The sequence below is a fragment of the Microcebus murinus genome, chromosome 18 (assembly GCF_040939455.1).
Source record: "Microcebus murinus isolate Inina chromosome 18, M.murinus_Inina_mat1.0, whole genome shotgun sequence".
NCBI classification, from domain to species: Eukaryota; Metazoa; Chordata; class Mammalia; order Primates; family Cheirogaleidae; genus Microcebus; species Microcebus murinus.
In genome coordinates this window covers 34,054,727-34,126,815 of record NC_134121.1, presented here as the reverse complement: position 1 = coordinate 34,126,815, position 72,089 = coordinate 34,054,727, and the positions used below count along the sequence as shown (strand labels likewise).

The window sequence follows — 72,089 nt, the reverse complement described above, 5'->3', positions numbered from 1 at the left end:
AGTTCTGTGCTTGGATAAGAGAAGCGTCAAGCATATTTTCATATTTTCAAAACAAGTAGTCTTTCTTATCTCTGTTTTGCAGATGAAGAAATGGAGGTTCAGAGACTAGTGCTGGTGCCAGGTTTAACTCCAGAGCCTGGGCTCCTTCATTCTGGGCTGACCCACATGATAACACTCAGTTTGAAGAGTAAAGGAGCATGTGAATGCTTATGAAGCATCTAATATGCACCACCCATAACACAGACTATCTCTCAGGTTTTTGTATTTTCATGTTGCTGAAGAAGACACTGAAACTCAGCAGGGTTAAGTAATTGCCCAGGGTCTACTACTAGGGAAAGTGGCAGAGCCAGGTTTCAAATCTAGGTAACTCTTCTATGTTGTACCATGAGGATTCCTTTGTTTATTACGTTATTAGATTATGTACATATTCCTAAATTCAGCTAAAGTCTCATTTTCTTGGGTTCAGGGTGACATACTGTCACTAGGGTTAGTTTTGGAAGAGTGCTCTGAAAAGGGGTACCTATTTCTTCTAGAATGATTAAACCATGCATTTTGCCTTGTATACATTTGGGCATTGAAATAGAGCTGTGTTACTAAGCAGATTCGGGTAGGTTTGAGGCCGGGACAGATACAGGCCTGGTACCACCAGGGTCTACGGAAGACACCATGGCAGTAGGGGCGTTTCAGAGGTCACCGAGACCATCCCTATGCCTCCAGGAGCATTTACTTCCACTAATGTTTACTACACTCCTTTGGGGTGCTAGGAACTTGTCAAATGCTCTCCCTAAGTGGGTATAAAGCAGTGGATGAAACATGGTCTCTGCTCTCAGGGAGCTTACGGTACAGAACGAGAAATCCATTGGGATACCAATGCAGGTGATCTTTCTACTAGAGAGAATAACAAATCGCCATGGGAGGCCCAGGGATTATGAAATTGGTTCTGATCTAAGTGTGAGTGTGGGGTGGGGAAGTGTGATTGGAATCTTCATGGAAGACAGGCGTTTGACATTATAAATAGAAGAGAGAATGTGATTCTAGGTGAAAAGTGCAAGATTTCTACAGAGAGTGTTGAGTAGTCTGGCTGAATTTTAGAGAGTATGAGGCAGGCGGAAAGCAGTCAGAATAAGACTGGAAATAGTTTATGGTCATTTTTTATGCCTCAGTGGTGAGTTTGGACTTTATTTTGAGAGCAATGTGGTTTCGAACAGGATGGCAAAGTCAGTTTTGTGCATTATAAGCAGTGGTCTAGCATTAGAGTGTTGGCATGCGCTGGGGACAGTCAGTATGGGGAAGAGGAAAAGTGGGGCTGAGACACCGGTTGGGAAGTCTCTGTGATTGTACAGGCGAGAGGCACCAGGCAGCCGATACTGAGAAATGCCAACAGACTGGAAGTCACCACAATGGGTAGAATTAGCGAAACTTGGCAATGAATTTCAAGTGGGGAAAGTTATCAAGGGAGAGGAGTTTGCAAGGTTTTAAAGCCTAATTAATAGGTTGGAGATACTGTCAGCAGAAATAGAGATACCAGGACAAGGAGTAGGTGTGGGGTAAGGGATATGCACTAATGTTGTTAGCATAGCTATCACTTCTCCAGTGGAGAGGCAAATGCTAGAAAAAGTTAGCATTACTGTCTGACTACTAATTTATGATGCATTGTCTGAATTGTCAAATAATGCTGTCGTAGCTCACAGTTGAATTTTCCACTAAAATTATGAATAATTTTATAATTCGTTCCATTCCATACGCACATGCACACACACAATTGCTGACACACATCCAACACACACACATGATTTGAGGTTGCTAACTTTTTACATGTAACAAGAAAATACATATTTTAAGAATTCCAAGTTGAGACCTCACTTGTACTGACTATATACAAAGGCTATATCAATTATATGTTAAATTTTAAATTCCTTGAGAACAAGAGCATAACTATCCAATTCTTCTTCTACAGTGTAGGCATAAAAGAAGCATTCTATAGATGTTGTCTGGTAATAAAAATGTTTTCTCTATTGATCACTACTCCAAGGGACTACTCATGTAGAAGGGTACATATAAAATGTTCCAATCTCCCCACTTCATATGCGGAGAGACAGCCTTTGTCTTACCAAGAACTAATTTTATGTTGCTCCATGTGTTAATGGTATAAAGAAAAATAGAGCAAATCTACTATGGGTTTCTTTAGAAATATGTTTTGGATCTCATGCAATGCAAGCAAGCCTTTATATTGGGGTGATCATGTTGATTGGGAAATCTCCCATAAGTTCCTCAATGCTTAGAAAGTTGTTGCCAAATCCATATATGAATAAATAAAATGACTCCACATTGAAATCAAATGTAAACTTTAATTATTTAAATGGATAATTTCAAGGTACCCAGATATTTAGTGTTAAGTACATTCATTATTCTTTATAATTATATTGATAAATTATAATTCATAAGTGAATAATAATTATAATAATTATTCAATTACATATGAAAAATGGTGGTGCCTAGAACTAGAAACAAAGTCTGATTAACTCCAAAGGGTATCTTCCTAATCCCTGTGGAATATTGTTTCTGTGCTCATATGATGTGCACATTTTCTGTAGCTCATAGGAGGATATACTTGCCCCCAAATAATCTCCTGGGTTTGGAAATGATTATTTTGCCAGAAAAAAACATGTCATCACCTTCCCACAGAACCTCTGCAGTTGAACATTGATTGAGAATAGAACCAGCTCAAAAAGCCTTTTGGAAGCATTTTTATCCTCGTAAAAAAGTCTTTGATGTCCACGACATGTGTTGAGTAGTGGGAAACAGGACAATTTGCTCAGTTGAACTGAGTTCAAAATAGAACTGTTTATCTTATGAACTTATCTTATGGAACAATGCAGAGAACACTTTTTTTTTTTCTCTCTTGCTTTAGATAAAATTTTTAAAGTCTTGTTTCTCAAAGGAGACAGTACTTTTGCTGTCTCCTTCTTGTTTACTTAAATAAACTATACAGGAAACAGGCATTATTGTCTTTGTACAAGCAATGTAAAACTTGGTAAGACCAACGATCCCCCGAGAGTGCGTGGCCACAGAGAACTTGATGTTTCTTCCATCAGGGCACATTAAGGGGCATGCTCACTCTGAACTCCCCTGGCCATTTGCACCCTGTCAGTAAATCTGCTGTTGATGACTCTGGCTGACTTCCAATATGATGCACTCCATAGCCTCAGGAGAACCTTGCTTCTCTGACTTATTTCTTGCTATTTATTTTCTAAGTTAAACTTACTTTGGAAAACTTCCTTAACAGTACCGATAGGACTTGCTCATTTTCTCTTGGGTTGCAGTGCAAGGTTTCAGATCACTTCCACAATACCAGTTAATGTTTCTGACTCTCTATTCTTGTTGTGCAATGAAAATAACCATGAATTGAGAGTCAGGAAACTTGAGTTTGGAAACTTTCCTCTGTGTGACCTTGGGCAAGTCACTTAACTTCTGAGAGTCCCATCTGTCAGATCTCAGGGTTCCATCTGCAGATATTTTATTACTCTTCTTCTCTTTCTTAAACATAAGATTTGGGCTCAGAATACCAGAGAATGGAGACAAGGCAACTTGGGAAAGCAGCTAACACTGCTGCCCAAGCTACCAGGACAGCTGTAGGAAGCCTCTTTAAAAAAAAAAAAAAATTCTCTGGTGCAGCATCTGTCAGTAAAGCCATTGACCTCTTACTGAGGATATTCGTCTATTTCCATGTGCAGAGAGTCACAGGCGACTGGCTCAGGGACTGACTGCTGCACGGAAGGTTTTCTTCACTTCCGACCAGAAATTCTAGGTTTGCAGTGTTTGCATACCAAGGTCCACTCTTGCTTACCGAAAGCCAATGCAGTAAGGAGCATGGGGTGTCCGATAACACAATAAACTGCGAACTGAATTTGAAAGTAGAGCAGCAGGGGCCAGAATTCTCACTTGTGCAGCCTCACCCTGCTGTGACTGACATGACGTAAGTCCGAGACCTCGGTTCACAGTTTTATGTGACAGGACACAGGAGCAGCCAACTTTAGGGAAGACTGGTGGGAAAGCCCAAGGGTGACCCCCCCCCCTCTGGGAACAGGAAGCAGATATTGCTGGACCAACAAGGCTTTTGGGCAGAGGACTTTGACAGGTTTTGTAGGAGCAGTTGAGCTCCCCAGAGGCTGCCAAGAGGGTGTGCTCTCGTCACATGGAGCGTGCATTTCCTCAAAGCTTCTCCCCTCCCAGCCCACAGAGTCCAGAAAGGAACAGCTGTGCTACTGTGTGACTTCCATCAACACAGTGGATGCCTTATAAGCACTCGGTTCACATTCTCACATTATGGATTACAGCAGAGAAAAGGATAACTCTACATAGTCCTCTCTTCCCAAAATTCTCTTATTTGATTTCTGGTAGGATTACAATCTTACCACTGTAATCTGGTAGGATTACAATCTCGTCAAATATGCAAGGATTTTGACTACCTGCATCAGCATCGCAAGGGTGCTTGTAAAATACATGGGTTTCTAGGCTCCACCCCAGCCCTACTGCATTACAATGTCAGCAGGGTATTTGGGGTATGTGTGTATGTTGGAAGGAATCTGCATTTTTTATCTGCTGAACACACGAAGTTTGAGGTCCCCTGCGTGACACCAATACAACAGGGTATCAAGTTTGTGAACTGACTATACCCCTCTCCTGGTTAAAACCCATCAACAGTTCCTCTTCATCTAAGGCCTGGGCTCTTAGCTTGACACACAAGTCTCCCCTTGAGCTGGCCTCTCCCTTCCCAGGAGAGGATCAAATTACAAACTGCAGATCACAAACACAACACACTGTTTCATGTTCCCCAAGCTTTGTTGGTTCCTACTCTGAAATATTCAAGATGATGTATTCATCTTTTTATGACTAACCTCCAGCATCTCCTGCTTCTAGAAGCCTTCCCCGATAAGTCCTCTTCTATCTTCAGACTAAGTAGCCTGAGTGTCCTTCCCCCATGTTTTGATAATGCTTTATGCCAATGTATCTCAACCTGGGCACTTTTGACATTTTGGGCTGGAGACTTGTTTGTTGTAGGGAGGCGGGGGCTGTCCTGTTCATAGCAGAATGTTTAGCAGCGTCCTTAGCCTCTACCCACTACATGCCACTAGCAACACCCCCACCCCCAACTAATTGCGACAATCAAAAATGTCTTTGGACATTGCCAAATCGCCCCTGGGGGGGGGGAATTGTCCCCAGTTGAGAACACTGCTGTGTGCTTAAATATGTCATAGCCCTCACCAAGTAGCAGGGAAAGTAGCTGTTTGCTTATCTTCTCTAGTAGAAGAGACAGAACCTCTCAAAAGTAGGTGGTATACAAAATTTCTCTTTGTGTCCCCAGTGCCAAAGCATGACCCCTGACACATAGCTAGGCACATATTACACATCTTTTGAGAAAAAATGTATTGAAGTTCTAGATATCAAAACCCTAGCCAACCTTGGTTGGCTCTACTGCTTAAAAGTTCCATGCCTCAATTTCCCTCATTTGGTAAAGAGGGGTAATAACGTCAGCTATGCTGCATTGGGTTGTTATGTGGATGGAATGAGAGTGGGTATGAGGAAGTGTGAAGTGCAGGAAGAAGCCTGGTGAAGGCAGCATGACCTTAAGGTTGCTGCTCTCATGTTTGCATTCTCTGGGCACAAAGTCTGGATAACATTGAAAGTCCAGGACCACCCAAATAATATAATCCTCTACAACAATATCTGGAGGATTCCTTTAATGCAGAACATTATAAATATAAGAACCTCCAATATGGAATGAAACTGGCAATTAGTAAACAGTTACCTTAATGCTGTAGGATACACTATGCACATCCTAAAGGGCAAATGCTGATACCTCCTGGTGAACACTCTGCCAGGCCTAAAGGTGCCTTCTCTGCTCTCAGCCTGTCTGAGTTTCTGTGTTCTCAGGGGCTGCCAATCCCATTCTTTGCACCTTCTTCTATTCTGGCTCCTTTCTGCTCCGAGCTGGGATAGCTGGCTACTTCCTTGCTTCCTGACCTTTACTGTCAGGTTAGGGAATTAGCAGGTTTTGCATCTGCAATTGCTCAGAATTCACAGTCTTAGTAGGGAGTCCCATCCACTCTTTGTGAAGGAGGTCATTTCCTCCAATACAGTCTAAGAGATGCCTCTCCTGTTATTTATTTAGTACCTTCTAGAAGAGCCTCTCTATCTCCCTCTCCCTCTCACTCCCTCTCTCTCTGCCTGTTTTATGACTTCCTTTTACACTCTGGGCATTCCATCACTGGTGCCTCTGTGTTAGCCCCGCACTGTGGCAGGCTGATTTATACACAGGGTCTCCCTCCCTCCTTTAGTTTCGAGATTGAGTGCAGCTGAGAAAGACCCCTGTTGCATGGAAATGTAGACTCTGCTTCTCTGAGCATGCAGCTCCTCCAGCCCCAGCTGGCCAGGGCTTTCTCGTTAACCATTTCATGCCCCAAACATGTAGGCTATAAAAACAAAATGGTAAAATCTGATACAAATGAGTAAAAAAAAAATCCCAGACATATGCTTTTAGGGCTGCAAGAGGGCTTGGAAATCATCTAATTTAGCTCTCACATTTTATTCTTGGGAATACTGAAGACGGAAGAGGTTAAGCGATTCCTTATTACCATTTTCTTTGCAGTTTCTAACCGCCTTAAAAAGTTAATCTGAATTTTTTTTTTCAGTGCATCACTACTAATCTTTATTTTCCAACCTTTCTTATACTTCATGATCCCCTCTTTAAGCTTAAAATATTAATAATAAGTTCCCTTTAGTGCAGGGTTTGGGGATGTTTCATCTGAAAGTGGTAATAGATGTTGTTTTTAAAATATTGGGCTCTGTGTGTCTATTTTCACAGTAGCACAGGTTGAGAGTGTTAAATAGGTTTTAATTTTTTGTACATTTTTAAAATTTTGTTTTGTTTTTACCCCAAAAGGCAATTACATATTTTCTGATACAAATTGAAAGTAGCTGTGTTCTGTTCTAAGATTTTTTCCTTACATTAAAATATATGTATTTTATTATACAGATTGTCTGGATTTGTTTATAAGAAGACTTCCATTTTGAAAATTTATACCTCTCATTAACTACTAAAAATTTTCTATTACTATTTGAGAATTTTGGAGATCTTGCAGCTTGGATGTATTTATCTATTAGTTTACCTGAAGAGCTCATGAAGGGTTTCAGTGTGGATTATCTAGGATATCTAATTTTATTTTTTATGCCTTCTTATGTTTCACTTTGACCATGAAGTTATTAGGAAAGAATACTAAGTAAAATAAACCCTTTGAGTATTTCTGAGGCATCTATAAATAAATTAAGGGTTAGATACTATAATTTCTTTATATATTTATCTACAGAAGAATACATATCCATATTTGGATTTACTACAGTACATCTATTCATTTATTTATTTTAAAACCTTATTGTGGCCAGAACACTTAACATGAAGGAGAGCTACTTGACAAATTTTCAAGTGTACACTACATTACTGTTGACTATAGCTATAACAGAATCGAATCAATTTCCTGTATTATTCAGTAAAGTATATTCACTTGGAAAAGATTTCTTAATGTGTATTTTGCTTTATTTTTCTGAGAAGCATATAAATTCTTGTTTGAATATTTCCTTTTTAGCCTATTAAACTTTTCTTGTCCATTTATTTTTTATTTGTATGTATTCGTGAGATACAAGTGCAATTTGCTACCTTGATATATTGCACTGCGGTGAGGTCAGGACCTTCAGTGCATCCTTCACTGAAGCAATGAACATTGTACCCACCAAGTAGCAACCTTAGAAAATCATTTCTTACCCTTAAAAACAAAAAAATCCTTCTCAAAGCTGTGTTAATCTATTTGAAAAGTCTGATTAAACTTACCAAAATAAATTTTACATACTACAGTATATAAAGATATAAAGTATATGTCAGTGCCTGGCATAAAATAGGCACTCAATTATTTTTAGTTCCCTGTACCCACTAAAAGTACATGTTTTGACTCTCCATATAACGTAATGCCAAAAATTCTGCAATGTAAGTGATAGCCAAACTGCAATTACGCTTCCATGATCTGTTAGAAATTTTCTTGGATAAATGAGCAAAAAGGAAATCAAAATAAGCTTTAAGTGTTATGAAACCTTTCAACCCAGCTACACGCCAACTTTTCCTGCTCATTTCCTTCTGTCTCTCTTCTGCGCCCTCTACCGACAGCAAGACTGTATTGAATTAGCAAATTTAACTGATTTGAACAAAAGATCACAATTCTTCCCAGCCTGTGATCGAAAGTCATAAGTCACAAATTACCACTTTAAAAAAATCACCAGGAAAACCTAGTCATGATATAAAAAAATAAGATAATATGGATAGACATAAGTAAAAAATAAAAATCACATGTTAACTCCACCTTCAATAGAACAATCAACATTTGCTGAATCATCCTTCTATTTTGGCTACATAACATGTGCATTATTTTTCTTATAAAAATAGGATCATTTTGTATATACTTTTTTATAAACTTGTTCTATTATCACTAACCATACCTAGCAAACTCTTTCCATGTCAATAAATGAATCATCAGAAATGACTATGTGGCGATTCATTGCAAGGATGTCCCATAATATCTTCATGGGTTCACACTAGGTCTGCTTCCAGCTTTTCCTGTTGCTGTTTTGTTTTTTTTAAAATTTTTTCTCATGTCCCATCTTCTTTATGAATATATATTAGAAGCTAGAGCCAACACTGATAATATTCAATAACTAATATTGGGGGCTAAAATGATACACTAGTACTCAGATCTTAATATGCATACTGCATTGTCAAATATTTCTCCTGTCCTTTTCCAGTTCCTGCACTGCTTATATCCTTTTCTACTAAATTGCATTAAAATAAACAGTATTTATCATAAAGAATGAACATATTTTTAAATATTTGAATTTCTTTCTCAATAAGATTCAAGAAGATATTTCACTTCCAAAATGAGAGTTGACAGTCATGAAAAAGGAAAAATACGAATATATGAAAATAATAAGAGAAAAAGATAAGAAATGAGTCCTAATCCAAGTGATTTAATCTATAGAAGTAGGAGTCCAGAGAAGGAAATGGAATGAGAGAATAAGCAAAAATGAAAGCACCAGAAGAAGAAAATTTTGAGCTAAAGAAATATTTGGCTTCGATGCCTAAAACGATTCACTTAAAAGAAATGAAAAAACCCCACATGCCTAGGTATATATCCAGGCAAAAATCTTAAATAGACAAATAAAACTTCTCTAAGAATGGAGGCTTTTAAAACAAAACAAGTCATGTATTCTAGAGAGGAACAGAAATCAAACATTCTCCCCAAAGCCAAATGCCAAGCAGCCAATGTTTACAGAGTTTTGAGCATGGATACAAATTAAGAACTCATGAATAGTGAAGACATAGTTTAAAGGTATTCAAAGTGAGCAATAAAATGCTTTAAAAACATTTTACAAATGTAAAAACAACTTTTGAAAGAGAAGATGCATGTTTTAAAACATAATAATCATGATGATAATTCAGATTTTGAGTCCAACACCCAGGAGATGGTAGTATAAACTCACTACATTTTTTTTACACAGGGAAAGTCAACAATAATATTTTTTCTTGATTCTAATACACATGATACGTGTATTCAAAAACCTAAAGGTAACCATTAATAAGAGTTTCTCTTCTTTTACAATTTCTTTTCTTCACTTATACTTTTCTTTATTTTGAAGGACAGACATATAGGATGTATGTTTTCTGTTTTACTTATCTATTGCTGTGTAATAAACCACCCCAAATCTTAGTGGCTTGAAAGAACAACAGTTATTTATTTTGCCTGTGAATCTGTAATTCAGCCTGGGCTGGGTAGGGGTGGCTCATCTCTGCTCCAGGCAGGGTCAGCTGGAGCAGCTCAGCAGGGTTTGGAGGGGGTGGGCTGGAGCATGCACTTTCAAAATGGCTCCCTTCTATGGCCGGCAAGTTGTTGCTAACTGCCGTTGGGGAGCTCATAAGGCAACAAAGGAACAAAGACCTTTATAAATATAATCGGTTAGAAGCTATGTTCATTGCTTCACGTCTGTAGATCCTACATCCATAATCGGTGACCTAAACATGAGAAAGTGGTCTCTGGAGTTCCCAGAACTGACTTCGAACTCTAACTCTGCCTTTGACCTACTTATGTGACCTTGGACAAGTTACTTCACTTCTCTAAAGCTTAGTTTCTTCTGTTAAATCTGGAGATTATAATAGAACTGATTTCACAGAGGCACTGCGGGAATTAAATGAAAAAACTTAGCAGAGTTTCTGGTTCATAATGAGTACTCAACAATCTTAAACTATTATTAATTTACTGTTGCAAGTTATTTTGTAGGCTTTGGAGACCGGCAATAGCATCCTCACACTCTTTTCTTCATTGATGTAGAAATATGCATTTTACATTCAAGAGTACAAGTTTTTATACCTAAAACATTAACAATAATTCTATAATATTACCTGAAGACAGTGTATATACAAATATCCCCAATTATCCCAGAAATGGCTTTTAATGGATTTTTCCTAATCCATGATTCAATTAATATTAATATTTATGCACCACATGTACTTGCTATTGCTCTTGAATCAGAATAGTTTCTTTCATATTGACTTTTTAAAAATTTCAGGCTAGTTATTTTGAGCAGCTTTCCACTTTTTGAATTTGATTGTTTGGATGATATTGTAAACTTCTCAATGTGTCACTTTAGGAAGGCTGTAATGTCAGTTGTCCCTCTATTTGTGATACTGTTGATCTCTTGGTTAAAGTGGCAACCACCAGCTCTTTCCACTATAAAGTTACAACTTCCTGTCTGTAGGTAGGTAAGTAATCTATGGGTGACACTTTGAGATCAGGTGAATAGAATCTTTATAACAGATTCTTTGAAGATATTTGAAAATACTCCACAGCACTAATGATTTATTATGAAGTTGATTTTTCAAGGAATGAGTTTTTAGTTTCAATAAATGTAGTTTTTACAAAGAAGAGATAACTTATAAGGCATTATAAAAGCAGTGTCTCTATGTCTCTAATCTTTTGTGCATTTAGTCTAGGAAAATCTCACATCCCTCCTTCCACCTCTATAAAACAAAACAGAACCAGCAATAAATTGAAGAAAGCAACAACTTATCTTTGCTGTGTTTAAGCAACCTGCCAAATGCGATTGTTTCCCTTGTTGGAAATTGGCATAAATGTGGAATTTGCTGTCAACTTTCTTTCAAGTACAGAAAGAAAAACACTTCAACGTAGTTATGCAAAACAAGCAGATATTTTTATTGAATATTTACTTTGATAGACACTGTGAAAATTATTCTATGTCCAATCACCCTCCTCAACTCTAACTGGTAGGACTATTCTTGACTCATTTCACAGATTAGGAAACATAGGTTTCCAGAGTATATTGGCACCTATATGGCTGTTAACATATTTTTTATATTTAAATAGCCTCCTCTATTCAAAGCCAAGTAAAGTCCGACGGTGGGAAATATAGTAATACCCAAGAGACTTCAAAGGAATAAAAAGATCTTGAGTTGTGCAAAGATCTAAATTATGCAAGCTGCAGAAATCCTAGGTGGATATTATGATATCTTTCAGATCATTTTCTATCCTCCATGGTGGTAAACAACCTTGTAGATCCATATGGTAGGTTTCTTACCCGTTTTGTTGTCCTGGACTCATTTGGCCTTCTGATGAGTCCAATGACTTTCTTCTCAGAATAATGTTTTAAAATGCATAATGGAAAGAAGAGCAATGACACTGAAATACAGTTCTAGCATCTGAACCTAGGAGTTTCAAGCATTTCTGCTCTGCCCTCCTCTCTTCCCCGAGTCTACCAGGCAGATGTTCTCTCCCTTCTTCCGAAAGATAAGGAAGAGACATCCAAGCAGGTTTGTAGGTTACGTGGGTGGGAAGGAGTATGGGATGGGCTACTGAGGAGGTGTTTCTGAGGTGACATCAATGTCTTCCTTCCTCTTCCTTTCCTCTTCCCTCTAGAATCTCCTCATTTCTTTTAGCTTCTCCTTCCTTCTCCAGATCAAGTCCAATTTTTCTCCTTTTACATCGTTTTTTTTTAAATTCTAGGCCCCGCCCACTCTTCTAGACACGCCCCATCCAGGGCCCCGCCTCCCTATAGGCCCCACCTCCTGCCGTAGTCCCGCCTTCTCCTCAGTTCTCTGCCAATCACACTGTGGCCGCCGTGTCGCCACGCCCCGGAGCGCACACCGAGCGGGCCCGCGGCCTGCGCTCCGGGCGGAGGATCCCGGGCTGCGGAGTATGGAGCCGGCGGCGGGCGGCTTCTCGGAGGAGCAGTTCCGGGAGGCCTGCGCAGAGCTCCAGCAGCCCGCGCTGGCCGGGGCCGACTGGCAGCTGCTGGTGGAGACCCTGGGCATCAGCATCTACCGGCTGCTGGACCAGGTAGCGGCGGGCGCGCTGGAGGACCGCGGGGGCAGGAGCGCGCCGGGGCCGCCTTCCCGCGGGGCGTGCGGGACCGTCGCGGCGGAAGGGACTGGGGCGGGTCTTCTCGAGCGCGGGGAGGAGCTCCGCCCGGGCCGGGCGCCGGCTCTGGAGCGAGCGCAGGGGCGGTGCCTCCGAGTGGCTTTGCCTCTGGGCAGATCCTGGGGAGTTGGAAGGTCATCCGAGTTCAGCCTCAGGTCAGCCACGAACTGGGGAAGTAGTTTCTTAGAAGTTAATGACAGAGTGAAAACGTGGGTCGGCTGATTCCTAGGCCCATGCAAGGGACAAGGATCCCCTCTCCCTAATGGGCGCCAGTGGTGTATGGGGCCGGGGGAGGGGTGGTGTCCTAAGGCTTGGATATAGTGGGAAAGAAACAGGACTATTAGGGGACTGGAGATGCAGGGTAGCCAATGTGGGGTGCCGAGAAGGGACCTATTATTTACTGACTTCCTTCTTTTGGCGGATGCCTCTTTCTTCTAAGTTGCACTTGACAGCTTGAGTCTGAAGCTTCAGGCAAAAAGATCAAAGATGTAGGAGGAATAGAGATGGTTATTAAGCAATTCTCGGGACCTTACTGGAGGCGTTTGGAACCAGGTCGCCATCCAGGTGGAAGGTATTGCCTCTGAGACCTGTCATACAAAGCTCATGGTCATTTGCATTGTTCAATAGTGGCAGCCTGGCAAGTAGGTTAAAAGTCACCTGCAGGTAGTGTGTAGGTGAAATCAAAGTTTCTTGGCATTGGACCAGAAAATTATAATGTTAGAGCTGGGAGGAGCCCTGATGCTCACCTGGTTCAGCCCTAGTTTTCATAGATGGAAGAAACAGGCTGGGAGGGGTGAAACCACTCTCTAAAGAGGCCCAGCTAAGTTAAGGGCAGGGTGGGGTTGGAGGGTTCATGATCTTGTAAATGTTAAATGTGGGGTTGCTTTTTGAAGCAACTGCGTTTTAGTTTATATCAACTATAGTGTCTCTATATTTTAAAACAGAAAAGTAACATTCCCAATAGTTAGAATTTGCTCATCTGTAAAACAGGAATGAAAACCCTGGCCTGCCTCCTCACAGGGTTATTAGGAGGTTCAAATCAAGTTTTTCAGATGTGTGTGAAAATCTGAGAAAGCTGTATGTAACTCTGCAATGCACAGGACAGGCCTTTGCTAGAAAGAATTATCCTGTCCCAAATTACGATATTGCCAAGGTTGAGAAACCCTACCTTAAATAAATGGAGAATATTGGTGTTATGAAGTAATTTCCTCTCTAAATACATACATATTTGCTTTGGAGATAGTCCACCCCTCTCCCAGTTACTGGGACTGTGGAATATGCTACTTTGAATATTTACAAATTCGTAGGGCAGGCCCTTTTATTATAATCCAGAACAGAGCAGACGTTGAAACCTCCATATTTACTTTTTTCTGCATCAAGTTGTTCTGTTTTGGTGGCAACTACTCACTCAGCAAACTCTGAATGCCTACTGTGTACCAGGACCATTGGGTATAACAAGATGACCAAGAAGCTCATATTCTAGGCCTGGTGCCTGTAACTTTAACAGGTACCCTGGTTTGGAAATGGATATATTTTCAGGCAAAATCCTTTTATCTTCTTTCTGACTATCCCATTTTCCTTACCAGCCACATCAAGGCATTGGCCAAGCTTTATTGATTCTACTACTCAGACATATCTGGCCTCTAGCCCATTTTCTTCTTTATCTTTCCATGGCCACATTGGGTGCCCAGCACCTCTCACCTAGAACTGCAGAGCCTTCTTGACAGTTTCTTGATGGCCTTATACGTCTCTGCTCCCCTCTGTCCTATATGGCACAGCCCAATCAAGTATCTGAGAGGCTGTGATCTTATCACAACCCTTTCAGTGGCACTATTGATTGCAGAATTAGTAACAATAATCATTGTAATAGCTAATACTTATTACATGCTTTCTTATAATCCAGGCACTAAGTGCTTTGTAGGAGTTGATTTACTGAATCCTTGTATCAACCCTGTGATAAGGTACTATCACCTTTTTACCTATATGGAAATGGATGCATGCAGAGGTTAAGTTGGTTGCTTAATATTTGAAGTAAGATCAGAGTCCAGCTGTCTGGCTCCAGACCTCTGCTTTAAACATGCTCTTGCATTGCCTCTCTGAACAGAAGGCAAATGCTACCTGGTGGTTACACTGAGCCAGTTTGGTTTCAACTCACATTTCCATCCTTATCTCCCATGACTTGTCCGTACACCTCACTTCTTCTCCAGACAACTCAGACTTCTCTACTCCTTCATGGACCTGTGCCATCATCCCTTTATACAGACAAGGAAATTGAGGTCCGGGGAGCGCAAATTGCATAGGCAATGCTCGTGGCTAAGAAGCAGTGAAACAGGGATTTAGACCGAAGTTGTCGGATGTACAAAGCCCGAACTCTTTCCCCTGTGCCACACACACTCTTTCTCTATAAAGCTTCCTAAATGTGAAATGTCCCATCACATTTCAACATGGCCGCCATGCTTCAATCATGCTACTGTGACATCTTAGGAGGTACAGTGCTGTGTTGGAGAAAAAACTCAAACTGTGTTTTTTTTTTTTTTTGCTGTTGTTTTTTTAATTCTCGCACCGTCATCAACACAGAAGACTTCTGTGATCAAATGTGTGGTGGTTTCTCCTCATATGCCAAGCCAGCAATCAGTTCTGCAGCAGACACCTGCTGGGTGTCCTCCAATTCAATTTTGACTGTACCAGCTTAGAGATAGTGCCAGATCCCCCACGGCGAGGGATTGATCCCAGAAGAGTGCCCCCACCCCCACTTCCAGTGCCAGTTGAAAGCCCCAGGTTGTTTTGCCTGTGCCTCTGACTGGTTGTAAGTCAGGAATCCCAAGGTGAACCACCTTCATGGGTTTGATTCATTTGCTAGAGCAGCTCCCAGAACTCAAGGAAACTCTTACTTACATTTACTGGTTTATTGTAAAGGATATTACAAAGGATACAGTCGAAGAGATGCCTATGGTGAGGCATGGGGGAAGGGACTCGGGGCTTTCATGCCCTCCCTGGGCATGGCCCCCTCTAGGAACCTCCTCATGTTCAGCCATCCGGAAGCTTTCTGAACCCTGTCCTCTTGGGCCTTTTGTGGAGACTTCATTGGATAGGCATGATTGAAGCATGGCAACCATGTTGAAATGTGATGGGAAAAAAAGGATATGCTCTCATACTAATAGATGATTGGGGAAACCCAGCAAGGCCTGTCTGTTCAGATTCTTCTGGCCTCTCTGTGTGGCATTCCTTCTTCTAGGGTATGGGGCAGGGCCCTCAGGACCTGTGCAGAGACAGAAGACCATCTGTTTATGTAATTCATTCAACCCTTAGGGAAGACCTGCAATGAGTCAAATGCAATGCTGTGCATCTAAGATAGAATTGCTCCCCTGAAGATTCTAATGGCTTCGTTATGAAGACGTTACAAGCGTTGGTTGGACTGATGGGCCTTTAAGGATCTGATCGTGCACAGCATGCTTGCCACTGTGTGTATGGAGATGGGTGTTGATGAAATCCTCGCTTTGCCTCCTACACTCAGTGTCAGAGGTGGCTGACCTGAGGCCAAAGCCATGCAGTTCCTTATTTAGCAGGTTTGGACACAAAGATGGAGAAAAACAAAATTGCGATCATGACCTAAATGATGCCGTAACAACGTTAGCATGATGTGCTTTGAAAAGATATGCACAGAGGCACTAGAAAAAGTTTTCAATTTAACAAATAAATTATACATTAAAATAAAAAATTAAATTGTGGCCTTCTTTTAGTAGACACAAATGATTCTGAATCCTGTTCTTGGACAAATAGGCATTTTTGATGTACAACATTTTGATATATACATTTTTTTTTTCTATTAAATAACAAAATTTTGGACTTAGAAAGTTTATCTAAACCATTCTGTCCAACACCATCATATTTTCCTTGCCCCTCTTTTTTCTTCTTTCTTTGCCTACTCTATTTCTATTCTCTCATCTTCTCCTTTTTCTTCTCATGTTGTAATGATAACTTCTCATGATGCTGCAAATTACAAAATGCCATCTCATGTAAGTTTTCATTTCTCTCTCTAAACAAATCTGGAAGATAGGCAGAGGTGGGCTTATTTTCTTACTTTACAGATAGAAATAAGACCCAGGGTTGTTAAGTGAGCCACATAAGACATTACAACTAATGACTAGCGCGAACAGTCTGCTTTGATAAACTCAGTGCCAAATATACAGTTTGACAGTATACAGCTCATAGCAAGAACTATGTTCTCTTGCTGGAGGCTAAGCAAAACTAGTCAAAGGCTGCCATGTGGTATCATGGGAAGAACATGGATTTTGGAGTTAGGTAGGCCTGGGTTAAAATCTCAGCTCTACTGTCATTCATTTATTCATTCTGCAAATAGTCATCGACTTCCTCTCACCTGCTTCTGCCTTCGCAGATACTGGGGATAGATAAGTGGTGACCAAGGAGGAGGGAGCTGCTGCTTCTGTGAATGAGCTTTTGAACAAGAGTCATATTCATTGATGAGAATAAGCCCATAGAACATAATGCAATATTGGGGGAAGAATGCTATGGAGAAGATAAAGTGGGAAGACAAAAGAATAAAGAAATGGCAGGCAAGGGTAGCTGGGATGATGTGGTTTTAGATAAGCGGGTCTGGAAGTGCCTCCATGGGGCTAGCATTTGGGTGGAGATACAAGTCAAGTGAGAGATTTTTCCGGACATGCAAATGTCTGGAGGAGAAATGTACCAGTGAGTGTTTCTCAAAGCTCAAGCCCATTACAATTATGTGGGAGCTTTAAAAGCAACAACCAAGCCCTACAGATTCAGATTTAATTGGTCTGGGGTAGGGCTTGGGTGGTCCTTTTGAAAAGTTCTCGGGGTGGATTATTCTATTCTTTCTACTTTTGTGTATGTTTGAAATTCTTCATAATAATATGCTTTTTTTTTATTTTTAATTTTTTTTTGAAGTTAAAGCTCCCCAGGAGATTCTTATGAGCATGCTGGCTTTTAAGTCACCGAAGTAGAGAAACTGAGCACTAGTCCCTGAGCCAGGCTGAGCTTGCCTTGTTTTCTGGGAAGAGCCAGAAGGCGGAAAGGCCTGACTGGGGCTGAGGTGAGAGCCTGGCTGGGGCCAGGCCCACTTACAAGCCCAGCATGTTGGTCAGGTACCTTCTCATTTTGAAGTCTCAGCTTCCTTATTTGCAAAACAAGGATGATACTTACCTTTCAGGGTTATTGAGAGAATTGAAAGAAATGATACCTGGCAGAATGATTCTCAAACTTGAGTGTACATTGAGTGTGCATTAGAATGTATATATGTGTGTGTATATATATATGCACATATATATATATATATTTCCTTTTCCTTTTTTCTTTTTTTGCATTCTGTTTCTAACCAGTTTCTGAGTGACGCCAAAGCTATTGACCCAGGGACCTTACTTTGAGAACCACTGGTGCAAGGGGAGGGTATAGCATGGTGCTCAGGGGTTCTTGACAGCTAAAGCCAGAGGCAGGACAGTCCCCTAGAGATGATGCAATGGAAACTGAAAGGTGAGAGTAAGACAAAACAAAAAGCAATGTCCATTTAAGACTCACTCTCCCTGATTTTTAAATTAATGGCCCCTTGGGAGTAAATGTGCTCCCTTGAGCAGTGCTGAGAAGTTCCTGTAGGGTCACTTAGAAAAGCTTTTCCATTGGATATGCCTGGTCTGAAAAAACAACAACAAAAAAAAAGAGCAAAAGAAAAGCTTTTCCAGTGATCTGCAGTCAAGCCTTGCAGGAGCTTTGGGCTGCCTTATCGTGCCAGGCCACTGCGACATGCCCCTAGACAATGTGAAACCACACACAGAGCTTCACAGCTTCGATTTAAACAAAATAAATGTTCGACTGAAAAGCTCTGGCTGATGGTTTGACTTACTAAGTTTTTAAATCTAAATGCCTGGCACCGTAAGAAGGGACCGCCTAAATAGTGTTTTTGTCCTTGAATGGGTTTTCTAATCAAAGAGTTTGGAGAGGAGCAGACAGTACTTTCCCAGGGACTGTTCTTCCCTGTGCTGTTGACCTACTAAAGTACTCAAAGCCCGGCATCGCTGGGAAAGCTCTGCGTTTCGTCAGGTGGGCTGAGAATAGTCTGGCGTTTAGAGAGAAGCATAGGTTCAACTCACCGAACAGAGTCCCCTCTGAAGATGAGAAGATGCCACTACCATTTCCCCCAGGTGGGATCATAATCCAGTTTGCATCATGAGTTTCTCTCACTTCGTGGTCCTAGAACTCTTCTGCCCCTTTCTCCCACCCTTCTGGTTACCAGCATGATTGATAGGACAGTTATTGAATCGGGTCACACATTGAGCTGTATCTTCCTAGTGGGCAGGGCCACCATGTCTCAAGCTGGAGGGCACCCACATGTGGCATTTCCTACTTCCCGCCGTGGCCTGAGATCAGCACCTTCTTCTTTTCCATCTCCCCTGGGCATGCAGCTGGATAGATATGCTAGAGCCTCAGTTCCCCCTTTCCTCACTTCTCTCTCTAGATGAGCCGGTGGATGGGAGGCGGTAGGGGGAATGCTGCTCCGAGGTTTAGATTTGGTGGGAGGAGGAGAGAGGGCAGAACAGGGTGCCACTTCTGTTTCCAGGCATAAGCCACGCCTCATGTTGTCATCCTGTCTGTCACCAGGTCCCTGCATGGGGACTCCAGCAGATGGCTATTAATAAAGTGAAACTCTGATTTTTCATTCAGCCTTGGGAACCCCTTTGAGATGAGGAGGGGTGACTCGCAGGGAAGGGTTTAGATATTATGGATCCTTGAACATAATACCATGCTAACAGCTGGGGTGAACCGGGGCGATGCTAAATGGAAATCCTTGTCTCTATAAATTTGCCTTTTCTGGACATTTCTCAGAACATCTTTAAGCCTCAGTTTCCTTGCCTGAAAAATGGGTTTACTGATGGTCCGAACCTCATATTATCCCTATGTGGATTAAGTGAAATAATCCTTGTAAAGCAGTCAGTTCAGTGCCTGGTAACCAGTAAGTAGTAAATGTTAGCTATCATTATTATTTTACCTAGCTATCTGCAGTCCTCGGCGATTAAACCCATCCAGTTTTCTTAGAGAGATCTCAAATATTAAATCGGACTTAGCCAATTGTCTTTCTTCATACAGTCTTGATACATCCTTGCCAGTTGCAGCTGCAACTTTGACTTCTGCCATAAGAATTGTTTTACAATGGTGAAAAATGCTCGCTTTTCATAACATCTGAATCTATTACTTGCCACAAAGTGGCTGGCGTTGGCAGACATACTGGGGAGGCTTCCTGTCCCCCTGCGAAGTAGAAATGAGCTCTTGCGTGAGAGGCAAAGAGAACGCAGTGCACACTGAAGGGTGCAATCCCTGGATTTGAGACTTGTGATTCAGCAAACCTGCCTTGTAGTTAGGGATGTAAATGCAGATAAACACCATAAATCAAAGAGAGTGAGGTCTGGTTGCAGGGTGAAGGTGGCAACTACAGGTTACTCCTATGTAGAGATTGTAAATGTCAGTTGCAAACATGATGACATTTCTCATTTGTAAATGCACATCAGCTCTTTCAGAACTTATTCTGCTTTGGACAAAGAAGTATATTGTCCATGATAATATTTCTCAAAGTACTTTAGCCTTGTGAATACTATTGAAAATAAATTGCACAGCTTTTTTTTTTTTTAATGCGTTTGAATCGCCATTGCTAAGAAATACAACAGCTTGACATTTAGACAAGTTAGCCAGAATAACAACATCTCAAAAATTAGTGATGTCAGTAGGAAATTTCCTAGTCATTTGTCCACGTCTCCCTTTTCCCCCAGCCTCTATCTCTCCATTTGTAATGTGGAACTAATGATGCTTCCTTCACAGGGTTATTGCAAGTATTCATCATAAGTGCAGTGCCTGGTTTAGAGCAAGTACTTCATAGGTGCTGGTTTTCCTAAAAATGCACATTATTTATAATTCTGAATCCTCAGTTCTTTAATCTGGAAAAAGGAGATCATCGTATCTACCTTATTAATGAAAACAATAACTAATATTTACTAAGTACTTATTATGTGCACCACATAATAGAACTGCAGATAGGTTATCTAATCCTCATAATCGTTGCATAAAAGAGAGACTCTTATTAGACCCCATTTGCAGGTTAGCAAATGGAAGAGCTTAACCCCTCCCAGACTGTGACTGTAAGTCTATACTGTAACCACCATGCTGTCTTTTCTGGCTACCTTTTCTGGTTTATGAGACAGCTCTTTGGAATTATATCTGGGAAAACTCGGCACAGTGCCTAGTCTGTTGAAAGTGACAATAGTCGTCTTTCCTCTATCCCTGCCTTTCCCCTGATTTTTGTCTGAACCCTTTAGAAGCTGCATCTGAAAAATACTTTGGAGGCCTTGTGGGCAAACACACCAGGCTTAGGGATGAAGGGGAGGGTCCACGTGGGAGGTCCATCCTGGGTGGTCTGCAGCAGGAGCACTGGGCTGAGAGAAGGAACTGGTTCCCATCCAGGCTTTTCCACCAACAGCATCATGTGCTGACTCTTGGCAAGTCACTGACATCTTTTGCACAAGTGATCTAAAGCCCCTTCCTGCTCTGAGATCCTATGTGATGGGTCTTTGCTTTGACCATTAGCTTGTGGTTTGGAACAATGATTTGGAGAAACCATGCAGAGAAGGGGAGCTAAATAAGGAGAAGTTATGGGGAATCTCTTTCTGTCTGTCCCTTAGGGACTCCAGCGAGTAAGTTAGCCTCTCTGGGGTTCACTTCCTCATTTAAAGGTGGAGATAACACCAACTCCCTACGTACATCACAGGGCTGTGTTAACTATTACACAAGATGATGAATACAAAGCTGTTTGGAAATCGGACTGTGCTTCGAAAGACAATTCCTAGTGTTACTGAAAGAATTTATAGCAGGTCAGAGTGATTGGAAATCTCCTTCAGTTACAAATACATCACTGTTGCAGTAACTGCTAACAAACCACCAAGGGAAACATAGTCCAAGCTGCAAGATCAAGTAGAAGCCTGTGCCTGATTTCTTCTCAGGGTCAAGTTTCCTAGTGAGTTTATATCTATTTTTTTTCAGAGTTATTTAGTGGAAGGAGGCAGTACTTTTTATAAAATGGCATGTGGAATTTTATATGTTTCTGTGCAAAATCGAATGTTGTACCCCAATTAATTAATTAATTAATCCATTAAAGTGTCCATTATCTCTTATTTCTTGGCAATGCATTTTAGCAACATTTCTGTACTTCTGTACTGTTTTAATGAATTTATACATAATTATATTTCTTATATTCATAAGTCTTGTCAGCACTATTCTGTCAGTCTACTTTTTTACTTTAGGGTAATGTCAAATAATAAAAAGAATAAATCTGGACTTAGTTATGAAGAGACTTTTATTCAGAAGGATTATTTCAGGAAGTGGGGGAAGGAAATATTGCAATAGGAAAAGTCTTTGCCCATGAGATCTGCAAGCATCTTGAGAGTTAGGCAAAAGAGTTTTTCTTTTATAAAGAACATTAGAAAGAACCATATGTAGGGAAGTGGGATGGAAGGGTGGGATGATTGGATAGTAGATTAGAGAATATTTTATCCTGAGGCCAGCCTGTTTCCAGGAGGGGCTATCTGCTGGCTCAGTCTTAGGGTGGGCCAGAGTTCCGGGGCCTGGAGGAAGGAGAAAAGTTCAACCATTTCAGTTAACAAGCACTTTGTTCCCATTGATCAGTGGGGACAGGCAGCTCAGCTAATCATTTGAGGCAAAGAAAGGGAATTTGGAGAGTCTATGTCTGGCCTTGTCATAGGTAAACAAGGGGGGCATCTGTGAGTCTTATCTAAATCACATGGGAGAGGCTGGTGGATCTTTGCAGTAACCTGCACAAAGATTTTTTAACCTTTACCATTTTCCAGGATCACAGGGTTCAAGTAAAATTCAACATTGTTGGTGAGGACCACTTGTGTCAATTAGGATTGCTTTTAGCAACAAGGAATAGAAAATTGGAAAATCAAAGACTTAAAAAAAAGAGAGGCGTATTTTTCTCACCTAACAAATAGTTCAGAGGTCTACAGTTGCTGTCATTGGTATAGCTGATTAATGATGCCAGGAATTCTTTGAGTCTTTCTACTCTGCCTTCTCATGTTTGTTGCCTCTCGGTCACAGAATAGTTGTATAGCTCCAAACATCATGTCCATATTCAAGACAGGGAGAAGTCACATGGCTACCTCTACCTGCACAGGAGACCAGGAAAGTTATTAGCTGTGTACGTGGCCACTGGGATTTTCTTAGTAAGAAAGTAAGGGGGTATCTAACCACACCCAATCTTATGTTTTTTCTGGCAATTATACTCTATACATGATATTGACTAATTCTCTATCACCAACATAATCATTTTACTATTTGAATTGTAGGGAACTAAATGTCTTGTAAATGGAGCATTAGAAAAGTATCCAGTATATTTTAGTCTAGATGAAGAAATTTTTTTTTTTTTTTGAGACAGAGTCTCGCTTGTTGCCCAGTCTAGAGTGAGTGCCCTGGCGTCAGCCTAGCTCACAGCAACCTCAAACTCCTGGGCTCAAGCAATCCTGCTGCCTCAGCCTCCCGAGTAGCTGGGACTACAGGCATGCACCACCATGCCCTGCTAATTTTTATATATATATATTAGTTGGCCAATTAATTTCTTTCTATTTATAGTAGAGACGGGGTCTTGCTCTTGCTCAGGCTGGTTTCGAACTCCTGACCTTGAGCAATCCGCCCGCCTCAGCCTCCCAAAGTGCTAGGATTACAGGCGTGAGCCACCGCGCCCGGCTTAGATGAAGAAATTGAGCCATTGTTAGAGGTGGTTTTCTGGAGGAGCTTCAAGAAAAGCCAAGAATCCCTTGAGTAAACTTATTTGGAGTCATTTATTCAAATGTTAGTAAGCTCGGAAAATAAAAGAAATATTGCAAGAGATTTATATTTCTAATTTTAAAGAGCTCTTACACATTAGTAACACAAACTTTGTCCAAATAAAGGAAAGAATTATGCTTTTTCATATCAAAGTGTTTAAATAAACAACGGTAGCCAATCCTAGTGTCATGCTTCTTTGCTACTGATGGGAGTACACACTTGTTATACATCTTCTGAAAAATTTTTAAAAATTATAAAGAGCTTTAAAATGTTAATGCACTTACCTAAAATTGATCTCTAATGAAACTTTCCTAATGAAAAAAAATTAGAAATTATGGACCAAGTATTCTATATAAACATGATTACCCTGGAAATATTTATTTTCATAAACATATTTGGAAACAAATATCTTAGGAGAATTGCTAAGGTATGAATTCTCTGTAGCCTCCACATAATCAATATTATGTTAAAAATAAGAATACAAACTGTTTATACTATATTATTCTCATTTTGGAACATATAGAAGTATTTATTATATTTACTTAAAGGAAGTAGGTCAAACATTATCAGTAGGTATTTGTGAATTATGGGGTTACATAAATAATATTTCTTTATTCTTTTTAGCAATTTCAAATTTTCTTATAATGAATATGAATTATTTTTATAATTATAAAAAATTCACTTTATTTTTTTAAAAGCTGAAATACAAATGAGTCTGTTTGCTGATATCCTTTTCAAAAAGAAATAATGGGTGAGAAAATGCTTCGATCCAGAAATTTGGGCCGAGCTGTTCAGCACTCGAAAAGAACATTTTATTGGGAGGGGAGGTGTTACCAAGCATTTGGTTCCTCTGGAGTTCTGGCATTTCTCAGTTCTGCCACGAAGGGACTGTTTAAAGGAAGGTGCCACAATAGTTCATTCTTCTGTATTCACGCAAGTCATGGTCATTCTATTTTTCTCTTCCTGGAGAACTTTCTGTTCTTTTCTTTCTGTGATATACAACAGGATGGAAGTCACTAAGGGTTGTAACTTCATCTGGGAGAGGAAGGGAATCAGTTTAAGGAAACAGTGTCTTAATTTACACAGATATTCAAAGCTAGATCATGTAAGATTGGGAAGGTTGCTGTCTTGACACATAACTATCCCTTTTGCTCCATATGTATAGAAAATGGGGCCTTATGATTCTGGAAGGAGTTGCCAGTTGTCTCTCTTCTAAAGCTTGTTGATGAAAACATGTGGCGGGGGTATAAATGAGTGGGTGTGTGTACACCCTGGCCACGTTCTCTTAAGTGTGTGTGAGATCAGGGGCAAGAGAGATGGGAGCTGTTTCTCCTGATGTCTTTCATCAGTCCCCGAGGTCTGCCCCTCTACTGGGGCATCGGTGGCACGGCACATGAGGGGTTCAGATACGCCAGCTTGTCATGTGCTGGTTGGAAATTCTTGGTATGAAGCCACTTCTTCTAGAGCTGGAAGAAGCTTATGGATTCAATTTCAATTTTGCCGTCCATTTCTTTGCCGGGTACTTTTCACGTACATCTGAGATTCCTAGACTGGGATGTGTTTATCCCTGGGTGATGCCACCTGAGCCAGGAGGCCCTGGGCCTGTAGAAAGATTCACAGTGTTTACTCCTTGACTTCACATCAGTCCCAGGCAGAGTGTTTAAGGAGATGACTTCATTTATGAACGATTTATGAGCCAATAATATGGCCGTAGCACTTGGAAGCAAGATTTCATCTACAAGCTTCATTTTTGTTCATTTGTTTGTTTACTTTCATACTGAAATTAATCTATGAACCATCGCTTTGATCTTAATAGTAGAGCAGCCTTTTTGGCAAGATGAGGGGCAGGAATTGTAAGTTGCCGTGGTGCAGTGGGTGGAATGTGTCATGGTGCCCACCCCAGCCCAGAACCCCCATAGACAAGGATGTGACTTACCATGAAAACAAGGAAACTCTCCTGTCCTTTGGAATCTAGAAAGGTCTTTTTATGAACAAAAGGAACTAATGTGATTTGAAGCAGATGTTTCTTCCCCTTTTCTGTCCTTTATACACAATCAAAAAGAAGCCGTTGTTGAAAAATTCTCTGTGATATACAGTAGGACAGAAGTCACTAAGGGGTGTAACTACATTAAGGAGGAGAAGGGAACCAGTTTAAGGAAACGGTGTCTTGGAAATGATAAAATAATGAATTGAGTTTCATTGTGACACATGGATATTTAAACTATAACCTCTCCCCAGAATTCTAGCCGTCTACACGACATCCCTACTTGGATGTCTAATTTGTATCTCAAACTCAGCTTACCCAAAATGATGACCTCTTAGCCCACAGATCACTTCTTCTCTGAGTTTTCTCTATCATAGAAAATGGAGCCCCATCTACCTGGTTGTTCCAGCAAATGTTCTAAGAGTTATCTTTGATTTTTTTGCTTTTCTTTCCCCCACAGTCAATATATCATCAATTCCTGTTGACTTTACCTCCAGTATATATCCCCCAATCACTGACTTCTCCCCATCATGGTTATTACTCCCTGTTCAACTCACCATTGTCTCTTATCTGGACTGTTGCGCTGGTCTTCTAACCTGTCCCCTTGTTTGCTTATTATCTATTTTCTACCAAGCAGAAGAATCACATTTTTAAAAAGCAAATCAGATCTGGTCATTCCTAAACTGAATTCCTAATCAGATCTGGTCATTTCCCTATTTAAAGCTATCCATTAGTTTTCCATAGCAATGAGAATAAAAGCTTTACCTCTTACCCTGGTCCTTTGGGGTACAGCGCCCACAACCTCTATAACCTTAGCTCCTAAGACTCTGTCTCTCACCCAGAACTCTCCAGACCATGGAGAGTTAAGCATGCAAATGCATCAATCTGGGGACCTTCCTCCTGCTACCAGGAATGGGCTTTCCTTATCTTCCCATGACCAGCTTCTTCTAACATTTAGAACAAGATGTTCTGATAAATGTTATCCTTCATAGAAGCTTTCCCTGACAACGTGATTACATAACTCTCCCCCCCCCACCTCGACTAAGCATCATCTATCACCTAACCCTTGCACTCAAATGTTTATAGCAGCACAATTCACAATTGCAAAGTTGTGGAAACAACCAAGTGCCCATCAATACATGAGTGGATTGATAAAATGTGGTATATGTATACCATGGAGTACTATTCAGCTTTAAGAAACAATGGTGATATAGCACCTCTTGTATTTTCCTGTATAGAGCTGGAACCTATTCTACTAAGTGAAGTATCTCAAGAATGGAAAAACAAGCACCACATGTACTCATTAAATTGATATTAACTGATCAACACCTAAGGGGACATATAGGAATAACTTTTATCTATCGGGTATTGGGCAGGTGGGGGGTAGGAGGGGATGGGTATATACAAACATAATGAGTGAGATGTGCAGTGTTTGGGGGATGGTCACACTTGAGGCTCTGACTCGAAGGGGAGGGGGAGCATGGGCAATATATGTAACCTTCACATTTGTACCCCCATAATATGCTGAAATTAAAAAAAAGAAAAAGAAAAAAAAATAAATTACCTGGATGGCACTTTTAGCTATCCCCACCGCCAAGGCCTGCCTGCATTTCAGATCCATGAGAACGGGGGCCGTGTCTGCTTTTTCACCACTGTGTCGCCAAGACCGACGTCAGTGTTTGGTGTGGCATGAAGCCCCTGCTCAGCTGCTTTCTGTAAATCCAGCTTTTTAATCGATTCTTACTATTTGTGCTGTTTCTGCAGAAGACCGGACTGTATGCGTATAAAGTCTTCGGTGTTCTGGAGGACTGCTCACCAGCTCTGCTCGCTGATGTCTATATGGACTTAGACTATAGAAAGCGGTGGGACGAGTATGTTCAAGGTAAATGCTGCCTACTTTTTTTTTTTAATCATTAGAAAGTAAAATTTATTCTTCTTTATTCTAGCCAGTAGAAAAAAAAAAGTTTAATTTCTACCATATTATGCTTCCTTTTAAATTGTGCACCAAAGTCTTTTAAATGTGGGGGCGAAATGAACTTTTGTTATTCCTAGGACTTGCTCCTTGTGCACTCTTAGATCCTCTCTCCAGTGTGCTCCTGGCGCTACTTTGGTGTCACTGTTAAGTTGGGTTGTCCTCCTGTGTACCTGGGTGCTTGTGGAAGGCTTCTTGGAGGAGGTATAGCGTTTAAGCTTTGTTTTGGAAGTTGAACCAAAGTTTTCTAAACAGACAGGAATGCCTATAGGGTGAGAGGGGGAGGAGTTAAGGACATTCCACACCCAGGGGGCAGCAGGAGTCAAGGCAGGAAAGCTCAGAGCAGCATGCTCACAAACCACCGGCATGTGGTGTTGCCATGTGGGTTGGAACAGCAGAACCTATCCATGCTCCACTACTGCTGCTGGTACTAGTTCTCCTACTGGTACTAGAACTAGGGCAGCCGCTGGGTCCACATCCTCAAGGGCCCAGCATGGCCCCTGAGCTACAGGTTTTAGACTTTACCCCGTCAGTGATACCGAGTTACGAGGGACATTGAACATGGATCGTCCTGCCACTTAGAGCTGGGAGTGGCCTCTGGCAACTAAGTCCCAGTGGAACAGAACCACAGAACTAGCCAGCGGCGCATCAAGTCTTTACCGTCGGGACTCTTGGTTTCAAGAACCTAACTAAAGACAGTGTAAGAAAAGAAAAGAGAGTTTATTGGTTCCTGGCTTTGGTAAGTCCAAGGGTTTCTGGCTTCTAGGACAGCTGCAATTTGGGAACTTAAATAATTCCTGCGGGGATGTTTCTTTCTCTATCTCTAGACTCTTTTCTTCTGTGTTGACTTAATTTCCAGGCAGATTATTATGCTATAGCAAAAATGTCAATCAGAAAAACCAGACTTATATTCTGACCATATAAATAACCTCAGAGGAAAGAGAATTCCACTTTCCTAGGGATGGCAGGCAGACTGCCAGGACTGGCTCCCATCAGCTCAGCCTGTAGCACATGCTCATTTCCTGTGGACATTTGTCATGGTCTTGGGTAACTTAGCGTTTTCAGATGCCCTTCCTATTTAGGGGGTCTTGTGCCACTCACCTGTCTGAGGGAGCAGCCAGACACTCTCTGCCCCAGTCTTCCTGGCAGCTGTAGTGCAGTCGTGTGATACAGACTCTGCCAATAAGACACACGTATGGCTTCCCTTTGGAGAGCAATGTGAGAAAGCAGGCAGCGTGCAAAATCCATTTCTTGGTGATGGCTAAGGCATCTGACATTAGGGAAAACAACTGCAGAACCTCTGATGTTTGCCACCCAGCAAACATTTCACTCTGGGTTCTGATCCGGTGGAAACAACAATTTGGCTTTGCTGGAACAATCCTGAGGTTCTAAACCTCACTCTGGTCCTCCCTGAGAGCCTTTGCTAAACTGCTTTTCAGCCTGAACTTGCTAGAGTGGCACACTAAGAACCTGGCCAGATGTACCATCTTTGTACCATCACCATGGCCGTGTCTTGTTCATTTTCCCAGTCCTGGAATTACTGCAGAGTCTGTCTGGCTTAAACCATATCGTCAAGATGTAGGGCAAGGGTCTTGCCTTGAAGGAAAATTGAGACACCGATACAGAAGGGGGAATCAATGCTGAGCATGCCAAAGCAACAGATGTCCACTCCTCCCCTCCCTTTAAGGGCTGTCATCAGCCTCCTGTGGCCCTAATGGGCTGGAAAACTTCTTAATTCACAGGCTGCTTCTAACAGATTTTCTTTCAAAAGCTAAATTAACCTCCCTCAGCATCACCTCAAGGGACTTTGGGTTAGGAGGTCTCTAACTGGTTGGGAAGATGCTTACTGCACAGCTTGGGGTCAGAGGGTGTGCGTGTCATTAAATTCCTTTGCTGTCTCCCTCCGAGAGTTGGCTGCTGTTTGCGCATAGTAGCAAGATGGAATGAATAATGTTAAGGAAATTTGGTCATTCTGGCTATGGTATAGTGTGAATAGACATGGGAGGGAAGGAAGAAACAGCCAGAGTTCTGCCACTTTCAAGCTATTTAGGAAGGACATTGTCCTCTCTGGAACCTTTCAGTTTCCACCTGAATGTGCTAGACTGGGTGACTCAGTCCCAGGTTGGCTGTAATGTGTCAAGAAATCTTAAAGGAAAAGAAAAGGTCTTAGAAGCAAAATTATTGGTACTCTAGTGACACCTAGTGGTTATCCTGATTTTAAAACCTCTGACTATTTTTTGATGCCTGATTTTGTTACATGGCATTCTATACAGGAATCTTGTTTGTGCTATACAAAGGACAAGTTTGGTTGGGCTCTTTTATTCCTGACGTGTTTTTTTATCCGCCAAACTCTGTCCCTGGGCAGCAACCTTTCAGTGGCAATTCATCTGCCTGACTTTTTCTAGAATTCTATGCCTTATGAGTTAGTGGTTTCTCATACCCTACACGGTCATCTTATTTATTAATTGAAGCCAGAGAAGTTTCTAGGTGCATTAACTTCTTTTTTTTCTCCTTTAGAACTCTATGAACGTGAGTGCAATGGACAGACAGTGGTCTACTGGGAAGTGAAGTACCCTTTTCCCATGTCCAACAGAGATGTATCCTTTCCACAAGGCTCGCCGTTCCTCGGCCCTCTGAGTGTCTCTGTGCCCGTCGGCCATTGTATGACGCAGGCGCAGACAGCATTGTCTCTGATTCTTGCAGCAGCATCTGCCAAAGCTGTTGCTTCTTGTGTGGTTTGTGGGGACCTCAGAGTGTGACTTCTGGGCCTGGCCACATGGAGCGTCTGTAATTGTGGTTCCTGGAGCTTCATACTTTCCTAAGAAGTTTCCTAGGCCCGGAGATTGTCAGGCCACAGAATTGGAGACCTGAAAGGAACTTTTTATCAAGAGTGCTTCGTACAGCTCCCTCAGCTCTACAGAGGAGGAGGGGGGGGGCATCCAGAGAGGTGACAGAGGGTTACAGGTGGCAGAGCAAGCATCAGAACCCAGGGCCCTGCATTCCCAGCTCTCTCCACGCCCTCCTGTCTCAGTTGTACCCTCCTTGACTGTTGGCTCTGAACACTGAGTGTAAACTTCTTCCCCTCGCTCTCCTTCTTTATGAAATGAAGCAGCTGATTGAAATGTGGGGAGTTAGGGCTGGCGCTCCTAGGTTCTCAGAAGCCTCTTTAGGACCAGCCTGGGGGTACAGGAGAGAAATCAGTTGCCTGGGCAGGGTGGGGGTAGGATGATTGACTCATAGGTGAGATTTTGTCTCCTTCACTATCCTCTTCCATCATAGCAGCTGAGTGTTTTACAGACTCATATGTATATCAATTTCCATAGATGATCCTTTTAACAAAGGGTCCGGGAAGTAAAAAAAAAAAAAAAAAAGTTTGGAAGCCACTGAATTAGAAGATCACTGGAACTTTCCCTAGCTCTGACATTGTATGAGTCTGGTTGCTCCTAAATAATTATTCTCTAGAAAGAGAGAAAGAGTGAGGGTGTTTTTGTGTGATTTTTGTGTCTGTGTGTCCACATCTACCCTGGACTCCAACTGGATTGTGAATTATTTCTTGGTACAGTATCTGTGTATGGCTAGTTTGTATACACATAGTTTGTATTTCAACAGATTATTGATTATGTGACCCATTAGATTTCACGTTTTTTTTTTTTTGTTTTTTTTTTTGAGACAGAGTCTCACTTTGTTGTCCAGGCTAGAGTGAGTGCCGTGGCGTCAGCCTAGCTCACAGCAACCTCAAACTCCTGGGCTCAAGCAATCCTCCTGCCTCAGCCTCCCGAGTAGCTGGGACTACAGGCATGCGCCACCATGCCCGGCTAATTTTTTATATATATATCAGTTGGCCAATTAATTTCTTTCTATTTATAGTAGAGACGGGGTCTCGCTCTTGCTCAGGCTGGTTTTGAACTCCTGACCTTGAGCAATCCGCCCGCTTCGGCCTCCCAAGAGCTAGGATTACAGGCGTGAGCCACAGCGCCCGGCCTCACGTGTTTTTTTTTTAATCCTGCCAACAACTAGGCAATGCAGGTATCCTCGTCCCCATTTTGCAGTTAAAGAAACTGTGAAAGCTGCCAGGTGATGCTCAGTTTTGCTCCAAAACTAATGTTCCTTTCTACTGCACTGTTCTCTGTTCTCAAGAATTCAACAACCCTTACTGGGGAGACCTAGACACATATATAAAGACTAAGAGACTTATTATAGGATTGTGTGACATTGGAAAGCCAAGGACATAGGCCTTCAAGGAGCCCCGAGTGTCTGCTCCTGAGAATACCTACTCAGCCGTGTCACGGTGGGGTCAGAGAGGTGGGCTGATGCCCTGGTCAAGATCGCAGTCTCTGGAGACAGCTGGACCGGGAGTCCCAAACCTGCCCCTGCCACCCAGCATGCTGTGAATGTGAGCTGAATTCTGAACATCCCTGCCAAGCCAGCAGATTTGGAGTCTGAACACATTCCCCGGGTTGCTGTGTGACCTTGGGAAAGGCCCTGCACTTCTCTGGGCCTCAGTGAACTTGCGGTTCTCCAGTCACAGGCCGTGTGGCACTCTGGAACTGCCAGCCCTTCCAAGGCACTCTGCTGGATTGTAATCCGTCTGTCAGGGTCATTTTCCATCAGTGGAGTGTCAGGCGACGACTGTCACATGAGCTGAGTAAGCTGGGGGAGAGAGTGGGACAGTATTTGCTGCGAGCACAAATTAAAAGGCTTGGAGAGAGGAAAGACAGAGCCAAAGCAGCATCATCTCTTCCCTGAAACATTTAATACATCCGCTGCTCAGCATGTAAGAGCAGGAGGCAAGAGACCGCCTGGTGGGAGGGACGGGTCATTCGAGACATTGAGGTGGGCAGGGCTGAGGTGGTTGCTGTGATACAGTAGGTGTAATTTTGTTGGACTTAGTGAACTCTTTGATTGTTTTAGGCTTTTAACTCCCTCTAGCGTGAAACCCAAACTTCCATCACATGAAAGTACATTCAACGCATGCAACATGTGAGCGCCATCTAGCTATGAAATTCTATGTAGGTTTCAGAGCCGGGTCTGAGTTCATATTTAGGTTTCAGGACTGCAGTCAGGCTGTGGGGTTTCGGGTGAGTTTCCTTACCTCTCTGAGCCTCCCTTTTGTCGTCCGTAAGGTGGGGGATACTTATACCGAACTCACAGGGTCTTTGGGAGGATCAGAATTGATGCCGTATGTAAAGCTCATGATGTTACGTGATGAGGGCTCAGTAAGTAGTGACTCCTGATGTTTCATAGGATTTCATTGTTTTCCCTCGAATTGTGCCATAGATGTGGAGGTTGTTCTGTGGAGGTTTATGGAAATGAATGACTTTGTTATCCTTGGTGAACCAGTGTTAACCCAGAGAGAACACGTGCCTACTATTCAGGCATTCACATGTCTTCCTATGGCCACCAGTTGTAGCACTGCTTGACCGTCTTCTATGCATAGAGGTCAGTCATTAGAGCTCTGGGTGAGGACGGGACAAAGAGCGGTGACGCCATTGTCTGTCGAGTGCTTATTCTGCCCTACTCTTTCTTTAGAGCCCCCACCAAGCCTACCTGCTGGGCAGCCTTACTCCCTTTTCCTACCTAGGGAAACTGAGTCTCAGAAAGGTTGAATAAATTACCCAGGATTGCACAGCTGATGAGTGACCCTTCCACCGCTATGTCCTAGTGCCTTCGTGGAGAAAGGAAAAGTGGTTTCCTCACATAATTAAAAGCATCAGGGAACCATTCACAGGTAGGTAATGAGGATAGTAGGTGGCATGAGTCTTGCGGCACAGGTACGCGGACGGGGCAGGTAAGTGGAGTGGCAGTACAAGGGAGCACAGGCCGAGTGGGAGGCATAGAGCCACCCCACCTTTGCCTCCAGCTCGTGGAGCTTTCCTGGTGTCATCTCACATGCTGGCATTGATGGCTTGCCTTGACTGGCGATACAGTATGTCTACACACGGCAGCTGCGAGAGCTGGACATGGCCGGGCGGAAGATCTGCGTGGTCCTGGCCCAGAGCACCTCAGTGCCTCAGCTTCCGGAGAGGCAGGGGGTGGTCCGGGTGAAGCAGTACAAGCAGAGCCTGGCGATCGAGAGTGATGGCAAGAAGGGGAGCAAAGGTAAAGCCTGGGGTACACGCTGGCACACCAGCCAGGCTCCTCTAGAGAAGGCTGTGCTGACGGAGGGGGGCGTCAGGTGCACAAAGCACATGGGGGTGTCAGGTGGGGGCGGGGGTGTCAAAAAATGGGGACAGGTGCAAAACAGACCAGGGATCAACACCTGGGGAGAGACTTGATCCACCCCCACAGACTTGGCTGCAGCATGAATTGGATGTTGTAATCTGCCCCGATCCATTCTTTCCTGATTCTTGCATTGTCCAGGTGAAATCAGAACATTCAAAGTAAACCAGCAGGTTTAGAAATCCATTCCTTGCTGGTTCTGTGGATGTGTGTGCTGGGCCTGGGAGTGGGTAAAGAGGACTGGCGGGTCTGTGTTGGAAAATGCAGCACCTGCTTAATAGGAACCCAGACTCAGAACCTGCCCAGATGGAGTTCCAGCCCCCAGGGAGGAAAGCTGAGGACAGAGTGAGGCATGAGACCACCTGCTATACCGGAATGAGTATGGCAAAATCAGAACCATAGTTAGATTGGTTACCTTGGGTATGTCAACTAACTTTTCTGAGTCTCCATTTCATCATTTATAAAATAGGGTTAGTTTTACCAGTTCCTTAGGGTTGCTGGGATAATTAAATGAGAGACTATATCCAAGTGTATCCAGGTATTTAATAAATAGTAGCAAAATATGCCTGTGGCTGTTTTTCAAAAATGCGTGTGTGTGTGTATATATATATACATATATATATATATATATAATATAATAATAATATATATATGCTATTATAAAGCAAGTCAGTGGAGGGAAGTCCATTAGAATTATATGCTGCCTCCTTCTGCACTTTCTGGGCCTGACTATGAAAATGTAAGTTTGCATGGTTTTATTGCTCTATTTTCCCAGTGTTTTTCCTCTTTTTGAATTGTCCTTTCTCTCTCTCTCTCTAGTTTTCATGTATTACTTCGATAACCCAGGTGGCCAGATTCCGTCCTGGCTCATTAACATGGTTGCCCAGGTGAGATCCCAGGAGGCCTGAGGGCGGGGGAAGCGTGTTTGACAAATGTCGCCTTAGCTCGTGGGGCTGTCAGGCTGAAGAGATACATTGTCTCAGGAGTAATGAGGCTCTTTTATGAAGAGCTTGGTTGAGTGACTTTGGTTAGGTCTGGGATTGCCAACACCGAAGACAGTGGCTGGGACAAATGACAAAGAACGATCAGCTTGGAATGCCAGCCTCTCCCTCCCGGTGCCCCGAGACCCCTTCAAGAATCACTCTCTGGAACCTCCAGACAATAGTCGGTTCCTGGGAGGAACAGTAGGGCCTGTGGACCTTGTACCCATTTGCTAGCGGATGAATGAGACAGACTGACCTGCCTTGGAGACAACCAGATGTGCCCAGGCCTGAGCGAAGCCCCCAGGCTTGTCATTGTTGCTTACTTTTTCTGTAAGGGGAGGGAATGGCAGTCGTAGGTAGCCCAGGTCCCTGGAGACGGCCCGAGGTGCCTGGCATTATGGGAAGCATCTGCCAGCTCTGTATACGTCCTGCCTACCAGAGGGTCCAATGGATTCCTCAGGAAGGTGAAAAAAAAAACACTAGGCTTTGGAGTCAGATGTAATTTGGAATTCTGGCTCTGCTCCTGACTGTCTTGTTTTATGTAGGGAAGCTGTGCATTTCTTCCTTTTCAGAAATGGAGAATGGATCTTACCTATCGCACAGAGGAGGAACGAATAAGACAGTATTTGAGCAAAGTCTTGCACAATGCTCAACATTAACTGAATAATACTCCCTCTCTCACCCTCGACACCCAGTCCTTACTGTTTTCTAATTCTGTAAAGCAAATCCTTTTCACATTTCTTTGGAAGAATCTAATAACCCAGTCCAATCCCATTTCCTGCATTTCCTTTTTCTTTTCAAGAAACGGTGTCTCAGAAATGTCTTTCGCTTTTTCTTAGCTTAAGCTAAACTATAAGGCAGTGTCTGTCATCCCATCTTCTCTGTGCTCTGGGTCTTATCTTTTGTTATTATCTGTGCCAACGATCTGCAGAAATCTTGCCAGGGACCCTGTTCTCTTTTAGTATCCCCAAAGCCATCTGTGTTTACCTTTAGCTGCGTCCCGAAGCATCAGGAGTGATCACTACCAGGACGTGGAAATGACAACCTTTTTTCCTTTGCAGAGTGGAGTTCCTAACTTCCTGAGAGACATGGCGAAAGCCTGTCGGAACTACCCCAAGAAAACCTAAGACGAGGAATTGGGAACATTGCATCCATGGGGCGATGTCTCTGGAAGTGCCACCACCCACCGATGCCCAGCCTTCCTCTCTTTCCGTCTTCAGAGGCCTGCACGTTCTAGCACGTCGTTCCCTGACGCTGGGCTCCCTCGCCTGCTTCCTTTCTCACTCTCCCCACCCTGGGGCTGGCTGCCTCTTCCACTATTGAATACAGGGCAGACTAGGGAAACCTCCACTTGTTTATTTTTAAGAAGGGAAGTCTTCACTAAGGGAACACAATCATTCTATTGTGCCGTTTTAGGGGGATGGGTGGGTGGAGGGCCGGACAACAAAACGTAAGAGTGACCGTTCCCGCCAAGCTGGCTCCTTCTCAGAATGTGATTTCTTCCAGCCCAGGAGGGGCTGCTGGAAGGGGCATTCCATTCAGGGTTGGCTTTAAGTGTACCCAAACTGGAAGACATGTGCCAGTGACCATTTGTCTGACGCTTTGTTGAGTCGATGAGGCTGGGGTTTGAGGTGGTGATCTAGTCCATCTTTTCTCTTCCCTACTCGTGGATCAGTAGCTATATCTCAAACTATTTGCAGAAGCATCACAGGCCTGAGTGAGCATGTAATGTGGTAACCATTTTTTTCCCTCATTGCCTATGTCTGTTTTTTTCTCTTTTCCATATCCCACTGGGGAAAGGCTGCTCATATCTCTTTTGGCTCTGCATTTTACTAGAAACTGAGGCATCGGGATGGCTCTGGCAGCTAGCAAAAGCAAAGATGCTTTGTGCATAGCATTGTGATAAAGTGTCCTTCTATGCAATAAGATGAATTTCCCTTCTAGAATGTTTGGAGATATAGAAGGGATAATAGTTCACAGGTAGGTAAAATTTATTTTAGTGGCTTGGTTGATTCTGCACCATTTTCTCAGGAATTCTACCCAATTTGTCTGACTTTTCCACCACCAAAAGAACTTCCAGTTTCCTATGTTTTCTCCCGAATTTTGGTAGGGTATGATATCCTATAGCCAAAGACATAGCCTTGATAATCTCAGGGAAAAATTTTAATCACTGTGTGTAATGGTACTGAACCTTGATGAATGAACATAGAAATTCAGGATGTAAAGGCAGAGGATAGGATTTATTAAAATGGGATATTTCAGACTGTGTGTTTTCTTTCTGGAAAAAAAAGCATATTCTATAATGAATAAATATAGAGAGTGGCTTTTACTTGTTCTGTGTGCAGCTTCCTTTCTACCTTCTTTCTTTTGTGAGAATGAATTCATTAGGTCTTCTTTGTTTGCAAGTAATATACAACCTAACTCATGGACTTGAATATAAGAAAGAATTTTGGGTTCACTTACATGCAAGACCAGTTATAGGTGGCTTCAGGAAGGGATTGATAAAGGTGTTCAGAATGAGATTAGAATTCAGATCTGTTCTTCAAGTTATCTTTGACATGGGTCCACGTTTGCTAGTAGAATTGCTGTTAACAACAATGCGTAGGCTTGCATCTTCCCACGCTTATGCCAAGAGCAAAAAGAGACAGCATTTCTTTTGACCAGGTCCTGCACTGTTCCAATATGTAGAGTCCCTCTAAACCATGTGCCTATCCACACCCTAGTCATTGTCATGTGGATAGAATTATGCAAGTAAGCTAATGTTCCATAAATTTATCATTAAAATGTCATTATCAGTAATGTAACTGAAATTTAACTTTAGATAAACTAAATATAAATGCCTCCTGTTATAGAGGTTAAGTTAAAATCTTACATATAGATTCTTTGAAATGCAATCACTGAGATTATAGTCGTTGAGTGGAAAATCAACATGAAATGATATCATGTAAACCATTTCTTTAAGAAGCTTTCAGTCATTTGCTAAGAACTCTGAAAACACTAAGGCACTCAGAAAAAAAGTCACAAAGTTTGCAATAATTAGTGGAGCTGTGACTTTTTGGCATTTATGCTTGCTAACTTGCAGTAGAGGACAGTCCTAAACAGCATGGGAATATGAGCTTATGTGAGAAACTGAGAACTCTTGAACTATAATAGGTGCCAGAGGCACAAAAAAAGTAGCACATGGAACATGTGCTTTAGGGCTTTTTTTTAGGGCTTGCACCTGATCTTTCAAAGTATACCTTTCTGCAATGGCTGATGTATGATTTGGAATTTGAAAGTTATATTGTCATTCCTCTAACACTGTTTTGCTTATTTTCCCCATGTCTGTCTGAGTAGATGACAAGCTTTTTCTGTATAGAAACAGTTATTTCACTTTGATACTGTCCCCTGGTGTAGTATATATTAATAGTAGGCCCTCAAATGCTAACTAAATGAATGAATAAATGATTTAGAGAATACTGACCAATGACACAAACCTGGAAGACTAAATCTATCCAGATAATAGAGGTTCATTCCCCATTGACTCAAGCCAAATTATTCCCCCAACTTGGTATTTTGGGAGTTCTAGATTCCCCAGGTTCCCACTGGACCTTTTTTGAAAATATCAAGGTCTTCTCTGTTAAGTGGTGGCTTTACTTGTGTGGCAATGGATTATATTTTAATGTTACAGAAATGGCACAATCTAGACTGGGTCTAGCTGAGATGAGTCAGGATTTCAGTTGCAATTTAATGGCAAAAATAGCACTACTGTTAGTGCTAAGTTTTTTCCACAGGCGGATTTTTCACACTGCATAACAATTCAAAGTTAATGACCACCTTGAAACTGAGGAATTCCAGCAGAAGGTCACTTCCCTTGTAAATGTTCTCATTTCACAGCGAGAGCCCTGGCCTGACTTCCTCGCTGGGATTCCTCACCCAGAACCCCCATCTATAACGCCTGCACTCCAAACCTCCTGTTTCCCAGCTGGATTTGAAAGAGACAAGGCAGGAAGGGCTCCGTTCACTTCTCACATTTCTAGTAGCACCGCCCAGTCAGCTCAGAGAATTGTCTTTAAAAGCATCAAGACATTTATTGTTTTAATGAGTATTTCTCCAGAGGCTGGAGATAGTATGAAGATAGGTGTGGCAGTTCCTGGGATGAATGAGAGAGACTTGGTGCCTGCCATCAAAGAGTTTATGAGCTAATGAATAAAACACAGTGAACAAACCATTAAAGGGTGATAAGTACTCAGAAAAGTCAAATAAGGGGTGCTGTGAAAACCAGGGCACTAACCAAACTTGAGGGGCAGGGAAGAACATGTTAGAGTTGGCTGGGCAAGGCTTGGAAAAGAAAACTCTTCATAATGGGAGAGCCATTTGCATAAAATCCCCAAGGAGGAGGGTCCCAGCATGGTAGTCAGTCACCTCTGAAGAACGAAAGTCCAGCGCGCCAGAGCAATGACATGAAGGAGAGGCATCTTGTACGCGGCTGAAGTAGCAGGCAGCAGGACAATGGAGGATCCGGAGTGCCATGGCCAGGACTGTGGCCTTTACACCAAGAGCTTTCGTAAGCTTATAAGATGTTAGGGTGAGGAGTGACCAGATAAGATTTATTCATTTCTAAAACCACGCATTTTTCTCCATGGTTCCCCCGACATCTCTAATGGTCCCTCTAGTACAGGCGTCCTCAAACTACGGCCTGCGGGCCACATGCGGCCCACCAAGGACATTTATCAGGTCGGCCGGGTGTTTTTGCCGCCGCTGCCTGTCCTGCTTAGCAGCCGACTCTTCCCGGGCCCACAGTGCGCAAGTGTGGAATGTGCGCCGCACTCTCCAATGGTCTGAGGGACAGTGAACTGGCCCCCTGTTTAAAAAGTTTGAAGACCCCTGCTCTAGTATGATTGCGGAGGTGCTATCCAAGGTGCTTTAAGCCTTGTTACTTAGCAGAGTAGCCCATACGTAAACAGAGTTTCCAAAGTGGAACCTCAACTCCTGAAGTTTAATGGGAAAAGAAAAGGCAGGAGCGGGGACATCCATGCATGTCCCCTCCGTGTCTCCTGGCTCATGCTAGCATACAGCATCACTTCCCACACAAATGCATCATGCAGCCCATCAGAGCAGGGCCGTTTCAGGAGCGAGAAATAAGAGAAAAAACGAAGGCACAAAAAAGGTTAAGCAAGTCCAGTTTCCCTGAAGTTTCTTTTTCTATACTCATCCCCAACCACAAGGAATAATATTTTTTTCTTGAGAAGACAGGAACATATTGCTTGTTTGGGGTTGCAGAGCTTAGAACTAACAAAATGAGAGAGCTTCAGAAAAATTATTTATGTTGCTAATCTATTTATACGTATGTATGTGCATGTGTCTACTTGGATACACATACTAGGTGCTTCATTTTGTAAGATACAATAATGGGACAACTCAGCAATGTGCCATGTGAGTGACTTTTCAAGTTTTCTATGTGATATGCCAGGTCTAATGCCAGGCAGTGGCGTACATGAAGGTGGGATGGGTTCTTCCGTTTGGGAATTAGCATTCTACAGAGGACATGGACTATATGCACAAGTGTTTATAATAATGAGAAAGAATGTGATCACCACCATATGGAAGGAAAATGCAATTATCCCAGAATTAGTAGATCCTATAGCGCAGTGGTCCTCAACATTTCTGGCCAGGGACTGGTTTCATGGAAGACAATTTTTCCATGGATAGAGGGTCAGGTGGAGGTGGTTTGGGAGGGGTGGCAGAGCTCTGCAGCCTGGTCCCTAACAGGCCACAGACTGGTACCGGGCCATGGCCCAGGTGTTGGGGACCGCAGCTGTGGCAAACTGCAGAATCTATGGTCTACTAATGCCAAGGTCGCTGTGTTTTATTAATAGCAGAGTGCATGGCCTCCCAGCCTCCCCTGTAGTGCAGTGTGGCTGCAGGACTAAATTCTGGCCAGTATCATATGAGCATAAATAGTATGTGCCACTTCCAGTTCAGGATCTTAAAAGGGAAAGCTATGAATTCACGTAGTCCTTGTCCCCTTCACTGTCTGAAATAAAGAGAACTAAAACAAATGCCTTGGATTCAACGATGAAAGCCTGAGATTAAGGATGTCAAAGCAGTCCTACCCCTGGACTGTTACAAGACAGAGAAGTAGACTTCTTTCTAACTTAAGCCACAGCGTTTAAAAACAAAATCCTGGAAGTTTTGCCTATGCCAACTAATGAATAGCTCCAGGGAGAGTGTCCCTTTGGACCCAGATCACACACCAGCTCCAATGCCTCCTCATCTGTAGACCTCTGATCTCTTGGCCTGTGCCTAGCACTTAATAACTGGTCAACAGATCTCAGATTTGTTCTAGTTCCATTTAATAAGTGGCCAATCACTCTTAGCTATTATGAGCTATTACCTCCAAATGTACATTACTGTACGTTACTGTCTATGTCCTGCTCTCCTCCCTCCACACCTGGCCTCAGGCTATTCCTTTCTGCCTATGAAGGAAATCTTACCAAAGTTTTGTCAAATTTCTGTCTGAATTCAAGGCTCACTGTAATTTGTTCTCTACAAATATTCACTGGATTTAGATAACCCTCATCTATAATAGTGCTGAATAAATGAAATCTAGCACCTTCAGACTGGAGCAGTTTCCACGTCTATAAGTCACTTTTGATAGACTTGCTATATTAGTCCAGATTCTTAAAGAAATAAAACCAGCCTCTCTGCACAGTGATGTTTTGGTCAATGATGGACCACATATACCACAGTGGTCTTGCAAGATAATAATCTCAAGTTTTTCTATGTTTAGATATGTTTGGAGACACAAATACTTACCACTGTGTTACAGTTGCCTACAGTATTTAGTACAGTAACATGGAGTACAGGTTTGTAGCCTGGGAGCAAGAGGCCATACCATACAGCTTAGGTATGCAGTAGGCCATACCATCCAGGTTTGTGTGAATACACCCTATGATGTTTACACACAATGAAATACTTTCTCGGAATGTATCTCTGTTGTTCAACGACTCATGACTGTGGGTGCATGTATAGAATAAGGAATTGGCTTACATGCTTATGAAGGCTAAGAAGTCCCACAATGTCAGCTGTCATGCTGGAGACCCAGGAGAGCCCCCACAGTGTAGTTCTAGTCCTGAAGTTGGCAGGCTGGAGACTAAAAAAAAAAGGCAATGTTTCAGTTTGCGTGTGAAGACAAGAAAACACCAATGTCTCTGCTCAGAGCACTCAGGCAGGAGGCATTCCCCTTTACTCAGAAGAGGGTTAGCCTTTTTGCTCTAGTCAGGCTTTCAAATAATTGGATGAGAACCTCCCACGTTAGCGAGGGCAATCTGCTACTCAGTCTACCAACTCAAATGTTAATTTCATCCCAAGACACCCTTATAGACACCCCCAGAATAATGTTTGACCAAATAATCTGGGCACCCCAAGGCCTAGTCAAGTTGACACATAAAAGTAACCATTATACTTGCTGAGAGCCTGGTGTTCTCAGATAAGGAAAAAGATTTAATGAGCTCCTACTGTATGCTGGGTACTCGACTGGGTGCTTTTCTTAGTCTTTGGCGAGATAGGAAATACTTTCTCCCATGTGCTGATGAGGAGTATGTGACTCAGAGAGGCTAAATAATGTGCCTAAGGTAATGTGGCTAGTTAAGTGGTAGGCTGGGAATGCAAAGCGAGGCTTCTTTGATCGCAGATCCCTGCTTCCACCTTCCTCCTCACATTCCGACCCCCTTTAATCCTCTTTCTGTTCCATCAATGTGCCACGCTTGTTCCTGCATCAGTCATTGTACCTGCTGTTCTCTCTGCCTGGGATGATGCCCTGCTCTCTGAGCCGTGCATGCCTGAAATCTTCAAATCATGCCAGTCGTTTACATGTCACCCCTCTGAGAGGTTTTGCAGAAGTAAACCATGGGACAGGAAAATAATCATTCCCTAAATTTCATGACCCTGTCCGCACAGCACATGACATTTTTATTCAATGTATTTATTTTTTGTTCATTTATAGAGGCTCCAAGAGGGTGCAGAACTTTGTCTTATTCCTAAATTATATACTCAATATATAGAACACAAGAAATATGCTAAACTACCTGCTTCAGGGATGAATTAATCAATGAAGGAACGACAAGCCCAAAGCCTCATGATCTCAATTTGACCAATCATGCCCAAAAGATGGGTCCAAAAAAAAAGATGTACTCTTAATCTTGTGTTCTACCTAATTTTTACCAAAGAATGAACATTGAGAACAAATGATTTTTTAGTATTTTTAAAGCTAAAATTGCTTTGTTTTTCAGGGTTCCTTTTTTAAAATTTTGTTTCATTATTTATTTATTTATTTATTAATTTTTGCCTTTTCATTCTGATTCAGCACCTTTGGAGGACTTATACTGGCCATCTAAAAGTCTCCACACCAGAATGGGATTTTTGGTGTAACTGGGGGAGGGGAGAGAGGCTGGAGGCAAAACAGGCCTAGAAGAGAAGAGCTTTTCATTTGCAGGCCAGAATCCTGAAAGTTAAGAAAGCCTGTATCCCCCCCAAGGGAGAGACATGGGAAAGCGGGTTGGGGAACAGCACACCGAATTCATTTTTCTCTTATCTGTTTTACCCAGTTGCTCTCAGGTGGTTCGTACACTGAGCAAAGGGCCATGGAAACCAAGCAGGACAAAAACGGTACTTAGAGCTCAGTGTGGGACATACAGCCACTTTTGTTTTATGTCAAACAGCTTACGAGGGGCTGGATGTGTTTGTAAGTGGTCATGGATTCTGCTCACCGATGAATGCGGCGTTTCGCTTTCCAAGGGCCAGTGAATGATATTCTTCATTAGGAGCCTATATTTCAGGCCTGGTATTGAATAATTACCGGACTGCTGAAAGCGTCCAGGTAGGAGTCTGCCCTCCACGACACAGCTTGGCTCATGTTTCCATCTGGGCCACTTTAAGCTCCTGTAAACAGCGCTCGTTTTCCCATTACAAGCTAGGAAGTGTGACTGTGCGGCGGCCATGGATGTGGGAGGCCTGCGAGGGAGGCCGTTTCCTCGCCTCTCGTTTCAGTTCGTAACTTGGTGGGGAGGTGGAGTAACCGCCCAAGTGCCCTGTCTTCCCATCCCATTCTGTTCCACCAACTTATCAAACAGCCAGTGACCCGCTCGAGGACCAGCGGATCAAGCAGATGTTTCCTGAGCACAGACAGAGCGCATTTCCCCTTGCACATCATCTCGCGAGAGGGCAGGGCTGGCGGGGCCCTCACCCCGTCTGACGTCATTGCGCGAGGTCGCCTGGGGGAGGATTTCAAAGCAGAGCGGCTTGGCCCAGGACGAGTTCAGCTGGCAGCTGTGTGCTGGGATTAACTGACCCAGATACCTGGGGAGAAGGAGTTGGCAATTTAAGTGTTTGTTCTTCAGCGGGAAGTAGACTGCCTCCCTTCCACTCCCTAAATATCCATGGGCTTCCGGAGATCCTCCCCAGTGACCACGCACACACGGTCAGGGTCATGTCCACGTGTGCTCCCCGTCCCAACCCCTTATTTCCCCTGACTCTTGCCTGAGATTGAAGTGAGGCAAGCCCACTTGATTGCAATGAATAATAATCATAATCATAATAACATCCACTGATCCTTCCTCCCTAAACAACATAGAGGAGCTCAAATCCTAAAAAAAAAAAAAAAAAAAATCTATGATTTCAAATCATTTCTTTATAGATTCTTAGATTGTCAGATTTGAGGTGTTGAGAACCAGCAAAATAAAATAATTTTTTAAATATAGGGAAAACTGACATGGAATTGCCAGCTTCCCCATAGAAAGGTCATTACAAATAATACTAATAAATACACAAATAGACTATAGCATTTACCATCACTGTGATTTCATAAAAGAAAGGGTAGTTTAATAACCTCTTTTGCTCCAACCCATCCAGAGGATTTTCTTTATACTCATAATTAAATCCAAACTGCGGAGACCTGAAAAGTTCCCTATGACCTGGGATCTGGCCGCTGCCTGCTTTTCAAGCGCCACCTCCTCTTAGTCTTACTCCTCTCCAGCCTTCTCTCTGTTCTTCAAACACACCATGGCCTTTGCATTTGCTGTTCCCGACATCTGGAATGCTCTTCCCCCAGGTTGCATGTAGCGCCCTGTGTAGGGAAGGCAGGTTTCCGGCATGGCTCACCAGTGATCCCCATGTCCTGGTATAACACCCTTGTGTAATCTTCTCCTCTGTATGTTGGGTGGACCCAGCGACTTGCTGCTAAAGAATAGGACAGAGCAAAAGGGATGGGCTGTCAGTTATATCCAAGATTAGGCTGTAAAAAAACAGTGACTTCCATTCTTACTCAGTTTCTCCCTCTGGCTCCTCTCACTTCTTGCTTTGAGGAAGCATGTTGCCATTTGTGAGTTGCCCTGTAGAGATGCCAATATGACAAGGAAATGAGGGTGGCTTCTGGCCAACAGCCATTCAGGAGCTGAGGCCCTCAGTGCAGCAGCCTGGGAGGAACTGAATCATGCCAGCAGCCTGAGAGAGATTAGAGGCAGAACCTCCCCAGTCGAGCGTTGCAGTGACTGCAGCCTCCGAGGCTACCTTGATTGATGACATATGAGAGATGCTGAGCCAGGGGACCCAGCTAAAGCCAAGCCCAGGCTCTCGATACACTGAGAATAGAGGTGGTTGTTTTAAGCCAATAAGATTTATGCAAATAATAGATAATTAATATAATGCCTCACTTTAGTTAGGTCTCTGCTCAAATATCTTCCTCTCTAAAGTAGTCTCTCTCCCCTCCAAAACTAAGCAAACCAAACAATCACACATTATTTTCTACATTTTTGCCTTCTTCACTTTTCTCTGTAGAAATTACCATTACCTATTTCATATCATGTGTTTACTTATTAGCTGTATTCCCTACTAGACTAAAAATTCAGCTAACAACATGTCTGTCCTTTTGCTGGTGAACAAGATGGACATGTATTTGCCCCAATGCTGCTTGAGTTTATTTCACAAATCCTGATTGTAGGGCTACTACATGCCAGGTTCAGTTATTATCCGTTATTTGGTCCTGGTTCTCTAGCATCTTGGCTAATTAACTTTAGCCTGTTGGCTCTATTGGCTCAGCTGGGTTTGTTATCGCTGTTGTTTGTTTGTTTGTTTGTTTTTGAGCTAAGTCGCTCTGTTTTGATAATGTACCTTTCTATATATTTAACTGAGTGTTTGGTTAAAGTCCCATATAGGATAGAGTCAAGACTAAGAGCTTGTATATAATCTACTGAAGCCCATTGTTGAATGAACATAATTATTTGAAAAGTTCTTACTTTGCACTATGCTGAAGTCTACCTTCCTGCTACTTTCCTCTATTGGTCTTAGATTTACTCTCAGAAATAATGTGTTATAGAACATGCCTATTCTTCTCCCCAAGTCCTGTTAAACTGACTCTATTAATTCTATGTCTTTGGGTATAAGTTATCTTTGTTGAATTTATTGTCTTTAGACTTTAAAAGTCTTTATAGACTTTTCCTGGATGTTTGGTGTTTCTTTATTTTGTGCTCATCTTTGTAGTTAAGATTGCAAGTTTAACTTTCTGCTTATTTGAGAGTAGGAGTGAGGTGGCTCACTCTCCACCGTTCCCAATGGGAACAGTAGGACTCGTGGCACCATCAACCATCTCTCCAGGGTTGGCTCTGGCATCACCAGCCACCTAGGACTTGCCCTATCTCTCTGTCTCAAACTCCCACATTCACTATTCTCCGCTCAAGGCAGATTCCTCTATTTCTGTTGTAATCGTGCATTTGTGCATGTGCATGTGTGGGTGTGGTGGTAGATGGTGGTTAATCAACCTGGCTACCCTACTGCTCTCACCGGAGATACCAGAGGTATCTCTGAACACAGATCATGCTTAGTGCTCTCCCCATATTTGACAGCTGCACTTTCCACAAGTGTCCTGACCTGCAGCCTTCTCTGCAGTGTTCTCTCACCCATTTTCTCTCTATTCCTGGACCATGAAATGTAACAACTCTTATGCCCCAATCCTTGTATTTTAATTCTTATGTATATATTTGTCTGTGCAGAGTCATATTTTATATTTTTTAAATATGTAAAATGTGAATATGTATTTATATTTTATATTTATGTGCCTATGTAGGTCAGCTTATCTACCATCTTGAAACCATTATCTCTACTTCCTTTTCTATTAGCCCTTCAAATATTTGAAGAAAATTATAACATTGTCCCTTGTCCTTTCCGCCTTAGTCTAAACATTCTCACTTCTTTTAATAATTCTAATCTATAATAATCTTCTGATCCCCTTATCACCTAAAACTCTGTCCTCTATTCCTCTAGACACCTACGGTTTAATTCAATAGTGCTGTTATATATTAATAATATAGCCCCTAGAGTTAACAGGAGTACTCCAAGAACAATGGTACTATTAATGCTTGTAATCTCTCTATATATATTTTTTTCTGTTAATGCTAAGTCTGGTTTATCTTTTTTAACCACGTGTTTTTACTACTAGCTTGTAATAACCAATTTCCTTTCCACCTCTTTTCCTAATTTTAAATATATAAACTCTGCCAAGCAACAGTTCCCTCATTCTCTACTTGTGTAATTGATCACTAACCAAAATGAAGGACTTCACCCCAATCTTTAGTGAGTTTCATCATGCCAGTTTTAACCTCTCCATGTCCTTTGATAGTATGTGCCAGCACATGCAGAAGGACTAGCTTCAGTTTCTTCTTGCTTTAGCAAACTGACAGTCCTCTGATATGTCGATCCCTGGTGAATTGTGGTTCCTTCCATTTATGGAACACTTTCCCCTCTATTATTAACTTATCAGAGAGCATACCATATTAGCTTCTGTAGCTGAACCCAATTTTTTCTTACTGGGATTATGTTATCTACTTATTCAACAAAGATTTATCAAGGGCCAACTCTGTACCAGGGACCAAGCCAAGCATTGGCTATACAGAGATAAACTAGCAAACATGACCCTTGACTGCATAGAACTTATGGTCTGGTATTTACATTTTCATAATTATGTATAGACTTAGGCTTATAATTTCTAGTGATTATGAAGTCAGGATTTTACTTTTTAAAAACAGTTCCTATCTTGATAAACCAAATATAGCAAAAATATTCATTGTAGAATTTAGGTGATGCTTCATCAGCAAACGCTCAGCAGGACCTTTTTCTATTCCTTTATTTAAATGACATATTTGAAGCTGCAAATGCTGTCACAGGAAAAGCATTTGCCACACAGGTCTTGGCGATGGGGCTGTTTGGGGTCCACATGTTGAAGTTTGTCTGGGCAGGAACATCTAGTTTTTTTTATAGTTGTGACAGGTGATATTCTCCACTCAGTAAGGGTAGTAAGACTTCGGACACGTTCTGCTGTTCTGTATATTTGAAAATTTTCCTAATAAAATGTTGGGGGAAAATTTGCCTATCCCTCATAAGCTATGTTTCTTTTCTAGTCATCAGCTATGGAATTGTATATATTCCTTTTTAAAACTCTTTGGGTTGTTTTACTTGCTTTTTATAAACTTCAGGATACCCACAGCCTCTTTCTCCCAGGGTTCCTGGGGGAAATTGTCACATAATAGAAAGAACCCTGACATTGCAGTTGGACTGATACTGAGCCTGGCACCTACTGGCTTTGTGCCTCTGGAGAAGTCTATCTTCGATCCTTGATTTTTCTCATTACGAAAATGGACATAATCATACTCACACCCAGGTTGTGAAAATTAAGTAAGATTATGTATGTAATCACTTAGCATATTTCAAGTGTAACCTGTCCCACCTCTATAACTGTATCCATCTATCTACCTTGCACCTAACTATTATTTCCTTCCCTACAAATCTGAATTTCAGTGATTAATATCCACTCATGCTTTTTTCTTTCCTTACCCTTTGAACAATTCTTAGAAACTCTGACCCCTATTGTGTTATTGGATGCCTTTGTTTAGCAAACATGGTATCAGAAGATATAGATTCATCCATCACCTTCAAGTTTCCTTTTGCTAATGTATGGGATTGATGTTAAGGAGTGACCATTCATATTCTGACCAGATAGTCTGTAACTGCTGCTAAGTTGTAAATGCTTTAGTGCCAACTCCTGACTTGATTTAACATGTTCATGTTACATGTCCTGATTGCTGTGTCTGCAATGTTATCTTCCACCTTCTATTTTTGGAGAATCTCTGTGCATCCTTGGAGAACAAGTTCAATGCTATGTCCTCCTGTGAAGGCTTCCTGACTCTCTTCCTTCACCTGTTATTCATAATGTTCCCATTGCCCCATGTCATATCTCAAAATATCTTACATAGCTTATCATTAGATGATAAGAACCATGTGGCCAGAGAAAAGAAGTCTTCCATGTTTCTATTCCTACTGTATAGGCCTGGGAACATCCAATAGACACTTGTTTGAGATAATTCATAGTCTCCTGAATGGATGAATGACTAGAGTTCATCATCCCTGGGCCTCAGCTTTCCCCTCTAGGAAATGTGAAAGATTGGCAAGTGACTTTGAAAGCCTATTTGAACACTGAAATTCTACAACTCTCAGCTTTTGTGTCATGTTACTCATTCACATGGAGTACACCTTTATATTTCAAGTATTTGTCTTAATGCCAGAGCTTTCTGTATGGGTCAGAGGCTTCTTTAATATTAAGCAATTGGCATTTGGATGCTTCTACATTCCCTCTCTCTGACCCTTTGCTCTGATTTGCTCAGTGGCTTTGCACCAAGGGTATGGCTGAGTTCACGGATCCAGTTTCCAACATGTCCAAACAAACAAAAGTGGATCTCTCCATCCCCTTCAACTCCTCACTACTAACCCCTCTATCTCCAATATTGTCTAGTTTAGAACATTTCTTCTTCCCTGTGTCCTAAACCTCGGAAAGAGGCCAAGTGGATGCACGTATCCTGGAGTATAAAGATGATGCTGGTTCTGAGTCCCACATCCTTTTATCATTCAGCTTCTGCTGAGTTTGAGTTGCCAGAAGACATTTGAATGTTCACCTTCTATGACGTTGTGATTCCCAGTGATCATTCTGAAGAGTCAGCAACACGTGGGAGGATGACAAAGCATTCCAGGGAGGGGCAAGACCTCATATTTCACCACTCTCTCCCCACCCTTGAAGTTCTCACCTGGATGAACATGTTCAACCTTCTGAGTTCTCTATGCTCTCACTTATCTCTTTCAGTCTCTTCAAATCCTCTCTGCCTCCCTTGCTGGCTTATTCGTCCTCTGAGGCTAGGTTGAGAATCCCTTCCTACAGAAAGAGTTTCCTGATTCCTTTGTTATAACTCTTACTACACTGTGTGGCATGGATCTGATTATCATGTGATTTCTTTGCTGCCCCAGTGCTATCTTTCTTGTTCATTATTATCGCCCCTAGAGCTTAGCACAGTGCCTGATGTGTGATAGTTGCTCAACCTGTCTGTGTCGAAGAAATTAATGAAGATGGCAGTTTCTGCTCTCAAGAGGATTAAAATGCTACAGAATGCACAAGGTAAGTGCACAGATAACCAGTACATTAATGCTTCTCCTTTTACCACTCCCATGGATCCCATGGAGATAGCATTATTTCTCCCATTTTGCAGAAAAGAAAATGCGGCCTTAGAAGTTAGATCATTTCTCAAGTTATTCTACAGCTAGAAAGTGGCAGAATTGGATTTGAACTCCAGCCTTCCCAGTACAAATTAAGTGTTCTCCCCTGCATGATATTGCAGGAATGCACAACTGTCGTGAAATTGGTAAAAAAAAAAAAAAAAAAAGTCTACTGCATTGTAGAAATGGGAAAGTTCATTCCTAGATAAAATGACATTTGAACTTGGACCTAAAAGACTAATAAGTTGTTTAAAAAATTGTTTTCAATTGTCAAAACAAAAACTCTTATGCATCATAATAAATTAAACCAATACATCCATATTTAATGTCAGAAGTGAAAGTTAACCCCCTTCTTGCTCTAATCACATCCCTAGGACATAACTGTCATAAACTATTAATATATCTAGGTACACATTTAACCAGTCTCCTAGTGTGGGCATTTAGGTATTTTTCCATTTACTCCTTTATAAATAATTCTGTGACAATTCTCATCGTACCTATGTCTCTGAATCCTCATTAAAGATTTTCTGTCCATCAGGGAATCAAATAGAATTTCTAATGTCATGTCTTATATGCTATTTAAATTGCAAAAGAAGCTTACAGAAATTCACAGAATGTGAAAAAGTTGCCATCAGAGGCCCAAAAACATTCAAGGTGGAGAAAGTGACACAAATAAAGGTACCCAGGAGCATAAGTCACATTCCTCTATTTTTCCCAAGAAGTGTCAGCATTTTGACCCTTTGTGTGAGCTCTAATGACAAATTCCAGCTCCTGCCAAGAGACCACAAGCTATTTGTCAGTTTGTCTTTTCATCCTCTCTCTTGTCCCTCCAGTGATGAAGTCCCCAGAGGTTAAACACTCTCATTATTAATCTGACCACAAGAAGCCCAGAAAACCAATGTTTGCTGCCCTTTGGTTCTTTATTTTAATGACTCCTCACCACACACAGACCCCTTATTGTGCTATTCACCACTCTCCAGATGAAACCAAAGGCTTCATTCAACCGTAGTCAAAGAAAAACGAGTCCTCCACAATTCCACACACATACACGCACGAACCCTCCTCTTGCCACCAGCGACTAAAACTTAACATGGAATGAGCACGACAGGAGATGTGTCTAAAGAGCTATCCCCCTGCCATCCGCTTTCTTAAAGGCACAAATGTGCAGTCGCATTTAATGGTGTTTATTTTGAAACATGCGATGTTTACCCTTGAAAGCCTATTATGCATCTCTCACCTTACACTGAACAAAAGGGCATTGTGACTTCGTGTAGTCTGACTGCTTGCTTAAATTTAGGTCTGCACTCAAACGCGAAAAATACTTGAGTATCAGTCATCTTGGAATCCAAGGGACTTATTCATAGAGCATGTGGGGCTCTATTCATAAATGATTTATGTCTTTGCATGAAGGGGAGTGGGGGTTGTGTGTGTTGCCCAGAGAACCATCGTCTGCCTTTCCTGAGTAATTTATACAAGATCAATATTTATCAAGGTGAGCCAAGGATTGTGCCATAACTCTCCGAGAGCCAAATACTTCATTTACAGCTCCTTCACCCATGGAAGGGAGCATGACAGATTGAAATGTTTGCATAAAAGCTACTTAAAGAGCTTCTCGCTTGGTTCCTGTTGCTTCAGATGCAGTGTGACGCTTTGCAAGAAATTGCACATTTCTGTCATAGATGTTGCTCTATGTAGACACTAAAAAAAAAAATGTTAAATTAATGAGTGAGGGGAAATAAGCAATCATTCCTGCTACTGTTCCCAAAGAGAAATTAGGATTGCCTGCTTTATTTCTTCTGCTAGCATATATTCATTGAGCACCTGCTAGGCATTTTGCATTGAATAAAGACACAGTTATTATCTGCAATGATCTCCCAGACATAGGTGTAAACATTTAAAAACATGTTGATGAAAAGTACAATATGCTCTATTAAAGGTTCAAAAAAAATATTCTAGTGATCCAGAGGAAGAATCACATAATTCTGCCCAGAGAACTTTGGGAAAGGATACGTGTAAGTAGAAGTTAAGCCGGCAGATAGAGAATAGGGAAGGTCACGAGGAGAAGAAGTAATAGCACGAACAAAGGAAGCACGGAAGATGTTCAGACTGCAGGAATGGGATAAATGTGTTGCCGTGAGAGAGTCAGTAATGGTGAATAAATCTGAAAATTCCTATTAAACCGGATTGTGAAAGGCCTAATACCAATACTTATTTTGTAAGCAAGAGGAGATTCTCATAGATTTATGAACACAAAAGTGACAGAGTCAGATTTCCCTTAGGGTATATCTCTGGTGGCACAATCTATACTGTCTATATACCATCTGGTAGAGAGGATAGAGAAATGACAAGTGGGTTTAAATTTGTTTATCAACCCTTGTAGTGTCTCTACGGAGTGCTGTTTTGAGAAGGATTTTAGAACTACTTCTGGGCTTGTCATGAAAGTCTCCAGTAATAGAGAAGTGATGCCCGTCATGAGTGTGAGAACACAAAGAAGGGAAAACGGCAGCAGGCATGAGCTAAGCATTTGCTCTCCCTGAGTTAGCAAGATGTTGGGAAGGTCTAATTAATGAAATCAATTATGATGAGAAATCAATTATGAATGGGAAGTGATGGGGGTATGTTTATATATGAACATACGTATATGATCATATTTATGAGATTTTACATATATATCTATATGATCTGCACATATATGACTTGATGAATTATGTGAGGTTTAAGATAGAAGACTACAGGATGACTTTCTGAAGCTTGCAGTTTAGGACAGGGCACTGGGAAAGCAACCATAATTAACTAAGATAGGGAAAAGAGGAAGAAAGTCAAATTGATAGTGGCATAGAGGAGAAAAAAAAAAAAAAGAAAATGATGATTTCCGTGTTGGGCATAATATGAGCAGAGGGGATATCTAGGGAGGTGTTCCACAGAGTATTTGAAGCATGGGTTTGAAGCCCAGAGGAACATTCTGAGATGAAGCTATAAACTTGGGAGTCATCAGAATGTAGGCAGAAACACATCGTGCAATGTAAGGATAATACTTCTCAGGGAGAAATCCTGAGGAGTACCAGCATTGAAAGTTCATGGCGATGATTTAAAATGTTCAAAAAGAGTATTTTCAATATGAGAAAAATGTGAAATTGGCCCTCTACCTTTCATCATCACACAGAAAAACAAAAGGGATTTCCATTTCTGATGATGATAGGGTAGCTAGCATCTGAACAACCATCTGGTGGAGGATAACTGGAAAATATAGATTAAATTTTAAAAAATCTGTTTGAAAGCAAGGGAGAGCTATCAAGAAAATGATGATTAAAGAAAATCCAAGGAGAAGTGCAGAGATGAGCCTAATGTTAAAGCTTTATATTTTCTCTTGATGTTTTTTGCCAATGTACAAGTAAAGGCAAAGAAGCTGAGACAACATAGAGCCTATGCAATCTCCTGGGGCTGTGAAGCAAAATATGGAATTCAGAGTCTGCCAAGAACAGATGCCTGATAAATACCAAGCTTTCAGCTGGTACCAGAGCCAGGACTAGTGCGTGACACATGAAGCATATTTGGGGCAAAATTTTAAGAGTACTGACTCATTCAATCCTGTGCCCTTGGTGGCTCACTTGCCTCAGTTTAGTCCTGACTTTTATTGGGACACTTGGAGGGGTACCTACAAGTAGTATAGAAAAATTATAAATAGATCATCCTTCATAAAGACCAGCTCTGAAAAAGGTGGACCCAAAATTGTCCTGAGACCTGCCTCTAAGATCACTGCCTAAGAGAAGCAAAATTGTTTCCTCCCTAGAGGAAGAGACTATCATCCAGAAACTCAAACTATTGTTGCAGAAAACAACGCCTTTCAATACAAATTTACCAGGCAAGGCTATGAGATCTAATGATAAAAAAATAAGAATATAAAAAGGACAAAGCAGACAATAGTACCATACTGGTAGGGGACCCAGATATTACATTTATAAGACATAGATGTTTTAAAAACTGGGATTTGCATGTCTCAAATATTAAATGAAAAGATGAAAAATTTTAGCTGAAAAGCACACGTTATTGAAATGTCAAATAAAATCATGGAACAGATAAAATAAAACTGAAATTAAGAACTCAATATGTGAACATAACACATTAAACACAGGTGAAGTAAGAATTAATGAGTGTAAAAATGTCCATTGGAAATATACAGATAGAATCATGAAGAGAAAAGAAGAATAGAAAATATAAAAAAGAGTGTAAGAGATATATGGGGCAAGATAAAAAAGTGTAGACTATGTGTAACCACAATCCCATATGAGTAACAAAGGATAATATGGCAAAAGCAATATTTGAAGAGATAGTGGCTGAAAAACTTCTAAAACTGCTGCAAAATATCTAGCTACAGAGTGAGGAAGTATTACAAATACCAAGCCAAAAAAAAAAAAATACAAAGAAAAACACATTTAAATTTGTAGCAGTAATAACTGATGAAATGAAAGAAAATGTTCTAATCAAAGGACAAAAAATATTTTGGCTTTAGAGAAAGAACCCTAAAACTTACAGCTAACTTCTCATAAAAAATTATGGAAGCCAGGAGACAATTGAATGGTATTTTAAAAATACTAAAAGAATAAAAAAAAAAATGCTACTAGCCTAGAGTTCTATACCCAGAAAAATATTCTGCAAAATGTTAGCATAATAAAAACATTTTAGAAAACACAAACTAAGGGAATTCATCACCAGAGTCATAGCAGATAAAATACTAAAAGGAGATCTTTGAGTAGAAGAAAAATGACTTCAGATAAAAAAAGGAAAGTACAGAAAAGAATGAAGAAAAGCAGAAAGATTAAATTTGTGTTTAAGTATAAATAAATGTTGACTGCATAAAACAACATGTAATTTTATATGAAGTTTAAAATATCTGTATAATTAAAATAAAAGAAAATTCCAGCACAAAAGACGGCAGGGGTAAATAATTTTAAATTTGCATTAAAAAGCATGTTATAGCATTTAAAGTGGTCGATTCACCAGAAAGATAGCAACAATTATAAATTTGTATGCATCCAATATCACTTCAAATTTTATAAAGAAAAAACTTGATAGAACTAGGAGAAATAGACAAGTGTAGAATTATATAGTGTGAGACTTTAGTATACCTTTGTCAGGAGGTGAAAACCAAACAGACAAATTTAGTAAGCATACAGATCTTCACAACACATTAAAGACTTTGTATCCTTTTAGCACCAGATTTGGGTCTCTTCACATTGCTGGAAATAGTTCCTTATATTGTACCCATTAAATCTTTTGGAAGAGAATTTAGTTTTGTTTGGCTTTGCTTTTGAGGTAGTGTAGAAGAACTCCAGTGTGGTTTTTCTCTTTCCTCCACTGTGTGCACACACATGTGTGTATGTAAGTATGTGTGTATGTGATTTTAAATAAATCTCTTCGATCCCATTTTAAGGGAGAGTGATCCCTTAGATCCCATAGATCCTGAAGAATGAAAACAAAAATTATTCTACTCTAAGTGAAAGGAAATAGGCGATTGCATTTCTAAGGGATGGATTCTCCTTACCTTTTTAGGAGGATACATAAGTTGCCAAGTACTTGAACTCCTTTCCAAAAAAGCCAGTAAGTTCTTTAAAAATAGACCACTGAGTTCTATTATTAGAAAACAGAAGCACAATGAGAGCTTTTGCATTCATAAGGGCAAGCAAGGAAAGAAGAAAGAGAAGGTACTTAGACTCAAAGATGTGGACATCTATCTGGCTTCAATACTTGTGAGTGATCTTTGAAGGAGGGCACCAGAGCTAGTACACAAGGAGAAGGACCTTATGACAATGGTTTGCTGGAGCTACTAGTTTATACTGGCTCACAAGAGCATTTTGTGTGCATCTCTTCCCAACTCCAAGTTCAGTAACATCACATTGATAGCTTAAATATGTGGTGGGAGAAATTACACTACAGAAATTGGCAAATGGTACAAATCAAGATTATGTGTTGGCAAAACTAGTTGTTAAACATTTACTAATATACCATTGCCTGGAAACTACCACCTGAATGCCCAGGAACTATACAAGACCAGGAAAAGAACTCCAGCCCTATGATCACATGGCTATTTGCCAGGGTAGGCTACTTATTGGAGACACAACGCATTGATGAAAGTGGCTCCACTGTTGCATCTGTGCCACTGTTTATTTGGTCATCATGTAATTAGAAACATCCTCTACTTGTGCCCAGAGCAGACTTTCATCAATTATCCTGTTCTACAAAAGGTAGGAAATAGCACCCAACCCTATGAAAATGACTCCCCCCAATACTAGAAAATTCTTTCATGTCGCAAGTGGAAGTCTGTACACCTCATGAGGGCAGGTGGTATGGATTAAGGAAAGAAGTCTCCAACTTAAACCTTGGGACTGGGCAGGAACATGTTAATACAGTCTGAGTTTCAGATGGGAGTGTAGACATCCCTACGACAATCTTTGCGTTTGTGTAAGCATTTATGTAAGACTGTCTCTTCCATTTCATACACTTTGAGGAATAGGGAAATGTCAGCTTCATCATGAAAAAGAGGTCTGTGGAAGAGACAGTTCCCCAACTGAACCTTGAGAAGAGTTGACCTTTCTTATTACTAAGTTCCACAGAGGTCAGGGTTGATTGCTTCTCTGTTAATGACTCAGGATGCATTTGGTGCATTGCTGTCTGTATCAAAAATGAAATTTATATAGATGTACAGGAAAACTTAAAGTACATCAGAACATGTGAAGAATGACTATGAAGGGGACGGTGAGTATGATGGTGACAGTCTCTTCCCGATTTCCGGAATTCTCCTTTGATGCAGGAGTTAGGCCATAATGGAGTCTACAAAAATGGGCTACTAATGATGTCAAATCATGTTGATGGGTTATGGTGATTTATCATCACTACAACTGCTACTTGGAAACCACTGAGTTGCAGCAGCTGTGTTCATTAAGGACTGAGTTCTTGGAAGTGTTTATAGAACCAATATAACCCATAGATTTCTACTGGCAGAAACCAGTCATTGGCAAGCTTCCAAATGAACTCAATGATTGACTGAGCAATCAATATATAGTTGGCCTTTATAAATACAAACATCATGGGCTGGAGAGATTGGTGAAATATTTGCTTTTTCATTTTAAGTAATCTTTTTATCATTTTCAGGGTTAAGACTCTAGAGTTACTAGAGTCAAGACAACTGTGAAATGCACAATAATTACCTTGAATTTAACTTATTACATTGAAAATTATATTTTTAACTCTCAGATTTGAAATAAATTTCCCAATTTAAAAAATGCTTCTAACTTTTTGGTACAAAGCATTTTAACATCCATTATCTTGTTATAGCCCACTAAAATGCTAAGAGTAAATAAAGTAGATATTAGTGATAATGATAATTACAGTGTTGGTGAGAGTAATGATTTTAATAATGATTGTGAGTATAATTTAGGTGCCTCCTATGTTCCAGGTCTTGTGATAACTTGTTTACGTATATTACATCATTTAATCTTCCCAACAACATTATGAAGTAGAGAACCCAAACTCAAATACGTGAAGTGATTTGTCCTAAGTCATATATCCAATAAACATTAGAATGATTTTTGGAACCCAAGTTTTCAGTCTTCTGGGCCAGGCTTTTCCATCTATGTATTGCCAAATATAATGCATAAAATGTCTTTCCTACTCCATACGATAGCTGGTACACCTCACCCCCATCAGAAGTTGGATTAACCTCACTTCCTCTGAGAAGCATTCCCTGTCACTTATCGGCCATGTGGTTTTACAGAGATTATTTAACATGAGTTTACTCATCCATATAAAGGAAGTGACAATACTCGCCTCAGTATTTGTTGCAAAGATTAAACAGTTTAACCTAAAAGGCCTAGAAAAGTTTGGCAAGTAACAGGCACTCATTAGGTTGTGATTCGTTTTTCCATACTGGCCACTAGCCTTTGTATGTTTTATTCTAGTTATAAGGAGGAGAAGAGACAAAATCAGGGTCAGAGCAAACCACAGCTCACAGAGTTCCGATGTTAGCACATTATTCCGAATCACTCAGGTTAGCCAGCATTGCACTGAACCTTAATCCTGCCACCACTAATGGGCAAAAAAGGAAGGTTTCTAAGAGATGGGAAAAATGAAGAATCCTGGGAATTCCACCCTAGAATGAGCCAAAGCTTACACTTCCTCAAAGAGAACAAAGGCATTTACTCCCTGCCCCACTGGCACATTTTATGTATAGTTTCCAGAAGGTCAGCTAAGAATAATGGGCTTCAGTCAACGCTGTATTGGGCAACTACTTCAACGCATTTCCCTTCAATACCTGATGAGGCCGTGCTGTCCAAGAAACATCTAAGCAATGCGAAGTAAGCAAAAACCCAGCCAACCCTAAATCCTACATCACTAGTCTTCTCCAACCTGGGATAAAAAAGATATTTTTGGTAAAACATTATAAAATAATACTCTACCTTTTTTCTTCTCTGTTTTCGAATGAGAAAATGGAATTCTGACATGCATGCAAAAATAATATTTAGAATTTTCCCTTTATAGTCTTCAAAATAGAGGTTGTCTTCATTTTCTCTCCTTCTCTTCTTCCCCCAAAAAATCACAGCAAAAAAGAAAATCTTTATAAATTGAGATTGAGTTCAGTCTTTCTGATTTTTTTTGAATAGTTTCTCTATGTATGATTTCACATCTATTATCTCTCTGCATTATGATACTACTTGGGGTAAGCAGGGTTAGTACCATAATCTCTATTTAATAGATGGAGAAAGAAGCTTTGAAAATTTTGTAACATATCAACATGTCTCAGCTAGTAAGTTGTGGAGCCAAGACTAGAACCCATAACTTCTGACTTGAGATTGTTTCTCAAAATCAGAGCGCCCTCAGAGTGTTTTTGTTTTGCTTTTGCTGTCATTGTTTTTGTTGTATTGTGTGTGTTTTTACTCCAAACATACCAAGTACCGGGCTTAGCTTTGTACAAATATTAAAAATAAAACCGAACAAAGAACAATAAAGCTCTCACTGTCTAGAAACTTAGCTTCTAGTAGGTATATACGTGATATTACCCTAAGTAGGAAGCAAAGTCGTTATAATTAAGAGCTGGGGACACCAGTGGTAGAAGTCGGATGAGAGTCATTAGGGAAGGCTTCTGGAAACTGGTGAGTTTCTACCCAGATATAAAATCTAGAGCCCTGGTTATCCCATCTGCTGAGATACCAGGAGTAGAGGAACTGCCCCACTGAATGGTCTGTGCTCCTAGGAAACATCTTCATTGCGTGAGACTCTAATGTGCTTTTATTATCTGTTACTGCCTTTATCACAGGAGTGAACTTGATCTACTCAATGTTCCTAAAACATTGCAGGACCTATGACTGCTTACCCAAAACCTGCTCATGAGACTTGTAGGGACTCCCTGTGGATGCAGTATTGGGAAAAGGGATTCTGGGGACCTGGATCAACCTGTTGGGATGCTTCCCTGAGACTCAACTAGGGGAAACCATAGTTAGGAGGGAAATTAGGGTTAAGAACTTAAAGACAACCCAGTGTTGAGCTCATGGGCAATGCTAGCATAAAACAGCAGCTGGGCCATAACAGTTAGTGGCTGAAAGGGCAGGTCAGGAGAATGAAAATAAGGATCGATGTAAGTATGGAGCAGGGGAAATCAGGCAGTTGAAGCAAAATCTGAAAACCTTGGATTTTTCTTTTTTGGTAGAGTTATACACAAGCCTCCAGAGTTCTTTAAAGACATCATGGCAGACTGGATAGTTTTTGCCAAACTATTCACCATTTGTAAAATGCCCTTCTCCTCCTATCCATTACTTGGATTCCTAAATTCCCTGCAAAGTCTAGCTCTAATGTTTTCTTCTGCATGGAATTACTCTCAGCCACCCAGACTACTATAGGGATCTTGCTCAGTTGTCATGTATTTCAAACAGCTCTATCTAATCATTTTTTTCTTTGCTACATACAAAGTCTTTTCTCCGAACAGAATACGAACTTATCAGAGCGGAAGTAAAAACATGATGCCTTTTGAAAGTCCCACAGATCTTAGTACATTAGCTGTCATCATTATAGCAAATGCATGTCTAGCATTCACTATATTCTCTTCCAATCACTTTTCACACATCATCTCATTTAATCCTGACACTCATTTATGCAGTATTTCCCATTATTATTCTATTTTATACATGAGTAAACTAAGTCCTAGGGAGTTTAAGTGATATTCTCAAGGTCAGCCTGCTTAAACCAGAGGTCTCCCCGGGGCCCAGAACAATTTCTCGTTGGCCCCTTTGCCTTGCTCAGCTGCCAAAGAAGTAGATGTTGACGTGGACTCTGAATACAGCACCTGGTTGGAGAGAGTCGCTTGTGTGGTGATTCACACTTTTAAATAAAAATAATAAATCCCTTGGCTGGACAGCTTCACTTCCCCAGAGCAGCTGGGATGTGGTCACTGTAGTTCCAGGACACACTTGGGTGATATCCCAGCTCGGATAAGCATAATTTGCACATTTCGTTGTCGACGTTCTGCACGGAGGTCTTGTGATTACACTCCTTGTCAGTTTCTGCCAAAAGTTTGCTAACGCTTTGGCTCCCTGTCCTGCTGGGCTTTGCTGGAAGTGGCATGGGGAGGATGAGATGCCTTCTCCTTTAGTTGCAAACCTAAGCTAAAAAAGGGACCAGCTGGGTGAGTGACCCAAACCTGTCTTGATTCAAGCATTTATTTACCGAGCACTTACTTGGTCTTTATCAAGCATTTTTTCTGTATCTTGTTACATGGGATCTTCCCAGTAGCCCTGTGGGATGGGTGTGTAACTGTCTGTATTTTACAGATGTGGAAGTAGATTCAGATGTGGAAGCAACTTGCCAAAAGTCATTCAGCTAACAGAAGGGAAGAGTTCTAATTCTAGGTTCCCCACACCTTGCCTCTATATCAAGGAGCTTCTAGTTCACTTTGAGATGGATAAAGTGAAGAATGGAGGGGGGGTAATATAATAAAGAAGATGATAATAATAATTACAGACATTACTACTAGCATTCATTGCATTCCCACTATGTGCCAAGCACTGTGGGGACACTTCCCAAGCATCACTTCATTTTACCCTCACAACAACCACAAGCACCAGTATTTCCCCTACGTTACAAAGAAGGAAAACCATGCTCAGAGATGTTAGGTCATGAGTCCAAGCTGGCTAATTTAAGCCCAAGATTTAAGCCCAGGCGTTGTGTCTCCATAGCTTGCTACAATAGCTATATACAAACATGCAATCTGGGAATCCTAGGTTGGATTTTCCCCTGTCCTAGATCTTCAGAGGGGGCACCAAGAGAAAGTGAGAGGTCAACACTGAAAAAATGGGTCAGACTGCCAACATAGCCAATGGAACTTGTTCAGCCAAAGCCACTATTCTCAACATTGACCGACATTTTACAAGGCTGACTTAGGAACGTTGTAGACAGACTCTGAGGAAGATGATGGATTATTGAGATGCAGTTTTGCCTGACCTGGAGATCAGGGTTCCTGGGCTAGTCACCTTTGTCATTTAGTCCTTCTCATTTCATCTTATTGGGAGTAAGTTGGGGAGGTGCCAACGCTCAGGTGCGTTGCCAAGCCCTTGGGAGTTCATAGCCTTGTCATTGAGATAAGAGAAGGACTTTTGGTCAGTAAGAGTTCCCAGTGATGTGCTCTCCTGCGGCCATAGGCTACTCCTTCTCCCTGCTAGGGGAGGGAAAGCAAGAGAGAGTGATTGAGAACAGAGCTGAACTCAGGTCAGCACTTCTCAGTGACAAGAGGGTCAGGTTGTGCCTAGCAAGGAGGAAAGGGAGAAAGGAAAGAATGGTAGAGTGAGGATTAGTTTTATATCCAGTTATCAACATAGCAAATTAAATATGAGCAGAGCTGTTTTGTGCGTGCTCATGATTTATTATACTGTTTTGTTTTCTCTCTTATTACAAAAAGGACATTCTTCTAATATCATTATAATATAATATTATAATGACATTAGAAGAAATTTAATAAAGAAAATATTCACATTCTGCTTTGGGTTTTTATGATCCTTGCTAGTCTTTGCTCATGTATCATTCATTCTTATGCAACTGTAACCATAAAATAGAGTGAGCATTTTTTCATATTGTCCCATATTTCTTTAAAACATTTTTTTTTTGAGATAGAGTCCCTCTGTTGCCCAGGCTAGAGTACCATGGCGTCAGCCTAGCTCAGAGCAACCTCAAACTCCTGAGCTCAAGTGATCCTCCTGCCTCAGCCTTCTGAGTAGCTGGGACTACAGTAAAAACATTTCTTAGAAGATAATTCAATGTGTGTATTACAAAGCCTATGGATTCTTCTTTCCTGTCTTCTTTCCACTGATTCCCTAATATTTTAATCTCCATTCTGGAGTGTGAGTTTATTCATATCCATTCTAGGGGATGGATAAGTCTTAGAAATGGAGTGAAATGTAAATTTGTCTACTCTAGCATGTGTTAATGGGTTCCATTACGAATAAAATAGCCTTTAGATAGGAAGAGAAAGACTAGGGGAAAAAACCGTCAAAACGTCATTCATTAAAATGAGTTTTTATTCTAGTTTTGTTCAAGTTAGGAAAACCAAGGGCAAAGAAATGCACGAACAAGCTGACCAACAGCTCTGCCCTCCAGAGGCTTGGCAGACGGCCAGCAGCGGCTCCCAGGGGCAGGCACCTCTGGCTGTGCCAGCAGCCATGCCAAGGGAGAGGTTGGGGAGTTGGGGGGGGGGGAGAAATGCCTCACATACCTTTGGATCTGTTTAGTCATTGACACAGGAAATAGGTCTGTGTTGCTCAGCTGGTAGCATCATTGCCTTTGCCTGGGAGGCCAAAGGTTCAAGGACCACACCAGAAATTTGGCAGCTTTCCAAAGCCAATGCTTGCATTGTCATGGAAGGCGGGTGGTGGCCTGCACTGAAAAAAGGAACTCTTTCTCTCTGGATCTCCCAGGGAAATGGGGTTCAGAGGGGCCGGAGAGACACCAAATCATTCAGCTTGGTTAATGCATAAGTTTCAAAGAACTCCGGTAAGGAACTGGCAAAGCTGTCAGCCATGGGACAGGATTTGTGTCGCAGGCATCTCTAGGAGGGCAGCCAAGATTAAGGCTCCCTGCTCCATGCTCCACCATCCTTTTAACTCAACCCTCAGCTTAGCGTCTGTTCCAGCTTTAAGAAACTTGGAAAGCGAGAACAGCACGGCATTGTGACAGATCCTCAGAAAGCAGAGGGGCCCACAGTTACTGGGGAAAGGAAACCTGGAATTCAGATCTTCAGTCCAGTAGAGTAATCTTTTGATAAACTTCTTTAAAAGGCCTATGTGCAGCATTGCTTGAAAGTTCAATATTAATTACCTACAAAAGCAATTTATCATTTAAAATATTTAAGTTTAAAAGATCAAAAAGTACGATCATAGCAATATTTGAAATTATTTATATTAAATACACTTCGTCATATTGCTTTTGACTAATAATTGGAAGTTTGGGGAAATAAAAAATGGTGGTGGGGGTGTTCAGTGAAGGAAAAGGTGGCGATGGAGCTTTCTAAACAAAATAAGGCCACCCCTATAAATCACTTAAGCCTGAAATATAATTGCTCCTTCTGCCTAAAGAATTTCTATGGCAGCCTGGGTGGCCTGAAAAATAGTTTTGTGATGTTTGTGCATGGGTTAACATTTTAGCTTACCAGGTGCACAGGACTATTCTTGCTGGTTTATCTGGTGGGCTACCCTGATCCCAGAGTTCTTTGCTGCAGGAGTGTGGGCATTTGAGTGGGGCTAGAGATGGTGCTCGCCGGGAAAACTGTCTTTAGAATGGGGAGGCTACAGTAGCGGGAGCTACCTGTTGGCCTAAAGGAAAAATTCTCCTTTAAATAAAACACCTTACTTGCAATAAGCTGTCAAAGAGGTTTGAGGCCCTCTTGCCTTGGGATGCTCCCAAGAGGCCCACGTTTGGAGTTTCTGCTTCTAGGACATTTTTTTTGCCATCTTCCCATAAGTTTCATATTTATTTAGTTATTAAGGAGCCCGCACCCTCAGAGACCCAGACACACCCTCTTGTTTTTTGAAAGCAGAGATACAGTGCGACATTTCCAAGAGAAAGGACATCCCACAAAGCCTGAAGCAAGTTAAGGTATTTTGGACCTTCCTTGGCCTGCTGTGGAGCCTGCCTCTAATCCTCAGTGTTTCCCACTTGAGATTAATAACATTTCCCCTGTTCCTGAGGGCAAGGTTCTCCTCTCTCTCCTCCTCCTCCTCCTTTCCCTTCTCTTCTCCCTCCTCCTACGCCCCCCCCAGCTTGATTGCAATGTCATTCAATACCATACAATTTGCCCATTTCAAGGGTAAAGTTCAATGGCTTTTAGCATATTCACAGAGTTGGGCAGCCATCACCTTAACACACAGCCACACTAGAAGAAAAAATTTTTTTTCCATGGGGCTATAATGTTTTATTATGAAAATAGAATGAAAACTTCGAAAACAAAATGGGCCTTTCTAATTTAACAAAAAATGTGTTATTTTTTATTGTTTTCTGTGCATGAGTTATATGCAACTTGAAAAATAGTTCACATTATGTGCCTCCCAAGGTAAAGAGATGTATGAGTTACGTATGCTTCACGAGGCCCTAGGCTTAAAACTGGCATGAGTTGAATACAACTCACATGGTAGTTAATGTGTTAATCAATTTTGGAACATTTTCGTGATCCCCCGAAGAAATCCCAAATCCTTTAGCCCACATTCTCCAATCCCCCTGTCCTCCTAGGTCTAGGAAAGGACTAATGTATTTTTTGTCTCTATGAATTTGTCTGTTCTGGACATTTCATATAAATGGAATCAAGGGTATTTTTAAATATCCTACTATTCTTTCACAGAGCCTGGCCAAAGCCCTTGTAGGTCCTCTAATAAAGTTAAATTAGTTACTTGTATTAGGTGCATTAGATGACTCTTTTAGGATTAGGATAGCTCATAAGTGGGAAACTGGATAGCCCTGGATGAAAAGCCTCATGTGCCATTAGCCAGGGTGTGCTAATGGTCTGGATACTATCAGAGTGGAAGGACAAACTATGATTCAGAGCTTCCCCTAGGTCAGCCCACTGACACAGCCCCCTGTACTCCGAGTCTGTTCAACGATACAACACGGACGCCATAAGCTCAACAAATCAGAAATCGATTCCCTGGAAGACTGGAATTCTCTCACGAGTTGGCACGCCACACTGCGTGTTAACAGGCAATAACACTAAAATGCACTAAAGACCATGTAATTTATTCCCAACATGCTGTTATTCTTTCCAAAACATTAGCTTTGGAGCCGAACGTTTGCTAAATGTTGTCTTTATTTCCAAAGCTTGGGGTAAAGATCATATGCAACCAATGACTGAGAGATAATTGGCCACTTTACAGTTTCAACCTCAAATGAACTCCCCCGTCTGAGTAAATTTCCTGGTAAAAGATCCCATTTTAATAGAATGTGAAAGCTGCAAGAAGGATGGAGCTTACAGATCACAGTATGGTCTGTTAGATAAATGACCAGGAGTAATATTTCTTAAAACCACATTTTGTAGACAGAGTTAACAGAAAACCCAGGGAAAAAAAAATACCCAGTGGTTCAGCATTCATGCTTAAATGAAAATAGCATGTGTGCTTGCAGCCCAAGCTGTGCCAGGGCTTGGAGGGAAATTGGCAACGATTAATACCAAGAGTCTTTGGGGGGCTGCTGCTCATTGTCATCCTGGACCTGACCTCACAGCCTTCTCTTAGAGGAGAAAGCAAGAGGTGGCTGTGTTAAAGCTGTGCTCCAAGGGGTGCCACCAAGAGCCCAGAAAGGTCCTCTTCTTGCAGTTGGCTTATTTTTACTGAGCTGGCATTGAGCCAGAAGCTAAGTTATTATTTTGTTTATTTGCTAAAGAAATGAATGTCTTGTGCTTTTAAACCTAAAGGTGACAGCAAATCCCTGGATGTGGGGTAGTGCCTAAGGTTAGTTCTTCCAGCAGAAAGTCAGGGTGCTCGTGCCGTGTATTTTAAGGGAGGTCTTCGGTTTCCTCCTCTGGATCAGCATCTTTCCTGAGGTCTGCCGCATGGTGACCTGGTGACTGTAAGTTGTGCTGTCCAGAGGAGAAAAGTGGTTTTAGTGTCTTAAGCTCAAATTTCACAGGCTTGTGCCCCTTGGTTTAAGATTTAGATTCTCCAGAATGGAAGGGAACAAGAAAATGTCCCAGCTGTTAATCTATTTGGTCAGGGAGGTCATGTAAATCACCTAGCCAGAGAGGGAATCTGTCTACAGGAGCTCATCGTAAAGATTTCAATTAGTCATTCAAGAAACATTGATACGAACCCAGTATGGGCCAGGGACTACCATGGATCCTGGGATGGCAGAGGGGAACTAAAACTTGGCCCTGCCTTGAAGGTGCTCATGATGTAATGGCGATTGGTTATAAGAGAGAGGGGGAGGGAGAAGGACATAGTGTGGTGAGTACTATGATACAGATATGGATAGGATATGATGCAGCACAGCTTGGGGTGAATCAGAAAGACTTTCCAGGGGAAATGAAGTAAGAATAGGTGTTGGCCAGGCATCTAGAAGTTGGCAGTTGCATGGGGGAGAGAGTTGGTTGAACAGAGGGACTAGCATATGAAAAAGTACAGAAATAGAGATATTCTGATGTGATTCAGCATGTCTTGGGGGTTGGGCATGTGCTTTTTGGAAGATGAGGCCAGACAAGTTGGCAGTGGCCCCATCGATAGCAGCCTTGCATTTTAAACAGAGACATACCTCTTTCCTATCTCCTCCTGGGTATTCAAACATGGCAGCTGGTGCCCTGAGTTCTAGCTCAGCACTTGTGACTGTATGAATGTCACTCTCTTTTGCTCTAAACAAACAGATCTTCCCGATCTGTACTCAAAATCTGGTTCTGCCACTTACCATGTACACGACCTTGGACAAATTACTTAGCCCCGTGGAGGCTCTGTTTTCTCTTCTGCAAAATGGGGCCCAAACAAGAACAACTTCATGGGGTTATTGCGAGCGTTATCAGCATCAAACAAGAACAATGACTGGCATAAAAAAATGCTCATAAAATATTTGTGGAATCAAACTGGGTATAGGAGGAGTGAAACGGAAATTCAGCTGTCTGGAAAACAGCCTTCAGCTTTCCAAACACCAGTAGCTGCCAAAGCAGTCTAGGACACCTGGAAAGAGGTAGAAAAGGGATCTAAACCCTGAGGAAGAGTGACAGGAAGCCACAGAGCCCAGAACCAGAAGACAGTAAAGCCAGTAAAGCAGATCAAAGCGCGAGGGGCGCATCTTGTGCCAGAATGGCAGGGGCACCGCCAGGTCAGGAGGTGGGGCGGAGGGCGGAGGTGGCAGACGGTTGCTTATAGGGCATTTCAGAAAATGGATGCACAGCGGCCTGTGGCTTCCTCTTTCCTGATGTTGTCCCGATGTCCTACCAGGCTCTGGAAAGAAATCAAAAATGGGAAAGAAGAGAGGGGAAAAAAAGGGAAAAAGAAAACAGCTGCATTCTTGCATAATAACAATAACACCCCTTCATGATAAAAACATTTAACCAACTAGGAATAGGAGGGAACTTCTTCAACCTGACAAAGGACATTTATGAACAAACCACAGGTAACATCATACTTCATTGTGGAAGACTAAAATCTTTCCTCTTATGATCAGGAACAAGACAAATGTGTTTGCTCTTATCACTTTTATTCAAAATTGTACTGGAGCTGGGCGTGGTGGCTCACGCCTGTAATCCTAGCACTCTGGGAGGCTGAGGCGGGCAGATTGTTTGACCTCAGGTGTTTGAGACCAGTCTGAGCAAGAGCGAGATCCCTGTCTCTATTAAAAAAATAGAAAGACATTAATTGGACAAGTAACAAACAAATATATATATATATATATATATATATATATATATATATATATATGTAAAAAATTAGCCAGGCATGGTGGTGCATGCCTGTAGTCCCAGCTACTAGGGAGGCTGAGGCAGGAGGATTGCTTGAGCCCAGGAGTTTGAGGTCGCTGTGAGCTAGGCTGACGCCACGGCACTCTAGCCTGGGCAACAGAGTGAGACTCTATTTCAAAAAAAAAAAAAAAAAATTATACTGGAGTTTCTAGCCAAGGCAATTAGGCAAGGAAAAGATATAAAAGACATTCAGATTGAAAGGAAAAAGTAAAACTATCTATTTACAGATGACATGGTCTCATATATAGAAAAACAATCTTGACAACGATGAACAAAGTTGGAAGAGTTGCAGTTCCTGACTTCAAAACTTACTACAAATCTACAGTAATCATTGTGCTGGAATGAGGACAGATATACAAATGAGTGGAATAGAACTCAGGGTCCAGAAATAAACCCTTTCAATTATAATCAGTTAATTTTCCACTGGAGGTACCAAGAAGATTCAATGGGGAAGGAATAATCTTTTTAACAAATGGTGCTGAGACAACTGGATAACCGTATGTGAAAGAGTGAAGTTAGAACACCTATCTCACACCATATATAAAAATTAACTCAAAATGAATCAAAGACCTAAATGTACCAGCTAAAACTGTACAACTCTTAGAAGAAAACACAGGAGAAATTGTTTTATGCCATTGGATTTAGCAATAATTTCTTAGATACAGCACCAGAAACATAAGCAACAAAAGAAAAAATAGATAAATTGGACTTCATCAAAATTAATAACTCTTTTGCTTTAAAGTATATCATCAAGAAAGTAAAAAGACAACCCACAGAATGAAAGAAAATTTTTGCAAATCATATATCTGATAAGGGGCTTGTCTTGGTCCATTCCTGCTGTTATAACAAAAATACCACAGAGTGGGTAATTTATCCACAATGGAAATGTACTGCACACAGTTCCAGAGGTTGGAAAGTCCAAGATCAAGGCACCAGCAGATCTGGTGTCTGGTGACACCAAAGCTGGAATCTCTGCTTCCAAGATGGTGCCTCATTGCTGTGTCCTCATGTGACGGAAGGGAAGGAAGGGTCAAAATGATGAACAGCTCCCTTGGACCTCTTTTATAAAGTCATGAATCCCATCCATGAGGGCTCTGTTCTCATAACTTAATCATCTCCTGAAATCCCCACCTCTTAATACTATCACATCAGTTTCAACATATGAATTTTGAGGGGACATATTCAGATGATAGCAAGGCTTGTATCTAAAATATATAAAGAACACCTCCAAAAATATAATAAAAGACAAAAATAAGAAGGGGTATGAGTAGACATCTCACCAAAGAAGACATACAAATGGCCAATAAGCACATAAAATATGCTCAATATTATTCACTATCAGGAAAATGGAAATAAAAACTGCAATGAGATGCCACTTCACACCCACTAGGATGGCTATAATGGAAAAGACAAATAATAGCAGGTGTTGGTGAGGCTATGAAGACATTGAAGTCCTTCTACACTATTGAAGGAAATGTAAAATGGTGCAGTCAGTTTGCCAAACATCTGCCAGTAACTTAAAATATTAAACACAGAGTTAACATATGAGTTAAAAATTCTACTCTTATGTATCTATCCAAGAGAAGTAAAAACAGGTTAACACTCAAACCTGGATATCAGTGTTCACGGTAGCATTATTCATAATTGCCAAATAATGGAAAAATCCAAATTTCCAATGACTGATGAATTAATAAATAAAATGTAGTATATCCATACAATGGAATATTATTCAAGCAATAAAAATAAATGCAGTAATAATATGTGCTACAACATGGATGAGCCTTGAAAACATTATATCAAATAAAGGAAGTGAGTCACAAAGGACCATGTATTATACCATTTCATTTACATAATGTCACAAAATGTTCAGAATAGGCAAATCTATAGAGGCAAAGGGTAGATTAGAGGTTACCTAGGATTGAGAGAAAATAGGAGAACAACTGCTCTTGAACATGAAGTTTCTTTTGCGGTGATAAAATGTTCTAAAATTTATTGTGGTGGTGGTTGCACAACTCTGCGAGTATACTAAACACCATTAAATTGTGCACTTTGAGTGAGTTAATTGCATGGCCTGGGAATTATATCTCAATAAAGCTGTTATAAAAATAACAATACAAATAGCTGTTGTTAATTTAGTGCTTTCTAAATGCTAGGCACTGTACTAAGCTATAAAACCTTACCTAAGTCTCATAATAAATATGCCAGGAAAGTTTTATCTTTATTTTCAAAGTAAAAAACGTAAGTTCAGAGATAGTAAGGAACTTGCCCAAGGTCAGACAACCAGTAAGTACCATACTAGTTAGGAGTTAGGGTTTTGGCCTATCTGTGTCTCACTTTTAGTTTCAAAGTCTTACAAAAAGGTGTTGGATGGATCTTGTGAGCCTTCTTGTGTTCCAAATCTGGGGTGTTTGCAATAATAGTGACTGACACCAAACAGTAGAAGCTTGTGAAATCTCTGCTTCCGACTTTGTCACCATGGAACTGGGGTGTTGGCTCCCTGTCCCTGCTGGATGTGGGGTGGAGACGAATCTATCCTCAGTGAACTCTGTTCTCCGGCCTTCTAAGGACATATTTGTTCATTTGTTCTAGCAGCTCCCTTAATTCCCCCTCAGGTACCACAGCTGTCATTCTGGGAGTGAGACTCTTGGCCTTCTACCCCCAGCACCTGATTTTACAGATTATGTCTTGTGTTTGAAACAGAGTCCTGTTGCCGTTGGCTCTGTCTGCTTCCTAGCTCCAAGAAACCAAACGTGAGAAGGAAGGCGTTAAGCCCACGAAGACAAAGACGTCAAACGGCCCTCACCAAGGAAAATTTGGATGAGTTTTGGGAAAATGACTCTGAAGCAGATGGATTACATTTTCTGTTTGGGCTCAGCAATTAAGGGAAAAGGGGACCAAAGCCAAATGTGCTTGGGATCTTGTCAAATTCAAAATGTTGGAAAACACTTCAGGATGTTTGACTGAGTTTGGCAGAATCACTACCTTGACTGTGGCCCTCTCTTCTTGGACAAAGGTGACTAAACAGCCTGCAACCATCCAAGTCAGAAGGAAGCCACGGGCATGATGACCCTTTTGTGGGAAGTGACACAATGGTACTGTTTGTCAGTTGGGATATTTCAATGGGGTATTAACAACATACATGGTTATTTTCACAGGGTTTTAGAGAAAGAGGGTGAACATCAACTCAAGTAACTGAATTTGGGTCCCAAAGGGAAGCAACATGTCCTTCCATTCTGTTCCTTGCAAGCAGAGGCTAGAAGAGGAACTGTGTCCTTCTGTGACTGTCCAAACCCTTTATTCCGTGCACTCTAAAGCACCCCCAGGGATTTTCGTGGCCTCATTTACTCTCATCCTTTGATATTTTCACTGGATTCTTTAGAATCAGAGCAGAACAAAACGGGATGCTCAGAATCAGAGAGATCTCTTCCCACTTCCAGCAAATCCAAGCACTCTGCAATGGATTGAGTTAAGAAAGAGGAAGGCTATGATAAAGACATGGAAGAATAGCTGAGTCCTTGTTGAAGCACCGAAATGGGTGCGCAGCTGTAGATAAGCAGACGTTATTTCTTATCCCATTGATTCCTCTCATAAACCCCAAATTAATTCATTTATTCACAATATTTACACAGTGTTCACTATGGTCTACCTACTGGAAATACATCAGTTTGTAATAAAACAGACAAAATTCCCTGCCTTCCTAAAGTACACATTTTATTGGATAAAATACCATTGTCATTTTGGAGATACAATGTCAAATTAAGAAAGTTATTAGAGGTTAATTGCTTAGTTGGTCAAAGAGAGCTAAAATTTAAATTTATCTCTGACAAGTAGATACAGTGCCCAGTCAGAATGTTTACCTCAGCACTACAAATATTTATTCTATTTTGCTGATAAATTTTAGCATTGACCTCCACTGTCACTCCAGATGGGGTAAATTGTCTTTACCATTGACATGATGTCTTACACCCAACGCTGGATTTTCCTAAGAAGGAAAAACAACTAA

At 41.4% G+C, this 72,089-nt stretch overlaps 1 protein-coding gene across 3 annotated transcripts; it reads left to right on the top strand.

Moving 5' to 3' along the window:
• Window positions 1-12,260: 12,260 nt before the first annotated feature.
• PCTP (phosphatidylcholine transfer protein) lies at window positions 12,261-36,877 on the top strand. Of its 3 annotated transcripts, none has more exons than XM_012784607.3 (6): window positions 12,261-12,449; window positions 27,139-27,256; window positions 29,864-29,943; window positions 33,274-33,445; window positions 34,385-34,452; window positions 35,610-36,877. In XM_012784607.3, exons 1-6 carry the CDS (start codon window positions 12,309-12,311, stop codon window positions 35,673-35,675), a joined length of 645 nt encoding a protein of 214 aa, XP_012640061.1. In that variant the 5' UTR covers window positions 12,261-12,308; the 3' UTR covers window positions 35,676-36,877. The 3 variants fall into 3 exon arrangements, with proteins under 3 accessions (XP_012640061.1, XP_075850560.1, XP_012640816.1); XM_012785362.3 differs by lacking the exon at window positions 12,261-12,449 and adding an exon at window positions 12,584-12,685; XM_075994445.1 differs by lacking the exon at window positions 34,385-34,452.
• The last annotated feature ends 35,212 nt before the right edge of the window (window positions 36,878-72,089 follow it).

What these genes read in the sequence shown, in the direction of transcription:
- PCTP (XM_012784607.3), top strand. Translation starts at nt 12,309, where the DNA reads ATGGAGCCGGCGGCGGGCGGCTTCTCGGAGGAGCAGTTCCGGGAGGCC. An exon ending in TTCCCATGTCCAACAGAGAT is followed by an intron (nt 29,944 to 33,273) that starts GTATCCTTTCCA and finishes CTGGCGATACAG; the next exon opens with TATGTCTACACACGGCAGCT. An exon ending in TCATTAACATGGTTGCCCAG is followed by an intron (nt 34,453 to 35,609) that starts GTGAGATCCCAG and finishes TTTCCTTTGCAG; the next exon opens with AGTGGAGTTCCTAACTTCCT.